Source organism: Homo sapiens, chromosome 10 (assembly GCF_000001405.40).
Source record: "Homo sapiens chromosome 10, GRCh38.p14 Primary Assembly".
NCBI lineage: Eukaryota > Metazoa > Chordata > Mammalia > Primates > Hominidae > Homo > Homo sapiens.
The window spans coordinates 124,364,234-124,434,139 of NC_000010.11; the positions used below are offsets into that span (position 1 = coordinate 124,364,234).

General features: G+C 47.9%; 1 protein-coding gene across 10 annotated transcripts, besides 9 other annotated features; it reads right to left on the reverse strand.

The window, feature by feature from the left end:
* Nucleotides 15,083-15,800: an enhancer, noted in NCBI's record as "H3K4me1 hESC enhancer chr10:126067885-126068602 (GRCh37/hg19 assembly coordinates)". NCBI's record gives its function as "activates a minimal SCP1, AML or CMV promoter by ChIP-STARR-seq in naive H9 embryonic stem cells {active_cell/tissue: H9 hESC(naive)}" and the evidence as "EXISTENCE:reporter gene assay evidence [ECO:0000049][PMID:30033119]".
* Nucleotides 24,984-25,273: a silencer, noted in NCBI's record as "silent region_2908". NCBI's record gives its function as "represses an Ori minimal core promoter by ATAC-STARR-seq in GM12878 lymphoblastoid cells {active_cell/tissue: GM12878}" and the evidence as "EXISTENCE:reporter gene assay evidence [ECO:0000049][PMID:35858748]".
* Nucleotides 33,070-54,690, reverse strand: OAT (ornithine aminotransferase). 10 transcript variants are annotated; one of them, NM_001322968.2, is made up of 12 exons: nt 54,640-54,690; nt 50,720-50,839; nt 50,113-50,199; nt 47,740-47,967; nt 44,508-44,732; nt 44,309-44,404; nt 41,203-41,330; nt 39,565-39,687; nt 38,694-38,822; nt 37,493-37,606; nt 36,607-36,751; nt 33,070-33,869 (listed from the first exon to the last, which is right to left on the reverse strand). In NM_001322968.2, exons 4-12 carry the CDS (start codon nt 47,936-47,938, stop codon nt 33,709-33,711), a joined length of 1,320 nt encoding a protein of 439 aa, NP_001309897.1. In that variant the 5' UTR covers nt 47,939-47,967; nt 50,113-50,199; nt 50,720-50,839; nt 54,640-54,690; the 3' UTR covers nt 33,070-33,708. The 10 variants fall into 10 exon arrangements, with proteins under 10 accessions (NP_001309897.1, NP_001309899.1, NP_001309898.1 ...); NM_001322970.2 differs by having other exon boundaries at nt 50,017-50,199; NM_001322969.2 differs by lacking the exon at nt 50,720-50,839.
* Nucleotides 39,227-39,770: an enhancer, noted in NCBI's record as "NANOG hESC enhancer chr10:126092029-126092572 (GRCh37/hg19 assembly coordinates)". NCBI's record gives its function as "activates a minimal SCP1, AML or CMV promoter by ChIP-STARR-seq in naive H9 embryonic stem cells {active_cell/tissue: H9 hESC(naive)}" and the evidence as "EXISTENCE:reporter gene assay evidence [ECO:0000049][PMID:30033119]".
* Nucleotides 39,307-39,601: an enhancer, noted in NCBI's record as "tiled region #15365; K562 Activating DNase unmatched - State 25:Art". NCBI's record gives its function as "activates a minimal TATA promoter and a strong SV40 promoter by Sharpr-MPRA in K562 cells {active_cell/tissue: K562}" and the evidence as "EXISTENCE:reporter gene assay evidence [ECO:0000049][PMID:27701403]".
* Nucleotides 39,307-39,601: a silencer, noted in NCBI's record as "tiled region #15365; HepG2 Repressive DNase unmatched - State 12:CtcfO". NCBI's record gives its function as "represses a minimal TATA promoter and a strong SV40 promoter by Sharpr-MPRA in HepG2 cells {active_cell/tissue: HepG2}" and the evidence as "EXISTENCE:reporter gene assay evidence [ECO:0000049][PMID:27701403]".
* Nucleotides 54,250-54,789: a silencer, noted in NCBI's record as "silent region_2909". NCBI's record gives its function as "represses an Ori minimal core promoter by ATAC-STARR-seq in GM12878 lymphoblastoid cells {active_cell/tissue: GM12878}" and the evidence as "EXISTENCE:reporter gene assay evidence [ECO:0000049][PMID:35858748]".
* Nucleotides 54,250-55,391: a biological region, named in NCBI's record as "ReSE screen-validated silencer GRCh37_chr10:126107534-126108193".
* Nucleotides 54,732-55,391: a silencer, noted in NCBI's record as "fragment chr10:126107534-126108193 (GRCh37/hg19 assembly coordinates)". NCBI's record gives its function as "represses an EF-1alpha promoter that drives an FKBP-Casp9 reporter gene in an ReSE screen in HepG2 liver carcinoma cells {active_cell/tissue: HepG2}" and the evidence as "EXISTENCE:reporter gene assay evidence [ECO:0000049][PMID:32094911]".
* Nucleotides 55,365-55,879: an enhancer, noted in NCBI's record as "H3K4me1 hESC enhancer chr10:126108167-126108681 (GRCh37/hg19 assembly coordinates)". NCBI's record gives its function as "activates a minimal SCP1, AML or CMV promoter by ChIP-STARR-seq in primed H9 embryonic stem cells {active_cell/tissue: H9 hESC(primed)}" and the evidence as "EXISTENCE:reporter gene assay evidence [ECO:0000049][PMID:30033119]".

Sequence of the window (69,906 nt, forward strand, 5' to 3'; positions counted from 1 at the left end):
CTGTCCCATACACCCACTCCACCTCTCAGCAAACCCCCCTGGGAACCCGGCATACACTGAGGGTGAGCCCCAGAGTCTCTGGGAGCACAGAGTCTGAAAAAGATGCCCCAGATGTCGACCAGGTGACAGCCACAGTCCAGGTGCTGTCTGAATAACTTCGGAGTCTTATTTCTTGCTCATTGGATTTCAGTCCTGATCATTGCAGAGTGAAGGGGAAAGAGAGACGCTCCTGATTTCAGGGATTCGCAGGCATGCTTGGATGGGGAGGGGTGGCCATCTACCTCCTGCAGCAGCAGTGGTGGGTGAGGAACCAGATGGCCTCAGGACCTTGAGAAGGGGCCCTGACAAGGGGTGGCACTCATTTACTGTCTGAGAAGCGAGGCCTCAGGATCAGCTAGTGCCCTGACAAGGGATGGCACTCATTTACTGGCTGAGCAGCAGGGCCTCAGGACCGGCTGGTGCCCCTCCAATGGCACAGGGGCTGAGGGATGCCTGTGGAATCCATAGAAGAAGCAAGGGATGGTGGGAAAGAAGGGAGCAGGGAGGGAGAAGAGGGGAGGGAGGGCCTGAGAAAGGACAGGAGCCACCACACCTAAGTGCAAACAAACCAGGCCTCCCAGGTGCCAGCTGAGCAAAGGGACATGAAGGCTCCCTGACAATACAGGCCGTTCCACACACACACCTGGCCGTGGTATAAAGAAGCCTGCTTCATAAAAGCATGGAGTGAGCTAAGCACATCTTAGAATCTTCCAGGCAAATAAAATGTACCCCTTCAAGCACCAGTTTTTCATTGTAACATTCAGAATAATAACACTCGGAGGAACGAGCTCATGCTCCCACATTTCACCTTATTCCATTATTTATTTAATTACCCACAGGATACCAAGTGTAATTTGATGTTTCCCCAAAGAAGTCATCATCTGGAGCTTGTGTCTCCCCTGTTGTCACGCCACTAGGACCTCAGAGCTCACGAGGCCTGAGCGTCCAACCAGCCTGCCCTACCAGCCCGTCGGCCTGCTCTCTGCCTACCCCACCTGCCTGCTCTTCTATTCCAAACCTCATTCTTCCCCTTCAGAGCCCTGGGACCTGACAGCTACTTCTCTCTCCACCAGGAAGAAGGGAGCCCAGTGTTCCTAGTGAGGGAGCCCAGCTCCTTGCAGGGAACTGAACTCCTCCCACCCGCAGTGGGGCCAACAGAGGACTCGGGATTCAACCTCAAGCTTGAGACACAGAATCATCAGCAAACTCTGCGCTGCGATGGGGTGAGGATGAATGAGGGTGCTGGGACCCCAACTCAGAGAAGATGGGAAGGGATGTGGCTTAGAGGACAGCTGGCATTCTCAGCTGCTGGTGTTTGTGTTCGTCTGAGACAGAAGCAAGAATAAATCAGAAAACCCATCACGAGCAAAGGCAGTGAGAGGGAGACTGGATGCCAGGTATGGTCAGCTTGGCATGGAGAGGCCAGCACAGGTGTGCCCAGGGCCCCCGGCCTCAGCACGGCCCAGCTCTCCCCTACACCAGCTCCTCCTCATCCCCTGACCACTTAAAGACCCAAGAGCCCTGGCACTCAGTCCCTGGTCCTCTCTTCTCTGTCCACACTCAACCTTGTTAATCTCACTCAGTTGCAAGGCTTAATGTCATCTATATGTTGGAAACTCCCAAATCGATTGAATTGATCTCCTGAATCTCAGGCTCACGTATCCAGTTTCCTGCTTGATGTATTTCTGCTTGGATGTCTAACAGACATCTATGGGGGTAATCCATCACTGCATAACAAACTCCCCAAAACTTAGAGTCCCAAAAGAGTGATGTATTGTTTCTCGTGATTCTGTTGGTCAGGAGCTCATCTGGATGGTTCTTCTGCTCTGTATGATGTTGGCTAGAGTGGCTCCCACAGCTGCATTCTCTGGAAACTCAGCTGGAACTAGAAGCTCTTTCTCTCCTGCGTGTTAGTTGGTGCTGATTGTCTGTTGGTCTCAGCTCTCCTCCACGTGGCTTCTCCTCCTCCCACAGTCTGCCTCAGCTTCCTTACAGCATGGCAGCTGGTTTCCAAGAAAGCAAGAGGGGACACTGCTAAGCCTCTTCGAGTTCAAGGTGAGACCAGGAATTGGCACAGCTTCATTTACTCCACATTCTCTGTTTTTTCTTTTCTTTTTCTTTATTTTATTTTATTTTATTTTATTTTTTGAGGCAGGGTCTTGCTCTGTCACCCAGGCTGGAGTGCAGTGGCACAATCATAGCTCACTACTGAAACTCCTAGACACAAGCAATCCTCCTGCCGCAGTAGCTGAGTAGCTAGGACTATAGACGTGTGCCATCACGCCTGGCTCCTCCCTCCACACTCTATCAAGCAAAGCAAGTTAGGAGACCATTCCTAATTCAAGGAGCAGGGAGAGGAAGGGTTGGGAGGGGTGGAATTGTCAACGGTGTTCTGAGGAGCTTCTTACCAGGACGTCTCATACCAGCCTTTCAAAATCAAGCTCCTGATCTTTCCCCCAGACATGCTCCTCCACAGCCTTCCCCCAGTGGATGACAACTCCATCCAGCCAGCCTTCCAGTTGGAAATCTGCATGACACCTAATTCATTACAAGTCCTGTTGGCTCCACCTTGAAAGTGTATCCCAAAACCCCCTTCCCACCACCATCCCAGCTCCCAGCAAGCCTAAGCCCCCAGCGTCTTTCTCTGAGCTCCTCAGCAGCCTCCCAACGACCTCCCTGCCTCTGCCCTTGGAGTCTCCTCTTCACGTGACAGCCAGGTGGATCCTGCAGTGCTCTGGGCCAGAGAGTAAGTCAGGGGTTTCTGCTCAGACCTTCCTGTGGTTTCCTGCTTCCCTCAGAGTAAAAGTCAAAGCCCTTACAGTGGTGCTGGGCCCTGTGCCGGCTGCAGCCCACCCCGTACACACTCGGCATGACTGCCCAGGCCTGGCCCCACTGCAACCACCCAGCCTCCCCCAGACACCCTAGCCTTCCACCCAGCAAGCCCCCCGCCATCCCTTGGCCAAGACTGGCTACGTAATTCACGGGGCCCCATGCAAAATGAAAACACAGGCCCTTCTTCCAAATGACCGAGCATTTCAGGACAGCAACTGGACAGAATGAACCCAAATGCAGGAAACTTGAGGCCGGGGCCCTGTGTGCTGCCTGCACAGGTCACACACTGTGAAGCGGCCCCTGGAGCAGCCCAGTGAAGCAAGCGACACAGAGCTTTTTGTCATTTTCCTAAGTCAAGATCAGGAAACAGGCTCAGAGAGGGCCAGGACTGGCCAGGGTCACACAGCTGGAAAGCAGAGGGCTCCTGCTGGACTCCAGACCTCAGCAACAGGGTCTGAACTCTCCTCCATGCCTCCATGCCCACCTCCTTCCCCTCCATGCCCTCCATGCCCACCTCCTTCCCCCCCTCCAATGCCTCCATGCCCACCTCCTTCCCCTCCATGCCCACCTCCTTCCCCCGCTCCAATGCCTGGATCCGCCTGAGAGGAGAAAGATCCTGAGTTCCCCTCTTCACTGCCCATGGACACTCCTACCCAGCGCACCCCTGTCCTCCAGTGTGAGGGCATCAGAAGTCCAGTCCCACCTGCCAGGCCCTCCATGGCCTGCCCTGTGTCATGGTCAAAGCCCCTCCTTACTGGGAATTAGGGCTTTATTTGAGCTGGGAATGAGGCCAAGGAAGATGGTGAAACAGGGAGAAAAGCAGCACCCAGTGGGAGAATGTCGCTTCCGAGGACAGGAATCAAGGGACACGAGGCTGACGGAGGAAATCTGCACAGGAAGGGGTGGAAGGTACTGAACAGTGTAAACCAGAAGCCCCCGCCCAGCCCTGGAAGCCCGAGACAGCACTGCTTGACTCCAGGGCCAAGCCCAGCAGGCCGGGCCAGGGGAGGTCTCCCCGAGGACCACAGCCTGGGGCAGAGACACGGGAGCCCTAATTAGGGGCTTGCAAAGGGCTTAGCCTCGGGACTACACAAAGCCCCGGAGCTGGGCCGCGGGAGCCCCAGCCTGTGTCGGGACAGACTTAACGGCCTGGGCTGGAGTCGCCAGCAACATAAAGTATTCTTGTTCCCAGCGATTTTAACAAGGCATTTATGGACCCGAGACAACCTCAGGACAGCACTTGGTTGAAGGAGCTGGCTGCCCAGACAATCAGGGCACAGAGTCAGGTCAGCACAAGGGCCCAGTGATCAAGGCCAGAAAGGCAGGAGAACTGAGGGGCCATTCACCCCATGGTGCAGGGATGGCCCCTCCCCAACCCTGTTAAAACGCAGCCAGTTGGGCTTAACCCTGGGGGGCCTTCACCTTCATAGAGGTGGGGAGGGGGCGGAGACACACTGGAACCAGATTCCCAGGCCTGGGACACCCACCACCAACACCAACATCAATTTCAAACATAGCCACAGTAGACACTAAAGCACTGGGGGCCAGGTCCCTGAGTCACTGCCCCCAGTAGCACCAAGCACCCTGGGAATATCTTGGGCTCCCCAAGACTGCCCCGCTGTTCCCATCAGCCTGTGCACTTCATCACAGAGCAATTAATCTGTTGTCCTGGTTTTTGCTCATCAAAGTGGCCATAACCAGGGTCCAGTGTAGCGAGATGAGCCCTCCTGTTGATGCAGTTCCAACCCAGTTATGTTGCCCAGGGTGGTCTCAAACTCCTGGGCTCAAGCAGTCCTCCTGCTTTGGCCTCCCAAAGTGCTGGGATTACAGGCATGAGCCTGCCCTATTGTTATTAATAACAGTGACAGCTACTACATATCCAACATTTATTAAGTGGTTTAGAGAATTATGTTTTTCCCTCACAAATAACCTATGAGAGAAGAATGTTGATATCTATAGAAAGCTGAGACACAGGGAGGTTAAGAAACTTACTGACGGTGCAACCTTAGGCAGATAGTGGCACCAGGTCTAAAACATGGGCCTCATTGGCAGCCAGTGACCACATGCCTGGTCACTGGGCAGGAGCCTGTCGACAGGGTGGGTTTGTGTGAGCTGGCAGAAACAGCTTTGGACTTGGAATAGGGACACCCTGGTTCCACTGAGCTCTGACACTCACTTTACAACCTCTGGACATCTCCATGAAATGGGGACGCAGACCCTTTCCCTCCACTTCCCAGGGCAGTGAGGGGGATTGGAGAGGCTGAGCCAGGGGAAGGGCTTTGCTGGCAGTGGTATCCAAATAATGGCCCCCAAAAATGCCCAGTCCTAATGCCTGGAACTGAGCCTATGTGACCGATATAGTTCGGCTGTGTCCTCACCCAAATCTCATCTTGAATTGTAGCTCCCATAATTCCCACATGTCCTGGGAAGGACCTGGTGGGAGGTAACTGCATCATGGAGGTGGGTCTTTCCCATGCTGTTCTCGTGATAGTGAATAAGTCTCATGAGATCTGATGGTTTTATAAAGGGGAGTTCCCCTGCACAAGCTCTCTTGTCGGCTGTCATGTAAGATGTGTCCTTTGCGCCTCATTTGCCTTCTGCCATGATCATGAGGCCTCCCCAACCACGTGGAGCTGTGAATCCATTAAGCCTCTTTCCTTTATAAATTACCCAGTTTCAGGTATGTCTTTATTAGCAGCATGAGACCAGACTAATACAGTGTCCTTATATGGTAAAAGGGACTTCACAGGTGTGATTACATTAAGGATCTTGACATGGAAGATTATCCTGGATTATTATTCAGGGGCCCAATGTGATCACAGGGGTCCTTATAAGAGAGAAGAGTTGGGGCTCAGAGGCAGAGAAGGAGATACGACCACAGGAGCAGAGGCCAGAGAGATGCTCTTTGAGGACACAGGAAGAGGCCAGGGGCCAAGGCCAGGGCAGCCTCTGGAAGCTGGAAAAGGCAGGAAACAGACTGTCTCCTCGAGCCTCTAGAAGGAACCAGCCCTCTGATACCTTGATGTTAGTCCGGTGAGACAGATTTGGACTTCTGACCTCCAGAGCTATAAGATAATTAATCTGTGTTGTGTTACATCACCAACTTTGTGGTAATTTGCCATGGAAGCCACAATGAACTCATAGAGTGGCTCAAACACCCATTCATTTGGGAGCAATTCCATCCACAACTGTGAACTCTGCGGATTTCACAGAAGTGTCTGCTTTGGTCCGGGCAAAATGATTACAAATTCTACTCTTGCAGAACAGAAAAGAGGCTTCAGATAATTCTGTTCTACTTCCTGCAGAGGGTTTAAAGAGTAGGAGCTGAAAACTATATAACTACTGTAAACGACACCAGACTCTTCCTGCTGCCCCCAAATCAAACATATTTTCTTCTCGGAGAGTGATTTTAAGGTGTTTTCTGACAAAACCAGCCCTATTCAGGTGGAGGCCGCTGCCCACCACCAAATCACCCCATGTGCCCATGGACTCTGCCACTGGCCAGGGCCAGGCTGAAATCACAGCTCAGGGAAAGGAGCCACACTGGCCAGGCAGGGCAGCCAAGGGCTCCAGGCTTTGACAGGATCGAGGGTTCGAGGCTGCGGGGCAGGGAGCATCCCAAGAGCTGTGAATATAACAAGTCATCTGTGCACACAGGATGCTGCCCTCTTATATTAATAAACCTGACGGAAATTGTATAGGCTGTGGAAGGAATCAGAGGCAAGCAGACGCTTCCTCATCAAACTGCGCACACAACAGAAAACGGAGTCCACGTGGATGTTCCCAAACCAGGGGAGACTGTCAGTGCTTGACCATAGGGTTTGTCCTTCTCCACCAGGGTCCAAGCACAGGTGGACTTGGTAAGCAGAGCCTCGACAGACCTGCCCGCATACTGACACCCCTGCCAGGGAAGCCCCTCAGTGCAGCGGGGGGCAAAGCGAAAACGGGAAGTATCAAGATGAGGATTCCAGTCCCTGCTGTGAGCCAAGGCCGTTTCTGGGCCTCAGTTTCCCCAGCCACAGCCAGAATCAGCTGGGGTACGTGACCCAACCTGAAGGTCTGGGCTTCCCTACCCAGGTCCCCAGGCTCAGGACTAGCTCCACCTCTCTCTGCTCACCTCCTCACAGATGTGGCCCCAGCCCAAGCCAGAGCTTCCCCAGCTCTCCCCACTCCCTGCTTCCTCTACCCCAGATTCTGAAAATGGAAGCTCCTTTCTGCTTGAGGCTCTCCAGCTCCTCCTTGCTCCTCCATCTCCTGGAAGTCCCCCCAAACTTGAACTTGTTTCTTCACCAATGGCCAAAGGAAACTTGATTCCTAACTCTCCTCATCCCTGGGCTTTGCTCCCTCTTCTTTGTTTTCTTTGGAATCTTTGCCCTCTGTCTTAGTTCGGGTTCCCCCGAAGACAACCAGAGCTAAGAACTTGGATGCAGGTAGTTTATTTGGGAGGCAGCCCAGGAAGCACAGGGAAGATGGAAAAGCAGAGAGGGTGATGGGGGTTGAATCATGTCCCACAGAAAGATGTGTCAAGTCCTGACCCCGGTACTTGTGAATGTGACCTATTTGGAGATAGGGTCTTTGCAGTAATTAAGGGTTAATGTCTGATATGGTTTGGCTGTGTCCCCACCCAAATCTCGACTTGAATTGTAGCTCCCATAATCCCCACGTGTCGTGGGAGGGACCCAGTGGGAGGTAATTGAATCGTGGGGGGCGGGTTTTTCCTGTGCTCTTCTCTTGATAGTGAATAAGTCTCAAGATCTGACGGTTTTGTGAAGGGCAGTTCCCCTGCACTTCTCTCTTGCCTGCCACCATGTAAGACATGCCTTTGCTCCTCCTTCACCTTCTGCCATGATTGTGAGGCCCCAGTGCTGATGGCCTCCCAGGGTTCAGGAATGTCCAACTGGACTCTGTTTTCTGTTGTGTGGGCAGTTTGATGAGGCAGGGTCTGCTTGGCTCTGATTCCTTCCATGGCCTATATATTTCTGTAAGGACATAGAGCCATGTGAAACTGTGAGTCCACTAAACCTCTTTCCTTTCCCAGTCTCAGTTTATGTCCTTATAGCAGTGTGAGAACAGACTAAACAAGGTCTTTACATGTAGATAAGTTGTAAGTTAGGATCCTGTGATTGGGATGAGCCCTAAATCCAATATGACTGGTGTCCTGATTTGAAGAGGAGAAAAGACACAGACACATACACAGAGGAGCATGCCCCATGAAGGCACAGTCACAGTGGGAAGACAGAGACAGAGATGAGAGTGGCATAGCTGCAAGACCACAAATGCTGAGCACTGCCAGCAAGTACCAGAAGCCGGGGAGAGCATGGCCCTGGGCTTGTTACTCAAAGCCACCCAGTTTGTGCAGCACCCCTAGGAAATTAATACTCCATATACATATTAACACGCACACACTCTAATGGTTCTTCTCCTCCAACTGAGACTTGAGTGACACATGTCATTCTCTTTGGCCACCCAGCATCCTGATATACCCCTTCCCCACTTCATGTATCAGAGGAAGGGAGAAACCCCAACCCATTATAAAGCCTGAAAATGCCAGAAACCTACCTTCACAGCCTCCCTTGCAGCCAGGGAAACAGACATTTGATAAGGGTTCTGCCAATTAGATGCATGTGAGAGCCAGTAACAAAAAGTCTGTCACTGTGTGGATGCCAGGTTGGGGGTGTTGGGGTAGCAGAGATACCCACTGTCAGTTCTAGAGGCTTCCAGAAATGGGTTGAAGCAGTGATGGCCAGTCCTTACACTGGTGGAGTCAGCAGCACATAAGGGTGTCAGTACCCATCAGAGGTCTCAGGGTATCTCCCCTGGTCCTGCAAAGTGATTTTGAACATTATTTCCAGGCTACATAGCCTTCAAACCTTGTTGTCCAACCTATGCAGAGATCCTGTGAGCTGCCTGATATCCCTTAGTACATTTCTGGTTTGCTTTAATGAGCAGAAATTAGCCGCAGCTGCTTGCAGCTATGCTCCTTGATTGGCATGCAATTTCGTGCACACAGCTCTTCCCACTTTTGCTTGCAGCTCCTCTAGGATTCTGGTGGGAAGCTTTGGAGTGAGCCAGGAACTGGTCTCGAGGTGACCTCCCACTTTCAAGGCTGGGCTGCTGGCTCTCTCCTCTTTCCCATCAGCAAAGTGAGAGAGTGGTTTTGAGTATAGGCTTCAGCGGCCACAGTCATGGGTTAAGATCCTGGCTCTTTGGGGGCTCTTGGGCGAATTATTTAGCCTCTCCGACTTTTTTTCCTGTTTTTTTCTCTCCCCTCCTCAACTTCTCTGAACTTTTATCTGTGAAATGAGAATAATAATACTGAGGATTTGTGATCAACCTCAGGATTTGTTTTCTCCCCAAAAATGCTTCCTTCCTTCCTAGTGATAGGGCCTGTTCTTTCTTGGGGTGAATTCACTCGTGACTCATTCAGGGATGGGGATGGGTCTCCAAGAGGCTCATCTAAGTGTCCCCAGGATGTTTCTGGTTAAACAGGACCAACTGTTTCGGGTGGAGTGGGTGTGAAGGTTGAGGTGCATCCTGGTTGCAGGCAGCTATCTCTGCCATGATGTGGAGAGTGCCTCTTGGGGTGACCCAGTCTCTAAATGCCAGCTGGGGACAGGGGGTTCTGATGACACCTTCCAGCTCCTGGGTCCAGCTGGGCTTGAAGTTGCATGAAAATCAGCCAGTCAGTTTTCTTTTCCCTTCAGCTGGTGTAAACTGGGTTCTTCATCTCCATCGAGTCTCTGAGCAGGATTCAGTGAGAAAACACAGAGTTGCTGAGCATGGATCCCAGGGTAGAATCTGCCAGGTTTTCTTTTCCAGGACACATGAGGATGCGAGTAGACTCCAGGTGGCTGCCAGGAGTGCCCCCAGCCTGCCAGGCATGCCCAGGCCTCAATCTCAGGGCTAGATAAAGCTTAGATTCAGTCTGGGGCCCTGGCTACACACAATTTTGTATTCTACTTCACACTGTGTTGTGGTCGTTTTTCCATATCATCAATATTCTTTGAAGGCCTGATTTGTCATGTCTAACAATCCAAAATGAGGATTTCTCATAACTCTTTTTAGCCATCCTCTACTGTTGGACATTAAATTTGTTTCCCATTTCCCACTTTAGAAGTCGTGCTGTTAAATCATGTTTGTGTACAAGTCTTTGACTGTATTGTAAATTACTTTCCTGGGATGGATTTCTAAACATGGAATGACTAGGTAGGTCATGGATGTCTTTAGAGCTCTTGATACCTTTGGAGATGCTCAGTTTTGAAAGAGCATCTGCACCCTTTTTTAAATGCATCATTCCACTGTCAACCAATCTTCACTGCCAGAAATTCTTCCACGGCTACCACTCATTTAGTGCTGTGGGCTAGGTACTGTTGTAAGCACCCATTTACAACAGCCAATTGCATGGATAACATTATTGTCCAGTTTTAAAGATGAAGAAGCTGAGGCTCAAAGAAGGTTTGCAACTTGCCGAAGACAGCACATCTAGAAAGAGGGAAAGCAAGGTGTGCACTAGGTTTGTCTGCCTAAATCCTATGCTGTTCTGCCTGAAACCTTCTTGGGAGAGAGGGATCACTTCCTACTGGGAGTTCTACCTGAAAATAATTCCCCCAGCTGGTGCCTGGACACTTCCTGTGTAATACCATGAGATATCCCAGTAGAAGCACATTCTAAATTATTTTGGATCCTAGATCATGCAGCTTACACCTTAATAACATCAGGGTTATTTCCATGGAGGATCTTTCTCAGCAAAGCATAGTTGCACGGACCTATGAATGGTGCGTCTCCTACTAGGGAGTCTTTGAGAAGCAAATTAACCCCTCGGACAACAGGGCAGCAGCCTGGGTACTTGTTTACTGTTCCTTCAATGGCGTTGTCACGTCCCTTCGTGGGCAAGGTCAGGGCAACAAAAGGAAGAGCAGATGTTAATCAGGCAGAGTTCACTGAGCGCTCCCTCGGGACTGAGGGAGATGGAGAAAGGCCTTCAGGGGTTTCAGCAACTATATCAGAAAGGACGGGGGTGCAGAAACCTCAGACCAGGACAGTGAGTCTGGGTGCTGTCACCTGCGGAAGGACAGGTTGTGTTCACTTCTCTCCCACCCTCTGCATCCTCTCTTCAATCCATTTTCAATGAGTTGCTCTTTCCCCGGCCCCCCACACTGAGCAGGTTGGGGGCACACTTCTCTTGGACAGTGCAGCGTCCACATGACTCCCAGGGATAGCCGCAGGTGGCTGGGCCAGCATGCTCATCACCACAGAAGGCTGGTGCTTGGGAGAGCCTGCGGTTCCCATCTGGTCTGGGGCCCACCTGGACAGCCGCACACCTGGGGCCTCCCTTATGCTGGGCCAAGCCTCACCCCTGCTGGGTTTCCCTGTTGATGGAGGAATTGCACTCTCAGGGGGGTGGGGGCAGGAAGGGGCATGCCTGTCCCTGAGGGGACATGGGCTAAGGCACGTGGGAGCATGTCCTCTGCGCCCGCTCTGCTGCTCCATGTGAAACCAGTGGCACCCCAATGTCTTGGGTTGTCTAAAGACCATGCCAGGAAGCAGAGCTCCACCAACTGGAGCTGCCCTGGGATCTGACTGTAGCTAAAGAGGCTATCCTCATGCAGGTCCATGTAGGTCCCAAGCAGCTGTGTGTGGAGTGGCCCCGCAGACCTTTGGTCCACAGTGGGGTCTGTATGAGCTCCCCCAACCCCACCCCATTGTCCCTGCCTGAGCCTCGGGGCACCTTCCAGCTGAACAGGAGAACAGGAGACCCTGCACGTCGCATGGTCTAGCCCAAAGACGGCTCTTGTGGACCTATGTATCGCTCGCCCTTCCATATCCCCTCAAAGTGCTAGGCCCAGCGGTCTGTCAGCAAATACCTGGGGACTGGGGCCAGGTGTGACCAAGCCAGTGCTACTTGGTTCCAGGGAGCTTTAAAGATGGTGTCTGGGGGCCGGGCGTGGTGGCTTATGCCTGTAATCCCAGCACTTTGGGAGGCCGAGGCGGGCAGGTCACCTGAGGTCTGGACTTTGAGACCAGCCTGGCCAAAAGTGGTAAAACCCCATCTCTACTAAAAATACAAAAATTAGCTGGGTGTAGTGGCTGGTGCCTGTAATCCCAGCTACTCAGGAGGCTGAGGCAGGAGAATCACTTGAACCCAGGAGGCAGAGGTTGCAGTAAGCCGGGATCGCGCCATTGCACTCCAGCCTGGGCTACAAGAGAAACTCCGTCTCAAAAAATAAAAATAAAAAAAATAAAGATGGTGTCTGGGACAGAGACTTCCTGGAGATGGGAAGAGGGGGTCGAGTACCATGACCCAGGTGGGTGAACCTCAGCAAATGAGGGAACAGAGTCCTTTCTCCACAGACACTCACACCGGCAGCACATCCGTCCGCTCCCTAGGTCTGACACTGCTGTAAGACCACCTTGCCTTCCGGTGCCCTTAGAGCCCCTCCACTCGGGTTCTGTGTGGCCAAGTTAGTTCCTCCCAGCACCCCGGGCTTCCCCCGCTTCTCCCAAAGGTGATGTTAATAAAGACATCACATCACATCTTTTCCTCCTTCCAGATGACAGTACACAAGCCGGACGGAAGGTAGAGGATGGGGTAAGGAGCTGGGGGAAATGCTGTCATTTCCCCACAGTCATTCCTGCAGGTTTTTGGACAGGAGAAAGGCTTGTTATTATAGAGCCATCAGAGCCATCAGCCTCCTTCTGCAGGTGGGCGGAAGTCAAGTCCGTTTGAGGCCTCCATCCCCTTGGCCCATTCACCATTCAAATCCTCCCGAGAGTGCCCGCCAGTGGCAGACAAAGCCCGATGGAGTCTCAAGAACTAGGATCCTCTCCTGCCCTGACCCCTACCCCATTATCCCAGGCGAGATTACAGATTTGTGAACTTCAGTATAAAGAAATTTTTTGAAAATTCCACTTCAAAGAGCCAGTGGGTCTTCAGCCCCCACCTCTGGGCACAACCTCCAAGGGGTGGCAGTTGGTGTCTCTCCCAGCCCCTGAGTCCCTGTAGGGGTTGTTCACAGAGGTTGTGCCTGAGTTTTCTCTCATGCACGAAAGACCCTACAGAAGCCTTGGAAGACTGTGGCTCTGCCCCTTTCTTTGAGATCTTCTGGGGTCTCCAAGGGACAAGAGTGCATGGGGTTCCCTGCCAGTAGCTCCCCTTCCTCTCGGGTGCCAGGCTTTGTCTCGGAGGTAGCCCGGCTGTTGGCACCAAGTAGGCCCCCCACACTGTGCCATCTTTTGGAGTGAAGACCGCATGGGGGTAGCACTCCAGTCCTCGAGACCACCTTCCTCGTGCCCTTTTCTCAACTCTTCTCTCCCCCTTCTTCCAGCACAGCACCCACCTTGTTCCCCCTTAAATCAGCTGAGTGTTTATGGGCACCGGCTGCAGGTCCAGCACCTGCTCTGGGGATTGATGGTTTAGAAAATGAATAAAGGGAGGTGGGGAAAGAAGATGGCAGTGGGAGCACCCAGCCCTGTCCTGCTTCTTTGCAGAAGTGGTCGGAGAGTCCCCTAGAGTCAGGAAGAATGCCGTTGGTGGACCATGAGCTCCCCCAGGGCTGGGACTGTGCCTCGTCACCTTTGTGTGGCCAGCGCTGACTTGGCTCCCAGGCTTCCATTTGCACACATGTGAAATGGGCCTCATAATGCTTCCTTCTCAAGGCTGTTGTGAGACTTAGATACAATGCTGCATGGCAAACGTCCAGCACAGAGTGCTTGTGGCAGTGCCCTCTCAGCGCGGGAGGACAATGTTGGGCAAACTTGCTGGGCCACACGTACACAGCGGTGCTAATGGCAGTGCCTGCCTTGGGATCCCGGGAGGATGAAGTGGAATGCTGATGATGGCGAGGACCATTCTGGAACCTAGCACTTCAGCACCCAGTGAATGTGATTCAGAGATGGTGTGGGGAGCCAGGTGCACACTTGTAATTCCACCTACTCAGGAGGCTGAGGCAGGAGGATCACTTGAGGCCAGGAGTTCGAGACCAGCCTGGGCAACATAGCAAGATCTCTGTCTCAAAAAGGAAGAAAGGAAAGAGAGAAAGAGAGGGAGGGAGGGAGGGAGGGAGGAAGGAAGGGAGGGAGGGAGGGAGGGGATGCAGAGGGCAGGGGAAGGGAAGAATAACTGGGCACTGGGCTTGTCCTCTTGAAGACTGCCAACTCCTGCCCGCCCAACACAGCCTAGCCCCAGAATGTTTATTGCAAACCTGGTGGCGTGGAAACGCAGATGCCATTTGGGGAAAGAATCAGCCTTCACGGGAGGGAGAATGCAGTGAGGAGGGATGGAGGAGGCCTGAGTCCAAGAAGGAAGAAGGTTATGTAGACGAGGTCAGATGGAAAAGGGTCAGGACAGATGCAAAGAAGATGCTGGGTGTGGCCAGTGGTGCTGACGCCCCTCTTGGCCCACCCAGGCTCACCAGGGGCAGGTGGACAGTACACCTGCCCACCCACGCAGCATGAGGGCCTGTCTGCTCGACATCTGCAGAGCCAAGGGTGGCCAAGAATGTTACCCTTCAAGTAACCATGGAAGGTAAGTTAACTTCAGTCCTCCCAGACTCCATGGTGCCCACAGTGCCCAATTTTGGAAGGATAGTTATGCAAGGATATGGACAGAAGGCCCGGAAAGAAAGCTGCAAGCCATCTTCAGGAGCTCTATCTGCCAGACGGGATTATGGATGATTCTACCCTCCTTCTGTGTATTTTTCTATTATTAAGAGGTTTTCAAGGAACATGTATTACTTTTATATCAATTTTCCTTCAGCCCCTAGTTCACTCCAAGCAGATCTACTTGATGGGCAAAGCCACAGCCGAGGGAGTCTGAGCTGGGCAAGGCCCGCCCATTGGCACCCGGAGGTATTCCGTAGGCAACCAACGAGGCTGCTTCTCTTGGCCTTTCTGACACCGAGGGCGTACCTGAGGCTTGAAACTTCCAAGAGGTTTAGTCATCAATCTCTAGCCTCCCGCTGGCTGTTCCCGATTGTCAGCAGAGATCTCAGCGTGGGGAGCTGGCAGGCAGGCATCCCTCATTCAGGAGGCATTTGCCAAGAACGGTGAGGGGGGAGTGTCTCGCCCCCTTTAAGTATCAAAAATCCCAGGCGCTGTGTGTACAATCCCCTCCCTGGCCTTTCCAAGGGTGGCAGGAGTCCTAGTCCAGTGAAAAGACTGTTGAAGAGGGAGGAGATTCCCTGCTGCTGAGAAGGCCTTGCAGGGAGCAACAGGCTTGCCCCAGGGGCCGCTGGTGCCAGCCAGGACGGCCCATAGTGGATCCAGCTTCTCCCCCAGTCCATTCAGTTCCACAGCACAGGCCGTGGAGGGCCTGCCCAGCCCCCTCACTGCAGGAGTGCAGATGAGTGGCAGGTGGCCATCCAGTGCCTCCTGGCCCTCGGCTTGGGGACCAAAGGGGTTTCCCATAGCTCAGTGCACGTGCCCCACTCTAAGAGCCAGATTCACAGCAGGTATCCAGGAAGGTTTATAATTGGGTACCTTCCAACTGATATTCTTCATCTATTTGTTCAAACGTATTTGTCGATTGCAGGAAGGAACCAGTGCTGCCTCCACTGTGTGGAGGGTAAAGGCTTGATGACATGGGGCTTTCCAGCCCGGCAACTGCCATTGAGGCACTTTGAGAGGCTGTTGATTTCTCTCCACTTCCCAGAGCCTTGCACGGTGATGGGGGCGGGGTCTTTTTACATTTTGCCAATTCGGCTTATTTTCTGTGGTGCTGTTGTGTCCTCAAAGGTTGAGGTCCCGGGGAATTTTGCCTGGCTGGCTCCCTTCAATCTACTCTGCCCACTCTGCAGCCAAGCAGAAGCAGCCATGTCCCACCACCAACCCCTGGGCCTGACTCCCTTTCCCTTGAGGGTCACACTCCTCCCAGGCTGCAAGGCCTGATTTAATGGCACCTCCTCCCTGCTCCTCCCGACTCCCCTGCTCCTCCCCTGACTCCCCAGCTCTTCCCCACCTCCTCTGTGCTCTTCTCCTGACTCCCCATCTTCTCCGTGAGCCTCCCCTGACTCCCCAGCTCTTCCCCATCTCCTCCATGCTCCTCCCCTGACTCCCTGTGTCCTCTGTGCTCCTCCCGACTTCCCAGATCCTCCCCATCTCCTCGGTGCTCCTCTCCTGACTCCTCAGCTCCTCCGTGCTCCTCCCCTAACTCTCCAGCTCTTCCACGTTCCTCCTCTGACTCCTCAGCCCCTTCCCATCTCCTCTGTGATCCTCCCGACTCCCTAGCTCTTCCCTATCTCCTCCATGCTCCTCTCCTGACTCCGCAGCTCCTCCGTGCTCCTCCCGACTCCCCAGCTCCTCCCCTGAATCCTCATCTCCTCCATGCTCCTCCCCTGACTCCTCATCTCCTCTGTGCTCCTCCCAACTCCCCATCTCCTCCATGCTCCTCCTGACTCCCCAACTCCTCTCTGCTCCTCCCAACTCTCTATCCCCTCCATGGTCCTCCTCTGACTCCTCAGCTCCTCCCCATCTCCTCCATGCTTCTCCCCTGACTCCCCAGCTCCTCTGTGCTCCTCTCCTGACTCCCTAGCTCCTCCCAGCTCCTCTGTGCTCCTCCCGATTCCACAGCAACTCCGTGCACTGCCCTGACACTCCAGCTCCTCCTCTGATGCCCCAGCTCCTCAGTGCTCATCCCCAGCTCTGTCCCAACCACTTCTTCATCCTGACTTGTATGAGTTTTGCTGTTTTTGTCTCTCCTCCCCCACGACTTTGAGATGCTATCTGTCTTTTCTTAGCTTTCATTCTCTGGCCCCTAGCTCAGATCCTGGCACTGTAAACACCCAATAGACCCTGGTTTGATTTCGAATTGCTCATCAATTTCTGAAAATAATGCACCTCAAGCTTTTCTTGGCAGTTGTCTGCAAATTGATTCAAGATGCCCAGCCAGGCAGGGGCAGGTGTGCTGGGGAAATCAAGGAAACCAACATCCATCCTGCTGGGAAGGCCTCCCACACTCTGACTCATCTGGTTTTCCTTCACACGTGTATTTGCGGGAAACGAACTTCTGTGCTTGAATAAATATGCGGTTCTTTGTAAACATCAACGTTGTAAGTGCAATAAATCACTGGAAACAAGAGGCACCTCTCGCGGTGGAGAACAGGAACGGCTTTCGCAAGCACTATCGGAAAGAAGCAGCGACATCAATAAAGCCGCCCGTCAGAGCTGAGGAAAGAAATCAAAGCCCTTCCTGTGGAGGACACTGTTTAATTGATGTCGCATTCAGGGGATTATGGACTATGATCAATGCAAACTGGACTGACCGAGAGAACCCTGAGCACGGAAGGTTAGCTGGGTGTCCCGGGCTCCCAGCCAACCATGTCAGAGCCAGAATGGACACCCAAGGACAGTAAAGACAAGACCCCATCTAGAGTTGGAAGCACCCAGAAGCCTCTGTCATCACCCTGCCCCAGCAATGCCACAGATGGGTGCCCCCTGGCAGAGCCACAGAATGTGTAAAGCTAAAATGAGTGTCCCGGCATCCAGGGTTCTCTCTGTAGTACCCGCCTCAGCATCCCTGGCCTCATACACAGCAGGTACTCAATAAAGGTGGCTGAATTATGGATTCTCAACTCCCAATGCTGGCAGTGGGTCAGCACTGAACACATAATCCCAACTGCATGGTCTGGTGCACTCCAGGAAAACAAACCGGTCAACAATTGTCACTAGAGGAAGTCAAGACTAGCTCAAGGTAGTGGACGGTACATCTCTTCATCGACTTGCTGATCCAATTGAATCTTCTTGCTTTGATCACTGAAACTTTGCTCCAGGGGTTTTCAACCCTGGCTATGCTGCAGAAGCACCTGGAAAGTCTGTTAAAATATGCATGTAGGCCAGGGGAAGTGCTTCACGCCTATAATCTCAACACTTTGGAAGCCCAAGAAGGGGGGATTACTTGAGGCCAGCCTAGGCAACATAGCAAGACCTCATTTCTAAAAAAAAAAAAAAAAAAAAAAATTTTGGCCAGGTGTGGTGGCTCATGCCTATAATCCCAGCACTTTGGGAAGCAGAGGCGGGTAGATCACCTGAGGTCAGGGGGGTTCGAGACCAGCCTGGCCAACATGGTGAAACGCTGTCTCTACTAAAAATACAAAAATTAGTCGAGCATGGTGGTGCATGCCTGTAGTCCCAGCTACTCCAGAGGCTGAGGCGGGAGAATCACTTGAACCAGGGAGGCAGAGGTTGCAGTGAGCCAAGATCATGCCACTGCACTCTAGCCTGGGTGACAGAGCAAGAATCTTTCTCAAAAAAAAAAGAAAAGAAATTTTTTTTTCTTTTTCTTTTTTTTGGAGACGGAGTCTTGCTCTGTCACCCAGGCTGGAGTGCAGTGGCACGATCTCGGCTCACTGCAAGCTCTGCCTCCTGGGTTCACGGCATTCTCCTGCCTCAGCCTCCAGAGTAGCTGGGACTACAAGTGCCCACCACCATGCCTGGCTAAATTTTTTGTATTTTTTAGTAGAGACGGGGTTTCACCATGTTGGCCAGAATGGTCTCGATCTCCTGACCTTGTGATTTGCCCACCTCAGCCTCCCAAAGCTCTGGGATTACAGGCGTGAGCCACCGTGCCCGGCCAGAAATTTTTTTTTAATTAGCCAGGCATGATGACACACACCTGTAGTCCCAGCTACTCGGGAAGCTGAGGCGAGAGAAGTGATTGAGCCCAGAAGTTTGAGGTTACAGTGAACTATGATCACACCACTGCACTGCAGCCTAAGTGACAGAGTGAGTGAGGCCCCGTCTCCAAAAATAATAATTATATATGTATATATACACACGTATGTGTCGGGCCCACCCCAGACAAGGCATACAGATGTTGTAAAAGTGGCCACATGTCCCTGGAGTGCTCCAAAGACTGAAGACCTCTAGCCTCACAGAGGGCCAGAGTGGTGGAACCCTGCCCCAGCTCTGCCGCCGACATCATGTGAAGTTGGTGCTAGGCAGACTCTTAGCTCCCTTGTCTGTAAAACAGACATCATAAAACCCTAAGGGACCAGGCGTGGTGGCTCACGCCTGTAATCCCAACACTTTGGGAGGCTGAGGCGGGCGGATCACCTGAGGCCAGGAGTTTAAGACCAGCCTGGCCAACATGCTGAAACCCCGTCTGTACTACACATACAAAAAAAATTAGCCAGGTGCGTGGCGGATGCCTGTAGTCCCAGTTACTCAGGAGGCTGAGGCAGGAGAATCACTTGAACCCAGGAGGCAGAGGTTGCAGTGAGCCAAGATCACACCACTGCACTCCAGCTTGGGCAACAAGAGCGAAACTCTGTCTCAAAAAAAAAAAAAAAAAAAAAAACTCTAAGCCCCCACTGACCAAATAGGTCCACCCCAAGCACAGGAATCCACTCTACAGACTTACAAAGCAGCTGCCAGTCACAAATATTATTTTTATTTGTGTAAAGAAGCATGAATTTGCTCCACGACACTCAGACTCAATAAATATCTCATTTGAAAGTTTTTCTAAATAAAATTAAATCTAGCTGAACTCCCTGACACACCCCAACCTGGCCACCTTGCCTGACTGAGGGCCCTCTCCCGACTCAAGCACAGTCTATGTACCACTGAGTCAGCTGCATGTGCAGCCCCAGGCAGGCACCTCACCCACACCGCCAGCCCCTCTGGCCAGCATGTGGAATCAACAGCTATCACTCTGAGTCTTTGCGATCCTAAAAATGACAGACATAGTTCAGGGTCTTTATTTTTTTTTTTTTTCGACCCTGGGTGACAGGGTCTCACTCTGTCACCCAGGCTGAAGTGCAGTGGTACAATCGTGGCTCACTGTAGCCCCAATCTCTTGGGCTCAGGTGATCCTCCTACCTCATGAATAACTCAAGATAGTGGAGGGTACATGTCTTCATCTGCTGGCTGATTCAGTAGGCTCATCTACTCAGCCTCCCCAGTAGCTAAGACCACAGGTGCATGCCACCACTCTGGCTAATTTTTTTTTTTTTTTTTTTTAGAGATGGGGTCCCACTATGTTGCCCAGGTTGATCTCAAATTCCTGGGCTCAAGCGATCCTCTTGCCTCAGCCTCCCATAGTGCTGGGATTACAGGTGTAAGCCGCTGTTGGGCTAGCTCTCCGGTGGCTGAGGAACTCACATTTATTTCCAGAATCTCCCTGGCCACTGATCCTTCATTTAAAACCAAAGCAGAGGCAAGGAACCAACAAAGTTGAATTCCTCTGCAATCAGGACACCTGGTGGCCCTTCTGGGCTCCATTCAGCCTCACAGGACCCCAGCCAAGACTTCTCTCACCAGAATGAAAAACCTGCCAAGCCTCGGAGGGCAGGATCCCAAGGGACAGCCTAAGAAACAGCAACCCACTTTTTCAATCCAAACTGTGAATTGCTTTAGGAGCAATCTGCTAGCTAAGCAAAGCTTTTCCATTTTTCACCTGTCTAAGAGCATTCTTCTGAGTCCTTGAGAGGGGACCGATGGGAATCCCAGCTCTCCCTTCATCCTCGTCACAGAATAATTCACACACAGGAATTCACAGGGCCAAGGCCCCAGTGAGAGGTGAGGGGCCTGCAGTAGGGATGTCCCCAAACTCCCCTGCCTGATGCCAGTCGGCAGCATGACAGGGACGGATGTGTTGCCCCGTAGCCAGTGTGCTGCCCCACAGGCAGGACAGAGAACGATGGGGACCAAACAGTGCCCCGGCAGCCTTAGCCTGCCAGCCCCAGGCCTGTGCCCTTGGTTAGCCCAGCACTGCCCAGCACCTCAGTGCTGGAGGGAGTCTCCCAGGACCCCCCTTGCTCAAGACCCCTCTGTCCTACCTGATCCCAGACCCCCTCTCTCTGCCTCTAGCAAGACCACTGAGCCCTGCTCAGCCCCAGGGCTCCCTCCAGCAGCAGTTGATCACCCCTTTGGCCCCCTCTTTTGCGATCCATTTCCCTCACTCCTAACCAGCCCAGAACAAATGCCCACTGGGGGCCAACCTCCATGCCAGGCACAGTGGGCACAAAGTCAAGTGACTTCCCGTGAACCCACCAGATGCCCACCAAGATGCATTCAGACCATTCTTAAGCAAACCAACTGCTGTCATTACAGGGATAGGAACTTCTCCAGAAGGGTCTGGAAATGACTCTCAGCTGCCATCACTGCTACATGGGACAAGAGAGTATCACGTGCATGCCTGGGCATCCTGCAGAGGGGGTCCCTCCCTGGGCCTGTCTTCATGCTATCCATCAGCACTTTTAAAGGATCCTTCTTCACTTTCCCCAGAACCATGTGCAGTGAGACCACAGGACATGGTGGCAAGAGGTTATCTGGACCAGAGATCTACACAGTCCAACCACCGGAGAGCTTTTCACAACCTCACATGCACAATCCCCACCCATACCCAGAGGCAGAATCATGGGAAAAAGCCCAGCCCTAGCGTGGTGTGACTTGCACAAGTCAGTTAACCTCTTGGAGCCTCAGTTTTCTCACCTGTGGAATGGAGCTAATAATAGACCTTCCAGGTATGAGATGAAATGAGAGACTCTGGTGCTTCACAGCCTTTCTCCTGACAGCGTACCTGGAGAATGTGAATGGATTTACACAGTGCACCGAGTACGTGAGCGAGCCTGCCTCCGGTCACCCCAGGGCTGAAGGGACCCCCATCTCAGGTGCAGGAGGCTGAGGGGCAGTGGTGGGAAGGCCTGATGGCTGCAAAGCACTAGGCAGAGGGCTGGTATATCGGAGGCCCCTCATGCAATGATGGGTTTTGTGGCTCAGCCAGGAGGCCTGGGCTGGGGCTGACGCATCGCCATTGTTTAAGGAGCTCCCCGCCTGACTCTGGAGCAGGTGGTCTGTGGGTCAGGTGTGGACCGAAAGGTTCCAGCAGCTCAGAACCAGCAGGTTCTTCCCCAAATAGGGTCACCAGCTCCCCACTACATGCCACCCCTTCCTGCAGCCCACACACCAGTAGGGTCCTCCCTGCCTAATTAGCAGGCAAATCCCTTTCTGCAAGAACTGAATGGGTCCCTTCTGCTGCGAGGGCTTCCCTCACACTGTCCCTTTGTAGCCGCCCAGCGTCTCAGCCAGGCCAAACTAGGTCCTCAGGTGTTTACTCTCCCTGCAATTTTGACTTTGCCCCTCTGGCTCCCACCTTCAAAGCTTCAAGCAGGGCTGTGGCGGGGGACTCCAATGGGGCTGAGTTTTCTGCTGGAAAAGTGGCTGGCCATGGGCAGGGCCTGGTCTGGCCACCCCAGACAGGGCTGTTTGCAGGGGGCGTGGTGACCCAGACAAACATGCTCTGGAGGTGAGACCACAAACAGCCCGGGCCCAGGGAGGCACTGAGTCCTCGCAAATGGGGTCAGGCGCAGCTGCTGCAGGCCCGACACCGCCCCTCTGCTCACCTGAAGGTAGAGAAGCCTAAAGAAGCTGGGAGGGGCTGCTCTCTCTGGAATGTACCACGGAGGCAGACATTCCTCCAAACAGAAAGGCAAGGCCCCTCCCACCCCAGGAGAGCACACCCGCTCTTCTACAGGGCAGGCTGACAGACCCTCTCCAGAGAGGGCCCTCTCCACCCACCCGGGCAGGAGGGTGGAGTCACAACTCGCTAACCCTAACCCCAGGCAACAGGAACAGGTGAGGGGGATGGGGTAGCAGGGGGCAGACGCTGCCCTCCCCTTACCCCAGGCCTCCAGACATTCTGGACCAGCCCAATCCCCTGGTCACACTTAGCAAACCAGCCAGGCCCACTCGAGGTTGGACAACATGGGGATGAAGTTTCCCTTCACTCCACAACACAGTCCGGGCTGTCCGGGACCAGGTCCAGGTGGATCCAGCCTCAGCACCCCACCTTAAGACTCTGTTAAGAGCTGTCTGAACTCCCTGCACCTGGGTCCTATGAACTCCGGCTTTTCAAGGCTGGCATGGGGATCGTAAGATCTAATGCAAGAACCGGCCCGCCATAAAGGACGGGTGATCATCACCTTCATTCACTCATCAGGCTGAGACTGGGGGAGAGACAGGCACCGGGCAAGTGAGCCCAGGATTAGAAACCAGGCCCCAGTCAAGTGAAGCCAGGATGAGGACATACCCCCTGGGGTGTCCCAGGGTGTCCTCACTTCCCTGAGCCCTCTTAAGTGGAACACCGATTCAGCATCCCCACGCAAACCACTAAAATCCTTCTTTCTCAACAGAGTCTTGTGGGATTGGTGGGCCTGGGGAGGGTACCTTCCTGCTGTCCCATGGCCCTGGCACTTCCTTGCCCTGTGCTGGGGGCTGGGAGGGTGCCTGACCAGACCCTAAGAGGGTTGTTCCCAGCGGGATTCCTGGTACCACCCAAACTCGATGAAGCCACCTGTCAGAGCAGGGCCGGGGCCCCTGTGTGTTTATCAAGCCTCAGGTGATCCCAGAGGGCTCAAGAGTTTGAGGTCGGGGGCAGAGGGAGCTACAGGCAGGACCCAGCAGCCAATATCAACCTCCCCACAGCCCGCTGCTCCCATTTCTACATGAGGACACTGAGACTCCAGAGGTTGTGTGACTGACTGGTCCTAGGTCTCAGAGCTGGTAATTTGCCTCCTGGGATGCAGACACAAGCTTCCACCTGCGGGTGTCACCCCTCCTCAGGCCCCACCTCCCCTCCCATCCACGAAGTCCAAGGTAAGTCCAGGACTGGGCCCTGGGCACCAGCCTTGCCCTTGGCACTGATGGGGTTCAGGACATGGTACCCCAAAATACAGCACCTTGGCATTTGAGGAAACAGCAGAAACAGAAAGGTCGTTTTCACCTCCCACCCTCCCTTCTCCCCTGAAGCAGGACATAAAACCCTCATTCAGGTGTTAGTCTCCCTATACCCAGAAGAAACATCCTCACCTCTGAAGACACAGGGATAGAGGAGACTGTGAACACGCAGGCCTGGCTAAGTCCCTCCATCTATTACCGTTACATCAGACGTTTTTATCCAATCAAACTTTTCTAGGACTATCCACTTTTTTTATCAAACCAAGCATAAAAAACACAGGTTTGGCTGGGTGTGGTGGCTCACGCCTGTAATCCCAGCACTTTGGGAGGCCGAGGTGGGCGGATCACCTGAGGTCAGGAGTTCGAGACCAGCCTGACCAATATGATGAAACCCCATCTCTACTAAAAATACAAAAATTGGCCGGGCCTGGTGGCATGCGCCTGTAATCCCAGCTACCTGGGAGGCTGAGACAGGAGAAACGCTTGAACCCAGGAGGTGGAGGCTGCAGTGAGCCAAGATCCTGCCATTGCACTCCAGCCTGGGCAACAAGAGTGAAACTCTGTCTCAAAAACACACACACACACACACACACACAGGTTTACACATTTCTTTGGGTCTTCATTTCCTTATGAAGGCTCCTGCATCCGGTAAAAATTATATTAAATAAATGTGTATGTTATTCTCTTGTTATATGAGTCCCAGGCAGGAACCTAGGACGGTGAGGAAAAGCTCTTTCTCCTCCTATGGCATCCACACACCCAGGGCCTGCCACTCCTGCCCAGCCCAGGACCGTCACTATCTCAGTGACCAGTGGACAGGGCTCAGCAGGGCCACACGGATCAAGGTGGGCCCCAGCCAGGCAGAGACCAGGCCCCGCATCCTCCCACCCCCTGCACAACTTCGGTCCCCCAATCACCAGGGCAGGTATGAGTAAGGCCATTGCACAGTGGCAAAAACTGAGGCCCGCAAGGGCCCAAGGACCACCACTCAGATCCCTCCGGGCACAGCCCAGCCAGGAGCTCCGGGCAGAGTCCCGGGAGGCCCTGCCCACAGGGTCAGAGCGCCCCTGCCCCCGGCCCAACGGATGCGCCTGTCCAGGATCACCACCTGTCAAGCTCGCTGCAGCGCGGGAGGTGGGGTGGACCCTTCCCTGCCCCGGAGCCCACACCTCTGCACGGTGAACCGAGGCGCTCCGACGGGTGCGCGGACAGCACCTGGCACTGAGGAGGTGAACGTGACTCCCACACACGCGGGACTGAACCAGCGCCCCAGAGTCCCCAGAACACGCATGGGCCCGCGGGGCCGCAGCCCACGCCCGGGACAGCCGCCCGCAGTCTACGCAGGGAGGGGCCGCGGGGCTCTGGTTTCTGCAAGTTCTGAATTGTCTCCAAGGAGCATATTCCAACGTCAGAATAATAAACTTTTACAGAACTGTATTGCTCTGCAGCGCGCGGGGGGACTCGGCCCAGCGAAGAGCGAGCGCCCTACAGGCCTCGGCGGAGGAGGGCACGGTCCCCAGCGCGGCTCCTGGCCCCGCCCACGGCCCCGCCCCAGCTCCCGAGCCCCGGCCTCGCGCACGCGCATCTCGCGGGCTCGCAGGACGGCCGGGAAGCAACGCTTTGCGGGCAGCGCCCCCTGCCGTCCCAACGCGCGTGGGGCCCTATGGCTGCGAGCAGTTCCGGCCAAAAGCCCCAGGACCCGGACTTGGGGTTATTGACTTGCGCGTGGGCGCTGAGTCTTGGAGGGGAGGGGACAACTCGCCACACCCCCGTCCTCTCCCTGGAGCTCGAAGCCCCTTTCTGCTGAAATGGGGCCTCCTTTTCTCGGGAAACTGACTTTGGGGGAAACTAAGTCTCAAGGGGATCTTAAAACCCAAGACGGGGGAATGGGAACCTCACAGGACGTGGGGGCGCTTTTCTGGCCATCTCTATATAAAACCTGCCGGGGGCCTCAGACCCTGGCTCCTCTGTCAGTTCCCAAGACCCGTCGCGCGCCCACCTGAGCCCGGTGCCCACTGGATGGGGGCTCAGGCTCACCTGGTCAGTCCTCACCCCCACCTCCAGAGACCAGGCAGTCATGCCCTTCTAATATGGCGGAGGTCCCAAAAGATTATACCATATTTTTACTGTGCCTTTTCTGTGTTTAGCTATGCAAATACTTAGCATTGTGTCGTAGCAGGCTGTGCCATCTAGGTTGTGTAAGTACACGCCATGATGTTCACATAACGAGAAAATCGCCAAAGGACGCATTTCTCAGAACATACACCTGTTGTGAAACCACCCGTGACTGTTCTGTCCTAATTCAACCCCCTCATTCGATAAAGGACAGAGAGGCATTGAGTTGCCAGAGGTCATCCTGGTTGTCAGAGGCAAAAGCAAAACCGAAGCTCTGAGCCTCGCAGCAACCACCCACGCCACCGCCTCCCGTCATCATCAGGAGGCCTCCCCAGGTTTCTGTCCCAGGGAGCGCAGCCGGTGGACAAGTCCCTTCCGCTCTCTGAGCCTCCAGTAACATGAAAACACTGGCAGGAGACCCTCCATGATTCCAGGATTCCTAGAACACTGGCAGGACACCCTCACCCGGTGATCACTCCCAGGTCACCCCACTGAAAGCCGGCAGCTTTCTGTATGGTCTGCATCCATGTTTTTCTATTTCTCCCAGGAGTAATTACTCCATTTGTTCACAGGTACACGGCTTGGCACTCAGGGGCCATAAATTAAAGAGATGTTGTGATAAAAAGGAAGGCAGGAGAGAGTAGGGGCTGGTGGATCCCACTTGCCCTTCACTGCCGGTCTCAGAGACTGGCCTAGGAGAAAGCCACCAAGATCAAAGGCCCCCAGACCCTGCATCCCCATGGATGTGCAAGCCTGAGCTGTCGGTGGTCCTCCCGAACCCTGCCTTGAGCCATGCTTGGCTATTCCACACAAGGCTTATTTGCAGCAATCATCTGCTGGGCTCTTAAGTATTGTGATGCAAATTATAAAAGCCATTTTAGTTCAGATATCTCATTAACAATTTGAAGGGCTAGGCTGATGTATAGAGAAAAAATCTCATTTGCAAGTTAATCAAAATAAAGGCTGGGGAGCTAATAAACCTCCTCTGAGCCATTATACATGCATGGAACACTGGAGTGAGCCCTGAAATATATTTTAAAGTTTTTTTTCCTAAATGGACTAAGCTGCTTTTAGATATATATTATTCATTTTGATGCCTCCTGCTGGTATTTTAAGAATCCATCCCCCAAGTTCAAAACAAATTGAAATGCTTTTACAGGCCACAGGGGCCTCTTGGCCAAGCTCTTGAGACAAAGGGAGGAGCTGTTCTCAAAGCCCCCAGTCCCTGAGGCACCAGGACCACCTACTGGCTCCCTCAGAAGGTTTGTCCAGCCCATCCAAGGCTCTTGGGCATCACCACTATTTCAATGACCTAAAGCAAGCTTGTGTTTCTGAGCCTTGGTCTCCTCATCTGTAAATGGAAGTAATAATACCTGGAGTGAGACTTAAGGCATTTGAAATAGTGCCTGGCACAGACTGCTGAATAAATGCTATTTATTTGAACCACTGTCTATCCTCCGGGACCAGCCAAGTGGTACTCAATAAACATTTTTGAAATAAATGTACCTATTAAAAAGCCCGCTGATGCCAGGAATCGTGTGCCTTATTCACCAGTAGACGTCAGTGCCCCAGCATGGTTGGGTGAATGACACCCTGCCTCACACTCAATACCCACTTTGCAAGGACTGCACATTAGAATCCCCAGGAGCATTTAATATCCAGGTGCAAGGCCCCATCCAGGAGATGCTGATGTAATTGATTTGAGGTGAGGTCTGGCCATCAATATTATTTTTTTTTTTGAGACAGTGTTTCACTCTTATTGCCCAGCCCAGAGCGCAATGGCACAATCTCGGCTCACTGCAACCTCCGCCTCTTGAGTTCAGGTGATTCTCCTGCCTCAGCCTCCTGAGTAGCTGGGATTACAGGCGTGCACCACCACGCCCAGCTAATTTTTGCATTTTTAGTAGAAACTGGGTTTCACCATGGTGGTCAGGCTGGTCTTGAACTCCTGACCTCAGGTAATCTACCCACCCCGGCCTCCCAAAGTGCTTGGATTACAGCCATGAGCCACCACACCTGGCCGATACTAATTTTTTAAGCAAGCCAGGTGACTCTGAAGTGCAGCTGGCATTGAGCAGCACAGATCTAAACCTATAAATGTCCCCTATATGCCTCCCCCGACCTCTGTGGTGCTTCCCCATCACATACAGATGTGCTGCAGAGAGCATGCTGGGAACTTCACAGTCCTAGTGCTTGAAACGCATTGTCACTTTCACCTCTGTTATTCTGGGTACATCAGATGTCCTATCCCAACCTCAGTTTTCTTATATGTGCAGTAATTAATTTAGATGAGGTATTCTGGAAGGTCAGAATCCAAAGAACAAGTTATCATTAGGGGGTGTGGAGAGTGAAGGTGGTGACTATTTAAAGTGCAAAAATGTACCAAGATTATCATCTTTCTTTTGCACATATCTAAATGTGCATCTGGGCACCACATACTCTGTGAGTTCTCCTCTACTTTGAACCACTCCTCCCCGAAGAAGAAAAATAACTTTTTACCTGAAGAATGTGAGCCCCTTTAAATTATCAGGCCCAGAAAAGTATCTAAAATATAATGGCAGTCAGGTCTCACTCCCCCTTGAGCTAAATAATTACCTCTCGAAGCCCCTTGCCATGCAGCTCTAGACTAACTGAAGCCAAATGGCCACAAAAACGCCATACATCCTGTACTTCAACAATGAATAGCCAATCAGTAACTAATGCCAATTCTCTAGACCAATGAAAATTCCTAATAAATAAGTTTTATAATCACCCCTTCTCCTGATTTTTTTTTCTTTATAAATATTCTCCAGAGCACTCCCCAAGGCAAACTGATGATGTATCCTGGGCTGCAGTTCTCAAGCTTGGCCCAAATGAGAAGATTTTTCTCGGCCCCTTTGCCAGGCACGCAGCAGGAGGCACCCCATCTACTGGGCCTGCCAGGCCGCATCTGGCTTGCACTCCGGCGCAGATCCCACAGCAGCTGCTGCTGCATGCTCAGGCCCTGGTGGGAGGGGGTATGTGAGTGAGCAAGTGTGGGGTCCAGCCAGCCATTCCAAATGCTGGCACAGGGGTGGGCTCCATGCGGGGTTTGCAGCTGGACCAGGTGTGTCACTCCAAGGGGAATGCAGTGGTGCCCAGGCAGGGGTGCCCATGACCCTAAAGCCCCAAAAGAGTGTTACAATGTGCTCATTAGCTCTTTTAGTCCCACCATCCATAGCCCAACAGACGGTGGCATGTTAACAGCTCAGTCAGCCCCTTGCCCCATTCCAGCCCGCAGCTCCGGGGCCAGCTCCGCCCCATCACTACTTTCCATCACATGAGGCATCTGCCCTCTGCCAGTGAAGGGCAGAGGGCCACAGTGTTACAGCCTTGTGAGTACCCATGTTCAGTGAGTCTGGAGTTCTTGTCCGTCAAAGAAGAATGAGGTCACACTGGCAACTGAGGGGTGGTGAGGGCAGAGAAGTTTATTAAGCGACAAAACAGCTCTCAGCAGAGAGGAGACGGGAAGGTGGTCTCCTCCAGTGTGGCTGAGTCTGGGGTTTTTATAGGCACAGGATGGGGGAGGGGCAGGCCATAGGTAGTATCAGAAAAGGCAACATTCAACTGGTCAAAAAGCGTTATTCAGAAAGAACCAATCGGGAAAGAGTGGGCAAATAGGAACAGAAGTTCTCACTCTGGGTCACAGGTTTCATCCAGAACCAACAGTTCAGTCTTTCAGACTTCAGGCTGTTTTTGGCTTGAAGGTGGTGTTTCACTGGGGACCGCCCCTATCAGCCTAGGCATTTTGTCTGCCTCCTGCTATCATGAATAACTTTATGATTATTAATTTTGCCTCAGCTTCTTCCTTTAACTTGACATCCCCTTTGTGATACAGCCAGGCTATCAGCTCTACGCCATCTCTTCCTTATCTAGATGTCACCCTTATCTGAAAGAATCCTTCTCCCGAAGCTTCCTCTCTCCCAAACTCCTCCAACTGTATGTGTTGGGGGTGGGGAGGGGGAGCTAGCAACTTATTTATTGATCTGTAATTCTGTGCCAGGTCCTCCACCAGGAGCTTGACCTACTCCATCTTTTTTAATCCTCCTAACTCCCCTGAAAGGTAGATAGCATCCCACTTCCTCACAGCTAAGGAAAGGGAGTATCTAACCACAGCAGTTGCCCTGATGTTCTACCCCAAATCCAAAGCCTGTGTCTGACTCTCCCTGCCTCCCGCTTCACCACCCCTCCACTTCATCCCCAGGGCACTAAGTGCCGTCAGCAGGTTCCTGCCCACCTGTTCACCACTGGACATAGGCCCTGAGGCCCTACAACCAGTGTGTACTGCATGAGTAAGCCCTAAACCATCAGCCAGAAAGGATTTTCTTTTGTTTGTTCCTTTTTGAGACAGAGTTTCGCTCTGTTGCCCAGGCTGGAGCGCAATGGTGCAATCTCTGATCACTGCAACCTCTGCCTTCTAGGTTCAAGTGATTCTCCTGCCTCAGCCTCCCGAGTAGCTGGGATTACAGGAATGCACCACCACGCCTGGCTAATTTTTTGTATTTTTAGTGGAGATGGGGTTTCTCCACGTTGGTCAGGCTGGTCTCAAACTCCCGACCTCAGGTGATTCGCCCACCTCAGCCTCCCAAAGTGCTGGGATTACAGGCATGAGCCACCGCACCCAGCCTAGGATTTTCTAATAGGATCACGCCACGCCCCTGCTTCAACCCCTTTCTTCAGTGACCCCACTGCTCACCAAATTAAGCCCAAAGGCCCTCATTGTCATTGGCCACCGTCTCCACAACTCCCTGTACTTTCCTACCTCTGGGTCCTCTCTGACTTTTAAAGCCTTCAAAGAATTTAGCAGGAAGATAGCTTTGTTAAAAATCACCTGCCCTAAGGTCATCTCTGGTGAGAATAACTGAATGCAAATTAAACTGACTCATCATAATAATAGTATGTCCTAAGGCAACCTGCAAATGTGGAATCTCCAGTACACACACACAGAGAGAGACTGAATTAGAATCTGCATCTTAAGGCTGGGCACTGTGGTTCACACCTATAATCCCAGCACTTTGGGAGTCCAAGGCAGGTGGACCACTTGAGCTAAGGAGTTCAAGACCACCCTGGGAAACATGGCAAAACCCTGTCTCTACCAAAAATACAAACCAATTAGCCAAATCTGGTGGCACACGGCCATGGTCCTAGCTAGTAGAGAGGTTGAAGTGGGAGAATCGCTTGAGCCTGGGAGGTGGAAGTTGCAGTGAACCGAGATCATACCACTTCACTCCAACCTAGGTGACAGTGAGACTATGTCTCCAAAACAAAAATCTGCATCTTAATAAGATTCCTAAGACAGGTTCTCAACCTTGAATGCCCTGGAGAGCTTACCTGGCCTGGGTGCCACCCCAGTTGTAATTGGTATGAGGAGGCCTCCCAGTAACTGCTCACTCATTTAAACGTAGTCATTCAGTGACAGAGCACTACCCTGACAGAGTACCAAAGACTCAACTCTCATACTGCTAAGAGGTAACTTTTTAGAACCTGGGGGAGGCAGGGAGCAATGTGACACAATTAACTTGAGTTTTTTTTCTTTGAAAAGCAAGTCACTTCTAGGGATTTACTCCATAGAAACACTGTGCACTTTTGCACCATTGTGAAAAGATATGAAGTGGTCACAAGTTTTATTCAAGTCAAATGGTCCCAATATGAGATGAAATTACAGTATACCCATATATGATGAAATACTAATTATTTGAGAATAAGACGGAAAAACATCCAAAATACTCTGTTCAGGTAAAAAAAAAAAAAAAGAAAGAAAGAAAAAAGAAAAAGTTGCAGAACACCACATATAAAAAGGATAACTTTAAAAAAATGATAAATATTAGTATATGCACAGAGAACGCGCTACTTTGAAAGGGAAGTATGAGACCTATCTTTTAGATGTATTCTTTTTATAACTTCTAGTTTTCTGTAGATCAGAGTTGAAATGCTGTTAGAAAACACATGGAATATGCCGGGCACAGTGGCTCATACCTGTAATCCCAGCACTTTAGGAGGCCGAGGTGGGTGGATCACCTGAGGTCAGGAGTTCGAGACCAGCCTGACCAACATGGTGAAACCCCATCTGTACTAAAAATACAAAAATTAGCTGGGCATGGTGGTGTAGGCCTATTGTCCCAGCTACTTGGGAGGCTGAGGCACAAGAATCATTTGAACCTGGGAGGCGGAGGTTGCAGTGAGCTGAGATCACGCCATTGCATTCCAGCCTAGGCAACAGAGCAAGACTCTGTCTCAAAAAAAAAAAAGGAATACAAAAAAAAGAAAACACATGGAATAAATAAATCTCAAAAAGCTTAAAAATGTAACTGATAGGCTGGGCGCAGTGGCTCACGCCTGTAATCCCAGCACTTTGGGAGGCCGAGGCAGGTGGATCACAAAGTCAGGAGATCAAGACCATCCTGGCTAACACAGTGAAACCCCATCTCTACTAAAAATACAAAAAATTAGCCGGGCGTGGTGGCGGGCATCTATAGTCCTAGCTACTGGGGAGGCTGAGGCAGGAGAATGGCGTGAACACAGGACACGGAGCTTGCAGTGAGCCGAGATTGCGCCACTGCACTCCAGCCTGGGCAACAGAGCAAGACTCCATCTCAAAAAAAAAAAAAAATGTAACTGATAACACTGCAGTAATAGCATAGTGACATGGGGAATAAAGAAATCTTGTAACTGAAGAACGTGAGCCCCTTTAAATTATCAGGCCCAGGCCAGGCACAGGGGCTGATGCCTGTAATCCCAGCACTTTAGGAGGCCAAGTTGGGGGGATCGCCTGAGGCCAGAAGTTCAAGACCAGCCTGGTCAACTTAATGAAACCCTATCTTTACTAAAAATACTAAAATTAGCTGGGTGTGGTGGTGCACACCTGTAATCCCAGCTATTCGGGAGGCCGAGACAGGAGAATCATGTGAGCCCAGGAGGTGGAGGTTGCAGTGAGCTGAGATCGTGCCACTGCACTGCAGCCTGGGCGACAGAGAGAGACTCCATCTCAAAAAATAAAAACTAAATTATCAGGCCCAGAGAGGCAATAGAATGAAATCATAGTCAGGTCACTCTCTCCCAAGCTACATAATTACCTCTTGAAGCCAAGTATCTATCAAATGCCATATACCCTGTAGTTCAACAGCATATAGCCAATCACTAACCAAGGTTAGTTCTGTAAGCCAATGAGAATTCCTGATAAACAACTTTTGTAATCACCCCTTCACCTTGTGTCAGTAGAGGGTATAAGAGCAGCTGATCTATCCTTTTTTCTTTAAGAAGTGTTCTCTGGAGCACTCTCCAGGGCAACCTGGAAGTGTGTCCCGAGCTGCAGTCCCCAACCTTGGCCCACCTAAACATTCTATATTAATTTTGCCTCAGCTTCTTCCTTTTAAGGTGAATAATCATCACAAAACAGACATTTGAAATATAAGCTTTATTTTAAATTTAAAGAAGTATTGAAAATAAACATTTTTTACAAATTATAATCAAGCACTCAAAACAATTTAGGAATGTTAAACACTAATTCTTAATTCAAAATAATGACATCCATAGAATACAACCCTGGTGTTGGCCAATATGAAGTTTACTTAATATTAGTATTTTATATACACTTAACCATTAATCCTTCCTAAAATTCAATAACAATGATTTCACTTTATAAGATGAAGCCTTTTATGCAATACCCAGAGATAACTTTTTCAAATATGAAACACTTATACCAGTGAGGAAATTATAAAAACATATATCAATTATACTGAAGGACTTGATTTAGAGGCTGTCTGTATATAGATGCATTTCACCTTAGGAAGTACACATGCACATCAAAACACTTCAACTGAATATAGATGCCATTACATTATTTAGTTACGTTACAAAGCAAACGGCAGGTTCATAAACGTTGTTCTATTATGTATCAACTGAAAAAAATATATTCAAAAAAAAAGTTTTTGAAGACTCATGGGAGTGGAATGTGCCCACATTAGGAATAAAGCTTTTACAGGACCACCTGTCTCCAGCTGGCTCCCAGGGACCACTGAAAACAGCTGGCTACCCTCAGAAAGACAAGATGGTCTTGTTAATAATTTCAATGGACTCTCGAAGCTCATCCTCCTTGATCACCAGCGGAGGCGCAAACCTGATAATGTCGCCATGGGTTGGCTTGGCCAGAAGTCCATTATCTCGAAGTCGTAGACACACCTTCCAAGCATCCCAATCTAAAGAAAAATAGTAAAACGTACATGCTCAAAGATAAACGTTTAAACATCCCTTGCCGTATGTATGGGCAAAGTGCAGCCTGGCAAAACAAAATTAACAGAACTTGCTCAACTAAGGGAAGCTTGGGCTGGGAGCGGTGGCTTATGCCTGTAATCCCAGCACTTTGGGAGGCCGAGGTGGGTGGATCACGAGGTCAAGAGATTGAAACCATCCTGGCCAACATTATGAAACCCGTCTCTACTAAAAATACAAAAATTAGCTGGGCATCATGGTGCGCACCTGTAGTCCCAGCTACTCGGGAGACTGAGGCAGGAGAATCGCTTGAACCAGGAGGCGGAGGCTGCAGTGAGCGGAGATCGCGCCACTGCACTCCAGCCTGGTGACAGAGCAAGACACCGTCTCAAAAAAAAAAGAAAGGGAAGCTTGGAGCTGCAAGCTTGCTTTGTTTTTACTCCTAAAAATGAAGTTACTCTTCACTTTTCAGCAAGCACATAACTAGGTTTGAATGATATGATTAGACATATCATAGTTTTTCATAAATGAAAAAGACCAAGCCAAAAAAAAAAAAAAAAATGTGCTAAGGCTGCTGTATTAATCACACAAGGAACTAATGCAAAAGAACTTGGGTATAGGCTGGATGCAGTGGCTCACACCTGTAATCCCAGCACTTTGGGAGGCCGAGGTGGGCAGATCATGAGGTCAAGAGATCGAGACCATCCTGGCCAACATGGTGAAACCCCATCTCTAATAAAAATACAAAAATTAGCCTGTCGTGGTGTGGCACATGCCTGTAGTCCCAGCTACTCAGGAGGCTGAGGCAGGAGAATCGCTTGAACCCAGGAAGTGGAGGTCGCAGTGAGCCAAGATCATGCCACTGTACTCCAGCCTGGCGACAGACACTCCAGCCCAACAGAGCAAGGCACTGTCTCAAAAAATAAAATAAATAAAATAAATAAAATTCTAAAAAAGAAAAAAAAGAACTTGGGTATGATACAGATGATTAACTGACATAAAATGGGCAATACTCAAAACCCAGTGAACACTACACATTCCAAAAAGGGACTCGCTTCCTGAGCTCAACATATTATAGCAGCGATTCTCAACCTGGCTGCACATCAGAATCACCTTAAAGGCTATTGCTAATGCCTGTGCCCCGTCCCAGATCCGTCAAATCAGAATCCCTGGGGTAAGGCCAGGCTTTGACTCATTTTTTTAAGAAGCTCCCCAGGTGATTCTTTTTTTTTTTTTTTTTTTTTTTTTGAGACGGAGTCTCACTCTGCCGCCCAGGCTGGAGTGCAGCGGCGCAATCTCAGCTCACTGCAAGCTCCACCTCCCAGGTTCAAGCGATTCTCCTGCCTCAGCCTCCTGAGTAGCTGGGACTACAGGCACCCACCACCTCGCCTGGCTATTTTTTTGTATTTTTAGTAGAGATGGGGTTTCACTGTGTTAGCCAGGATGGTCTCGATCTCCTAACCTCGTGATCCACCCGTCTCGGCCTCCCAAAGTGCTGGGATTACAGGCATAAGACACCGCGCCCGGCCCCTCAGGTGATTCTTTAAGTGCAGCCAAGGTTGGGAGGTTGGAATCGTTGCTTTAAAAGGAAGAGTTATCACAAGAAAATCCAGCAAGGAACACCTAAGGGTTACAAAGGATGTACTAAAACATCAAACACCCAATTAAGTGACAGCCAGCATTATTTTTATTATTGACCCCATAACTGTCATTCATATCATTATTTCTGCTGCTCCTATAACCTCTACTGACACAAAGCATCAAAGTGAGGGAGGGAAGGATAGCAAAGAGGACACTTTCAAGTCCAGACTCACCAACAAAAAAACTTGAACTCTCTAAATACTGCATGACTAATTTAAGGCAGAAAAATAAGTGTCTTAAAGGAACAAGGGTCAAATTGGTTAAATGTGCCTTCATTTAGAAAAGAGCTATATTTTTTATACTCTTAATATAATTATAAATCAGACAATAATCTGTCTAAAAGGTTTGGTCATTATGTCAGTCAGCAGTTTCAAACAGAACATCCCAACACCCAATTAAAATACCAAGTGTGGCCAGGAGCAGTGGCTCATGCCTGTCATCTCAGCACTTTCAGAGGCTGAGGCAGGCGGATCACGAGGTCAGGAGATCGAGACCACCCTGGCCAACATGGTGAAACCCCATCTCTACCAAAAATACAAAAATTAGCTGGGCGTGTTGGCACGTGCCTGTAATACCAGCTACTCGGGAGGCTGAGGCAGGAGAATCGCTTGAACCGGGGCATCGGAAGTTGCAGTCAGCCAAAATGGCGCCATTGCACTCCAGCCTGGCAACAGAGCAAGACTCCATCTTAAAAAAAAAAAAAAAAAAAAAGTGTGGCCGGGCGCGGTGGGCTCACGCCTATAATCCCAACACTTTGGGAGGCCAACGCAGGTGGATCACGAGGTCAGGAGTTTGAGATCAGCCTGGCCAACATTATGAAACCCCATCTCTATTAAAAATATAAAGATTAGCTGGGCGTGGTGACAGGCGCCTGTAATCCCAGCTACTCAGGAGGCTGAGGCAGAGAATTGCTTGAACCCAGGAGGCAGAGTGCAGTGAGCCAAGATTGCGCCACGGCACTGCAGCCTAGGAGACAGAGCAAGACTCCGTCTCGAAAAATAAATAAATTAATTAAATTAAATACCAAGTGTATTTTAGGTCTTCCTTAAAAAATTATCTTGAGTAAATGTTTTATCTCCATACCTTTGGTTTCTTTAATGACAATAGCGTTTAATAATCCTTTTCCTCTTACGGCAGTTACAACATCAGAAGGTAGCTTCATGAGTTCATTTCTCAAGATAATGCCCAATTTGTCTGCATTTTCAGCAAGGTTTTCTTCTTCTAAAACCTACGTTTAAAGAAAAATTATACAAATATTAAGACTGTCCTTTTTTTGTTTTTTGGAGGACAACGGGGACTGTAAACACAGGAAAAACATGACTAGATAAAATACCAGAGGAACTTAACTTTCATTGCTATTTTTCAAAGCCTGTATTAGTTTCTAATTAAACATACACTAGCTCAGAGTCTTGCTTTCATCACAAATCTATTGCCAATCATTCATGGCAAAATAAGGATTAAAGTTTATTTAATGCAACTCACATACTGTCATTAATTGAATACATCAATGGACGAAATGTAATTCCTAAACTGCAATAGTTTCTTCCCCCCTCACAAAGATCTGTCCTCAGAGATTACATAATAATTGTATACCTTCAGCAGGCACTTAAAAAATCAGTCTGAAAACATTATAAATCCACACTTGAAAGAAGACTTGCTTGCTAAGCAAAAAGACGGGTCTGGTAGGTGGGTCACAGTTGAGAGTTCTATGAGGGCCAGCCAGGGCCGAAGAACTCAAAGCGCCAGGTGACTGTGAACTCAGGAAGCCCACGGAGGAAATCCAGTCTACTAGGCCAAGTTTAAATTACTTTTTGAGAATATCTTGTTCCTAAAATTTTTCCTCTATACTTCATGTTTTCTAATATTTGGCATTCTTATTGAATTTTTTATTATACCAGTGGGCCCAAATTAAAAATCACTTCAACATTGCTTTAAAGAATAGACACTGTGTGGCTGTATCAGTCTTTACCTCAAGGGCTGCGATGGCCACTCGGCAGCCTAGTGGATTGCCACCGTATGTGGACCCATGCTCCCCTGGCTTAATGGTCAGCATGATGTCATCATCACACAGCACTGCAGACACCTGAAAGACAGTCAATTCACCATGTCATTTCTCAGCACTAAGCATTCTACTAAGCATCCTTTTCCCCAGAGTCTCGCTGTCACCCAGGCTTGAGTGCAGTGGCGTGATCTCAGCTCACTGCAATCTCTGCCTCCTGGACTCAAGCAATTCTCCTGCCTCAGCCTCCCAAGTAGCTAGGATTACAGGTGCCCACCACCACACCACACATGTTATTTATTTATTTATTTATTTTGTAGTTTTAGTAGAGATATAGTTTCACCATGTTGGCCAGGCTGGTCTCGAACTCATGACCTCAGGTGATCTGCCTGCCTCGGCCTCCCAAAGTGCTGGGATTGCAGGCATAAGCCACCACACCCGGCCAAGAAACTGATACTTAATGACTTCAACGAAAGAGTTTACATCTGCCAACCTAACTACCAGTAACAACCTAATGACTTAGTCATACCCTAAAACATTACAAATACTTTAGGTACACTTCAATGGCACAAAACAATATAATTTTGCAACTAAAAGAGAAAAGCTATTTCTGCAATGATATAATTTCACAATCACTTCCAACGTCGAGATGAAATGCTTTGTTTAAATGCTTAAAAAACAAAGCTGAGCATTCTTTTTAGCAAAAGTTTTGTCTATTCAGCAAAAACATCTATACTTCAGAGACCTCTGATGTAGTAACAATTACTGGCTCTGAAAGGCAAACCCAAGACATGAACTACAACAAACATTAATTTTTCTCAGTCTCTTTGTTCACCAGTCATGGTTTTAAACAATTAGTAATATGCCATGTTTCTGAACACTGGAAAAAAGGACAGGAGTCTACAGGAGTCCTTTGGGGGTAAACTGTTTCCACCCAAATCCAATGTCATAGCAAATTCCAAGGCACACTCAATTCTTCAGGCAATAAGTAAGTGGGTCACACACTGGTCCCTTAAATGTTTTTATTACAGATATTCCGGGTGGCCTGCAGCACACTTGGTAAAATCAAACAATCTGAAAGCATTGTTGTCACAATCAGTTGATGTATAAATACTTTAGGGGTATATTTTACAAGAGTAGGAAATGGAAAGAGGGGGAACATGAAACTTACAGGGTATAAGCCCCCAGAAAGGGCCTTTCCAAGGAGGACTATATCAGGTCTGACATTTTCATAATCAACAGCCAGCCATCTACCAGTTCTGGCCAATCCTGTCTGTATTTCATCAGCAATAAAGAGAACCTATTGGGGAAAAAAAATACCCCTATTAGTGATCACTTTCGTTTCCACAGGGAAAATAGCCATCCTTATTTCACTGTCCCCCCACCAACAATAAATGTGTAATTCTGATGTGCCCTCAAATTTGTAAAAATGTTTTAACTGCACACAATTTCAAGAGTATCCTATAAGAATCTTGTAGACTCACCAACTATTTCCTTTGTCAGGCCACTATCTCCCTAGAGGCCCATTCTGCCCTGCTCTACATAGTGAAAAGGTGCTGATGCAAAGGTGAGGGTTTTGTATGGCTTTTCTGGACCTAACTACCCTCTGGGAACAAATTAATTCATTTGTTTATTCCACAAGCATTTAATATGTGACAGAAACTCTCAAATGGTAAACAAAATATACTACTATTAGCCCTGGGGGAAAGGAGGAGAGAATACAACAAAGGGCTTGCGGGGGCTCAGAGTGAAAGGCTCTTAGAGCAGCGAGGAAGGAAACGCTGTTAAGACCAGGTCTGCAGTTCTGCACAGGGCCCAGGACAAGGCCAGAGACAGGAAAAAGTCTGCTTCTGTGCAGGTTTCTAAGCACTAGGAAGTACTTAAGCTCTTAGAATGCCATCGCCCTCTAGTGGAAAGTAATTTAATCTTTGCATTTATCCAATCAGCAGAATTCAGAGAGGAGTTGGGGAGGAGCCCATTCAGCCTCATCACAAACAGCTAACTCGACATTCAGCCTTATCACAAACAGCTAACGTGACAACCTGGTGCCTGGTGCAGAGCTCTCGCACTCCCATTAGGTAACCTGGATCCGGAACAACAACGCCTGCTTCACCCTGAATTGGTTCTACCATGAACGCAGCCACATTTGGATCCTGAAGAGCACGCTACAGAAGAAACAGGAATAAGTTTTAATAACTTCCTTTCTACCACACTTGGAAATCTGAAAGCATATACCACACATATTTTACATTAAGTATGCAAATCAAGTTTTCGCACTAACGTAAATTCTGACTTCAAATTCACTGCCATTCAATTATCAGAAGCTCCAAATACCTCACCTTTAAGTTACACTAGCCTACATTTCCTTTTTTGCCTCATTCTGTTGCCCAGGCTGGAGTATAGCAGCACAAACATGGCCCACTAAAGTCTCGAACTCCTGGGCTCAAGGTGATCCTCCTGCCTCAGCCTGCCAAGTAGCTGCGCACCATGCCCAGCTAATTTTTTATTTATTTTCATTTTTTTTTTTTTGGAGATGGAGTCTCACTCTGTCACCCAGGCTGGAGTGCAGTGGCACGATCTTGGCTTACTGCAGCCTCTGCCTCCTGGGTTCCAGCAATTCTCCTGCCTCAGCCTCCCAAGTAGCTGGGATTACAGGCGCACAGCACCACGCCCAGCTAATTTTTTTTTGTATTTTTAGTAGAGACAGGGTTTCACCACTGTCTCTGGTTTCACTGTTGGCCAGGCTGGTCTCGACTCCTGACCTCAAGCAATCTGCCTGCCTCGGCCTCCCAAAGTGCTGCGATTACAGGCGTGAGTCACCGCGCCTGACCTTGATTTTTAAATTTTTTTGTAGAGACAGGCTCTCCCTATGCTGCCCAGGCTGGTCTTGAACTCCTGAACACAAAGTGCTCCTCCAGCCCTGGCCTCCCAAAGCACTGGGATTACAGGCATGTACCACCATGCCCAGCCTGTTTTCTAATACACAAATGTACCTAAATTAAATCTGGCTGGGCACAGTGGCTCATGCCTGTCACCCCAGCACCTTGGGAGGCCAAGGTGGGCAGATCACTTGAGGTCAAGTGTTCGAGACCAGCCTGGCCAACGTGGCGAAACCATGTCTCTAAAGAAAATAGAAAAGTTAGTTGGGTGTGGTGGTGTGTGCCTGTGGTTCCAGCTACTTGGGAGGCTGAGGCAGGAGGATCACTTGAACCCAGGAAGCGGAGTTTGCAGTGAGACGAGATTGTGCCACTGCGCTCCAGCCTAGGTGACAGAGTGAGACTCTGTCTCAAAAAAAGAAATTAATTACTTAAATTAAATCTAAAGTAAATAGCCTTTTAAAGCCAACTTAAGGCTTTCTTAAAAAGTCTTCCACTTCATAATTTTAAAAAGCTAGCTAAAAACAGAAATTTTACCTAGTAAGTAAGCAGGTATACCGAAGTTAACTGTTATGAAGGACACACATCTAAAGTAGTTGGCTGGCTGTACAGAGTAGATCACAGAACTCAGCTTTCTCTGTGTTGGAAACTAATTGATCGCTACTGAGAACAAGTCTGAAATCGTGGCTTAACTTAAGTGAGATAAATTTGCATTACTGTCATATAATGTACTTTTAATTCATATATTCAACAGCTTTAATTTCTATTCCCAATGAGCTGAGCACTATGATGCTAGTGAAATACCTCCAGTGCGGGCAGATCATTATAGGGAATGATGTCGAATCCCGGCATAAATGGTCCAAAACCATCGTAACTGGTTGGGTCTGTGGAACTGGAGATAGCAGACAACGTCCTACCCCAGAAGTTCCCAGCTACAAAGGGGAAACAAACAGTGATTATTTCAAAGAAACCCAAAATTCAATAAGCACTATCCCCGCAAAACACCACAAGAAGTTTGACTCAAAAAATAAATCAAGGGCTTGCTTTAGTGCACCTTCGGTGGGCTTTCAATTGTTAAAACAAAGTCTGATATTAAACACCATGGCTCCTATGACACAAGGCCACTAAGTCTGGCCTTGTAATTCCTATTTTAGGCATTTCTCTCTACTGAGCCTCTTGACTGGAATATATAGCCCCTGAAGATAGATAACTTACTTTTCTTTCAATAATCCCCAACCCAAAACCAAGCCCTAACAATTGAGGTCTTGAATGCATGTTTTCTAGAGAAGGTGCATTTATGATAGTGATATGAGAAAGAATATCCTTCATAGACAATTAGCGGTTTTCCTTTCAAAACTCCAATACTGCAGGCTAACAACAGAATGCATTTCCAATTTCATTTGGAGAAAAGATCCTCAAGCAATCCAAACACGTTTCCATTTTACCTTCCTTGATATTATAATCCTTTATGATGCTAAATGACAGACGTCTCCCTTTCTGCTGGAATATTTTTTATCCATTAATAAAGGTGACTGAGGATCTACTATGTCAGGCATTGTTTTAGATGTTGGGGAATAGACCAGGCACAGTGGCTCACTTATGTAATCCCTGCACTTTGGGAGGCCAAGGTGGGCAGATCGCCTGAGGTCAGGAGTTCAAGACCAGCCTGGCCAACATGGTGAAACCCCATCTCTACTAAAAATACAAAAATTAGCCAGGCATGGTAGTGCACACCTGTAGTCCCAGCTACTCAGCAGGCTAAGACACAAGAATCGCTTGAACCCAGGAAGCAGAGGTTGCTGTGAGCTGAGATCGCACCACTGCATTCCGGCCTGGGTGACAGAGCAAGACTGTCTCAAAAAATAAAAATAATAATAATAATAATAATAAAGATGTTGGGGAAGCCGGGTGCAGTGGCTCACGCCTGCAATCCCAGCACTTTGGGAGGCCGAGGCAGGCAGAACACATGAGGTCAGGAGTTCAAGACCAGCCTGGTTAACATGGCAAAACCCTGTCTCTACTAAAAATACAAAAATTAGCTGGGCGTGGTGGTGGGCGCCTGTAATCCCAGCTACACAGGAGGCTGAGGCAGGAGAATCACTTGAACCCTGGAGGCAGAGGTTACAGTGAGCCAGACTGCAGACTAGGTGACAAGAGTGAAACTCTGTCTCAAAAAAAAAAAAAAAAAAAGTTGGGAAATAGATCATGATCACAACTGGCAAGATCCCTATCCTCAGGGAGCTTCCTTTCTAGCAGGGAGAAAACACCTGACATAAACCAGTAAAGCAAGTGAGCTAGATAATTTCAGAGAGGATGACATTCAAGAAGGAAAGACACCATGTAAAATAACAGAGAGGTTGGGAGTTTGTGACATCATGTTTTTATCTTCTCACCACTTCTGCCAGCAGCAACTCCATTAATCAGTGCTGGATTATCGTATTTTGGCTTCATCTCGTTTCTAAATACTATTCTTGCAAAGCCTCTTTCACCAGCATCCCTTACCCACAAGTAATCTCTTCTTTCACTTGTCCACAAAAAATAGCACATTGATTTTGACTAGGTTTGTTTAAGAAGAAATGCACTGATTAGACCATAAGCCTATTTGCTCTCCCCTGCCTAGCCTCAGGAACCTCATCCTCAGTCACTTACCCTGCAGGTATAAGGGACTTACAGTTAGGGACAGTCTTCCTCTGTCTCTCCACCCCACTGACTCACCAGCTTCTTTCAATACTCAGGTGAAAACATCTTTGCACCCTTTGCTATTAAGAAAGAGACTGGACACAGTCTATAAGAATGAAAATCACCAGAAACACCATTTTTGTTTGCAAGAGACAGTTATGTTGTCCTACAACGAAAGCACAAGATTTTTAAATGGCAAGTTACAGAGTTTTGCTAAGATTTCTTCTTTGGGAATACCAATCTGTCCCCTCAAATACCAATCACCTCTGGCCTTCGGTTGAACTCTGGATTCTATTATGTTATGGGGTTTATCATTTAACTGCATGTGTTCACAAGGCAGAATATTTAATGATTTCAACTATCACAAGAATGAACTTTGACCATTATAGTGACAAATGTACACATACTTGTTTTTTAAAAAAATAAAGCTTAAAAAACAAGTCAGAACCTCTCATTTGAATATCATATAAAGAACCCAACAGTCAAACTACATCTTCTCAACTAATTGCTAGTCTCCCTAACCAAAATTCAAGTTATTCCTTTCATCCAGTCCCAGAAACCTAACAAGGGCAACTCCAAGCCTCCTCTTTTCAACAGCTTCTAAGTGGAACATGGCACAACAGGACCTCCAATATCAAGATTCAAACCACAGTCTATGTAGGCCATGGCCCCACACTAACTTCACCCAACCCCAGCACCCAACACAAACCCTCCACCAGTGAGACTATCTAATTAACTGGATAACTGCTATGAAAAAAATCTGACAGGCAAATGAGAGGAATATGGAGTTCAGAAAGAAAAATCTCATATATGAAGAAATAATCCCAAGAAGAGGAAATCCCTCATAAATTTTTATGAAACATTCAGCAAATACGTATCATGTACCAGGCAAAACATATTACAAGTATTTCATCAGCAAATTAAAACAGTAAATTTACACATATATATATGTTTTTTATATATAAAATATATAAGTGTGTGTGTGTGTGTGTGTGTGTGTGTGTGTGTATATATATATATATATATATATATATTTTTTTTTTTTTTTTTTAAATAGAGACAGGGTCTCCCTATGTTGCCCAGAAGGCTGGTCTTGAACTCCAGGGCTCAAAGACTCCTCCTGCCTTGGCCTCCCAAAATGCTAGGATTACAGGCATGAGCCACCATGCCTGGCCACAGTAAATTATATTGTATGTTTCAATCATAGAAGTTAATATTTAATTTCACATACCTGCAAAAACAATCTTTGCTTTGTATTTCTGAATGCCCTTCACGGTATAGCCCCACTTACGAGCTAGTTTACAGGCAGTCTCTCCAGCCTCCACTCCTATCAGGAGAGAAAAATGTTCAGATTTTTTTAAAATGTTAAACTATCAAAAAATAAAAAGATTATTTTTGAGGGTATTTAACAAAAAAAGGAAATGTTTTACCTGTATTCATAGGAAGAACTTTGTGGTAGTTGAAAAGTTTAGTAATATACTCCTCATATTCACCAAGTACGTTATTATAGAAAGCTCTAGATGTTAAGGTCAATTTGTCCACTTGACTCTTCAGAGCATTCACAATCTTGGGGTGACAATGCCCTTGGTTGACAGCACTGTAAGAACTCAGGAAGTCAAAATATTTTCTGCCTTCTACATCCCATAAGTAAATACCTAAAATACATAAGAAAGGAAAATAATTTTAGACAATTACTATACGGCATAAAGTCCAAAAATTAAGAGTGCTAGCAAGCCCTCTGAATGCCTATATATGAACCTCTATTTAATACATATTTGTAGTTAAAGCTTGTTTTAGCTCAGGCATAATAAACTTTGGTTTGTAAGGAATTACTAAGAATTGTATTTTATCTGCCCAGCTTCAAAACACACATTTAACAAAAATAACACAAAAAGGTTATAAACTCTGGAGTAAAACCTTTACCTAATTCTAAGATTTAGGATCCAAAATTAGAATTTAAAAGCAGAAGTTAGGCAGGGAGCCGTGGCTCACGCCTGTAATCCTAGCACTTTGGGAGACCAAGGCAGGGATTGCTTGAGCCCAGGAGTTCCAGATCAGCCTGGACAACACGGCAAAATCCCTGACGCTACAGAAAAATGCTGGGCATGGTAGTGCGCGCGTATGGTCCCGTTACAGAGGCTGAGGTGGGAGGATTGCTTGAGCCTGGGAGGTAGAGGATGCAGTGAGTTGAGATTGTGCCACTGCACTCCAGCCTGGGCACCAGAGCAAAATCCTGCCTATAAAAAAAAAAAATAAAATAAATAAAATTTAAAAATAAAAAAGCAGAAGTTACACATAACAGACAAAAATCATGAGAAGTAGACTGTAATAACCCTTAGGATGGAAAAAAAATATTTGTAAATCATGTGTCTGATAAGGATCTAATATCCAGAATTCTTACAACTCAATTTCAAAAGGACAAACAACCCAATTTAAAAAATGGGGAAAGACTTGAATAGCTATTTCTTCAAAGAAGATATACAAATGGCAAGAAACACATGAAAAGATGTTCAACATCACTAATCATTAGGAAAATGCAAGTTAAAACCACAATGAGATACCATCTCATACTCCCTGGGATGGTTATAATTAAAAAAACAACTTTTGACAAGGATCTGAAGAAATTGGCACTCTCATACATTGCTAGTGGGAAAGTAAAAACAAGGTTGCCATGTCATGTAATATGAAACAGATTTTCAATAGTTCAAAAGAAGATATGTCTACAGTACTGGTACCAAATAAAATACAAGCAAATGACCAAAATGTGTGATACTCTTATATTGTCATTTTCTGGTACAAAGCTAAGTAATAAACTTTGGTTTTATTTGGTTAAGGCTGTTATTTATTCCAAATTGTAGATTAAATCACCATTTGGCAACTACCACCGTAATCATTTATTCAGGCAAGAATCATTAGTGGATGCTGAAATTGTGAGTAAAAGTTCATGAGTAACTGGATATTTACAGAGTTTTACACTCTGTCCCCACAAGATACTTAATACAAAGGGAAAGAAGACCAAGACAACCAAGGATTGAGGAACTGTTCTGGGTTAAAGAAGACTAAACATGACAACTGAATGCAACTCATCGGAGGTTTTTCTTTTGTTATAAAAGAGAACAAATGACATCTGGATTAGGTCTCTAGACTAATGGTGCTGTACCAGTGTTAAGTTCTTGATTTTTACAATTACTCTATGGTTATAAAAGAGAAAGTCAGCTGGGCACAGTAGCTCACACCTGCAATCCCAGCACTGTGGGAGGCTGAGTGGTAGGATCACTTGAGACCAGGAGTTCAAGATCACCCTGGGCAACATAGCAAAATCTAATCTCTACAAAAAATAAGCCAGGCATGGTAAGGCACACCTGTAGTCCCAGCTACTTGGGAAGCTGAGGTGGGAAAATCACCTGAAGCCGGGAGTTCCAGGCTGCAGTGAGCCATGATCACACCACTGAACTCCAGCCTGGGCAACAGAATGAGACCCTATCTCAAAAAGTCATTGCGTTTTTGGAAAGACACACTAAGTATTTATGGGTAAAGAGATGTCATGTGGCGGGGCGCGGTGGCTCACGCCTGTAATCCAGCACTTTGGGAGGCTGAGGTGGGTGGATCACCTGAGGTCAGGAGTTCGAGACCAGCCCGGCCAACATGATGAAACCCTGTCTCTACTAAAAATACAAAAATTAGCTGGACGTGGTGGCGTGGGCCTGTAGTCCCAGCTCCTCGGGAGGCTGAGGCAAGAGAATCACTTGAAACCGAGAGGTAGAGGTTGCAGTGAGCCGAGATCCCACCATTGCACTCCAGCCTGGGTGACAAAGCGACATTCCGTCTCAAAAAAAAAAAAAAAAAAAAAAAAAGAAGAAGAGATGTCATGTCTGCAACTTCCTCTCAAAACAGTTCAGAAAACAATGTAGAATATGCAGGCGGCGGGGGGAGAAGAGAAGGGAGTGAACACACTAAGACCAAAGCAGCAAAAAGTTAGCACTTGGAAAATCTGGGAGAAGTATAAAAGGAAAATGTCAGTACTATTTGTTACAACTTTTCTTAAGTCTAAAACTATGCCAAAATAAAAGTTAAAAGAAAAAAATGACAGCAATATGATAGTACTTTCCTTATTTCTCTTGCATTCCCTCTTGGTAAGGTCTACATGACAAAGACAATGGTTCCTCTTTGAAGCCTCCATAGCACCTAACACAGCAGCACTAGACACTCAATAAATGAATTAACTGGCCAGGCGTGGTGGCTCACACCTGTAATCCCAGCACTTTGGGAGGCCAAGGTGGGAGGATCACAAAGTCAGGAGTCTGAGACCAGCCTGGCCAACATGGTGAAACCCCATCTCTACTAAAAATACAAAAATTAGCTGGGTGTGGTGGCGCACGCCTGTAGTCCCAGCTACTCAGGAGGCTGAGGCAGAAGAATCGCTTGAACCTGGGAGGCAGAGGTTGCAGTGAGCTGGGATTGTGCCACTGTACTCCAGCCTGGGTGACAGAGTGAGACTCCGTCTCAAAAAAAAAAAAAAAAAAAGAAGAAGAAGAATTAACCATGTCTGCAATATACACATTAAACACATCTAGAAAAATGTATATTGTGAAAATATGGAAGCAATTTTTTTTTATAAAAGGTTTCAAGAAAAGGGAAAAGACGGATTAATTTGAAACGTACCTTTTCCTCTCTCCAGGGCTACAGGTAAAGGATGGTAGTTGTGTGCACCATACTTATATTCCCTTTCAAAAATGTCATCAGAGGTTGGAGGGCCTTGGACTGTTTTTTTAGTTGCAACAGATGTAGCAGAAGCCACTGAAGAATGAACTCCGCGACTAAGTACAGCAAACCTCTGCAAATGTGCTAGTTTGGAAAACATTGTGTCCTTCAAGTAGAAAAACCACAGATCTGTCCAAAGAAAAGAGAATGCATTAAGAGTGAGAATCCTTGGCTTATGCCTATAATCTCAGCACTTTGGGAGGCTGAGGTCAAAGGATCACGTGAGCCCAGGAGTTTGAGACCAGCCTGGGCAACAGAGCAAGACTCCATCACTAAAAAAAATTGAAAAATTAGCTGGGTGTAGTGGTATGCATCTGCAGTCCCAGCTACTCAGGAGACTGAGGTGGGAGGATTGCTTGAGCCCGGAAGTTGAGGCTGCAGTGAGCTGAGATTGTGCCACTGTACTCCAACCTGGGAGACAAAGAAAGGCCCAGTCTCAAGAAAAAAAAAATGGCCAGGCGTGATAGCTCACATCTGTAATTCCAGCACCTTGGGAGGCCAAGATGGGAGGATCGCTTGAGCCGAGGAGTTAAAGACCAGCCTAGGCAACATAGTCTCTATAAAAGAAAAAAAAAGAGTGAGAATCTTGAGTCAGGTGTGGTGGTTTGTGCCTGTAGCCCCCAGCTGCTCAGGAGGCTGAGGCGGGAGGATCACTTGAGCCCAAGAGTTTGAGGCCAGCCTGGGCAACAGAGTGATACCCTGTCAATCAGGCAATCAATCAACCAACCAATCAATAAGAGTAAGACTCTTTCCAGAGCTAATGCACTGTGTGTTGACTGAGTACCTGCTAAACACTAAGTATTTGTTAAGCACCTACCACAGTCCGATACCATCAGGCACAATGCTATGAGACAGCTACAACTGTAGGGCAGAGACCAGAGGCAGGGAGACCAAATCAGAGAAGACTGCCAGAGACTAGGCATGGGGCAGGAGACAGAGGAACTGTCCATCCCTCTGGGCTCAAGCAGTCCGCCCACCACGGCCTCCCAAAGTTTTCGAATTAAAGGTGTGAGCCACTGTGCCCAGCCTAAAATCTTTTATTTAGCCACAAATATCTAAAACTTCTGTAGGTCAAATTTATCATAAACAAAGGTGAAAGGCAAAAAGACTAGGAAAAAAATGTTAACTTATAATAGCTTTAAAGTGTTCACAGCAAGTTGAATTAGACCAACATATACATACATACATAAATACATACACACACACACACACACACACACACACACACACACACACACATATATGAGATTCCCAAACAAAACAATCTATTCTGCTAGGATGGTTGTTTCTACAAAACTTATCCTGAAAAATTGTAGCATAAAAGATATTGTTGACCAGGTGCGGTGACTCATGCCTATAATCCCAGCACTTTGGGTGGCAGAGGCAGGCGATCACCTGAATCGGGAGTTCGAGACCAGCCTGACCAACATGGAGAAACCCCGTCTCTACTGAAAATACAAAATTAGCCAGGCGTGGTGGTGCATGCCTGTAATCCCAGCGACTCAGGAGGCTAAGGCAGGAGAATCGCTTGAACTTGGGAGGACGAGGCTGCAGTGAGCCAAGACTGCGCATTGCACTCCAGCCTGAGCAACAAGAGTGAAACTCCGTCTCAAAAAACAAACAAACAAACGAAAAAGCTATTGTTAGCAAAAGGTAACTGAGAAACTAGAGAGAGTCAAACTACAAACTACAATCCGTTACTTGTATGAGTGTTAAAGTCTAAACATCACTGAGCAGGCTGGTGTTTACCCTGCCGCCCCATCACATAAGTCAGAGCCATAGCTACTCTCCCCAGTCACCCCCAGCCCTAAAACTAGCCCCTCCACAAGGCTTCACACACCTCTTTGTACCCAATTTACCATTAAGCATCCTGATAAGCCATGAAGTAAAAACTAAGCTATGAAAGAAACTAATAATTAAAAGGAAATTAGAGCATGTGCATAGGAATCACCTCTGGAAGGAAAAAAAAAAAAAAAGCTTAAAGATAAATTCATGATTAGGAGAAAGTTGCCAAAAACTAGGCATACTTATTCCATCTATACTTACTTTCTAAAAGACTAGTTAATTCATGTTTCAACAGAAGTCTACCAATGACAAGTCAAACCATGTATAATCTCACAGCCACTCTTGATTCGAGCTGCCAAATTAGCAAAACATAATACTTGGAGTTTGGCTTACTTCCCTTTAAACTTGGCACTACCCAGTAAATCCAGTATGTTCAGGAATTTGCAATTGCTAAACAAAATCCAGTACTCCGGTTTGCCAAAGACTCACTGACTATTTTTTCTTCCCACGGTTCAGTCTAGAATACAGATTTTTAACCCAAGATCCAGGGACAGTCTGCAGAGAGTCCAAAATCTCCTGAAATAAAATGCAGAATTACATGCAGACGTATATTTTTCCAAGAAGAAGGTCCATAACTTTCATCAGACTTTATCTCAAAGGGGTGGGTACCAACAATCAAAACAAAAGTGATGTAAGAATCATCCAACTGGAGGTAGCTGCTAGCAAAAATGTCTAACTGTACTATATGTAACTTCCCCAAAATACTACTGCTAAGTCTAAAACACTCATGTATGATTTCTTTCTTGGACTCTTTATGCTTTACTCAGTATGAATAAATTGTTTGATCAACTAAAAAATTAGAACATTAATTTTTGCCTATCAAATTAGCAGTAAAACACTCAGGCAATACTTAGTGGTGCTCTAAACCGTAACAACTTTCTAGGGCCAGGCAAGGTGGCTCACGCCTATAATCCCAGCGCTTTGGGAGGCCAAGGCAGATCACTTGAGCCCAGGAGTTAAAGATCAACCTGGGCAACATAGGGAGACCCCATCTCTATAAAAAATATGAATATTAGCCAGGTGTGGCGATGCGTACCTGTAGTATCTGGTACTTAGGAGACTAAGACTAAGGTGGAAAGATCTCTTGAGCCCTGAGTTCTGGGCTGCAGTGAGCCACGATCTGTGCCACCAGCACTCCAGCCTGGGCTACAAAGCGCTAAAAAAAAAAAAAAAAAAAAAAAAAAAAAAAAAAAAAGGAATATCAGAGATTATCTAAATTCAACATTCTTATTTTATATAAAAGTTATCTGCACAGCTAATTTCCAACAGAAATGGGATGAAAAATTCATTTACCTGTTAAGTTTAGGCAGTTTTATTAAAGAATAACTGGGGACAAAATAATATCATTCAAAACATTACTAATACTCATTCTTAAGGTTTTTGTTTCTTTTCACTTACAGATGGAGTCTCAGCTATGTTGCCCAGGTTGGCCTCGAACACCTGGGCTCAAGGGATCCTTCTGCCTCAGCCTCAGGAAGAGGTGGGACTACAGGCACACACCCCTGAGTCAGCTATTCTTAAGGTTTTTAAGATGAATTCTGGATATTTAATTCAACTGGGAAAGGTCAGAAACTGGATGAGCCATGATGTATCAAAATCCTGTAAACGCATTTCTATTAAAGAACCTTCTGTGTTCAAGTTACTGTGCTTGGCACTGTATGAGAAATCTTAGAGCAGAATTAAGATGGACTTAAAAATAGCCAACATCAATAACAGCCTCTTCCAAAAAGGTTTCAAAACCGGGAGAATCAAGCGGAAAATCCCGAGTTTGGAGACCGGGATTTTAAATTCTGTCTGTGGTTCTGAAGAGTAACTCTGGGTGATTCTGTCAATCTTTCTGAGCTTCAGTCTCCCCATTTGTAAAAGGAGGTTGAAGTGTCACTGAGGATGAAATGGGTTAATGTTACTGTGCCAAATCCAGCACAAAATGGCCACTCAGTTCCCTTTTGCCCTTAAAACTAGCCAGTTTCTGAAATATCAGAATCAACAGTGCCATGATTTATTTTTAAAACTGTTTAAAAAGACACACACACACCATTTTTCAGTTGATAAAAAATTAGAAAACACAGACAAGAAAATTACCAGCAATTTTACACTTGCATGATAACCATTAACATTTGGTTATTTTTTCTATGCATAATTAGCATCCATATTAGCTTTTTTTCACCCTCCCCTATAGAATTTACTATTTAAGTCCCTCCTAGAGACTCCCAGGGACTGTGCAGACTTGTAACGGGTCCTAACACTGCAGGCCACTTGTTTTTATGCCTATAAGTCTATACTCTAAGCTCCTTTAAAAAACAGTAAAATTCACTTTGCATTCCTAGAACCTAGCCCAGGTTGGGCATCCTGTGGGCCTTTATCAGATAAAGAGGTCAGTCTTACTTAGGACTCCTGAGGGAGTCAAGGTAGCAAGTGATCAAGACCATGGGATCACCTATCCCTGACCAGGTTGAGTCTAACTCTAAGAGGGGGTGTTCACTCTCTGACCTCATCTAGAATAACTCATCTCTTCATCAAGAGTTTACTTCATTAGATCTAATGGCCTTCAAAGGTCAAAATAATGTGTTCCAGGCAGCTATCATGCATCTACCTGACGCCCATACTCAGGTCCTGGAAATGAGAACAAATTGCTCTTGGCAAGCTAGAATTCTAACACTGAAGGTTTTATCCACGTAATTAACAGGGTCCTTCAGGCTACCATTACTCCCTCCATCTAGCCCATCCATCTACATTAGAACATACCTACAGTAGAATTTCCACAAAAGGCTGCATTTTGAAGTTAATTTAGCCTATACTCTTAAAAACTATTTTCTTACTCTAAAAGAATAGTCGGCGTAAAGTTGTCCAAAAGCCACTTAAAATATTCAACTTGAGGAGTAAATTTGTTCTTGCTATTTTGACAAATATTTACTTTTCCTGAGGTAACCATTCACAAATACAGGCCTTTAAAAAAAAAAAAAAAAAAAAGTTCTACCAACAGAAGTCTCTTTGACGTAATCAGTATTCTGGCTAAAATTCAAGCCAAGTGCATCATTGGCAAACAACTAGTTTTACTACTGAGAAAGGACCGGGGTCAACTACAGCACATCCTCCACACACATCCAAATTCGTGCATTCATCACTATTTGTAAATGTTTGAGATTTGAAAGGTCCTCAAGAACTCACTAAAGGGCATAAAATATGCACACAAATAACTGTAATAAAGGCACGCTATGGGGATAATACATATTAAGACAGCTGCTTTGAGGGAAAAATGTCTTTTAAAAATGTTTACTATTTAAAGTTATACTGGATTTTTCTTTGGGGGGGGGATGCAAAACTAATCTTAAACACCATGAAAAACTGTAAACCCAAAACTATAAGCTTTTTTTTTTTTTTTTTTTTTTTTCGAGACGGAGTCTGTCGCCCAGGCTGGAGTGCAGTGGCACGATCTCAACTCACTGCAAGCTCTGCCTCCCGGGTTCAAGCAATTCTCCTGCCTCAGCCTCCCGAGTAGCTGGGATTACAGGCGCGCACCACGATGTCTGGCTAATTTTTGTATTTTTAGTAGAGAAAGGGTTTCACCATGTTGGCCAGGCTAGTCTCAAACTCCTGGCCTCAGGTGATCCGCCTGCCTGGGCCTCCCATAATACTGGGATTACACAGGTGTGAGCCACCGTGCCGGGCTAAAAATAAGCTTTTTAATTTAACGCTCGTTTTTATGAAAAGATTCATCTAAAGACAGAACCAGGATATTCTAATGAAAGGAGTCTATTGTTATTTCACATGGCTAAGAGCGATTGATTACAATCTAAAGAACAGTTCCGGGGTTAACTGAAAGAACTAGCTTATCCACAGAAACCCTTTCAATCCCAGAAGGAGAAATTTAGAATTTGGAAACTGAACATTAGTCATTTCTTAAGGTAAAGCCACTTCATTCCAAAGTCACTGTCTGTTCGCCCTTAATTTATCACCGTAATTTATCTAAGAGGTAAAACTGAACACCGAAAAGGTAAGATGTAGAGTGACAAAAGGAGACGGTGGGTCACAGGGCGAGTGCCCAGGTGACTTCGGGCCTCAGTCCTCTCGCCAGCAAAGGGCGGACAATGACCCCTCCCGTCCCGCCCGGGAAGGCGATCGAGGAAACGCACTGGCCAGGCCCATTTACTGATGCTCAGCAGGGTTTGCAAAAAGCCCCCAACGGGAGGTTTTCATGCTGAAAGTCCTGTTGCCCCCCCATCCCCCACCATCTAATTAACCTGCACGTTACTGTAAGGAAGGTTCTGCTTCCGTAATTTTCTTTATTTCGACAGAGGCTGGAGAAAAAAAATCATAGGCTGGAAGAGGGGAGCGATGGGCAGGCCGATCTGCAGGGCGCAGGAGCAGGCCGGGAGGACCCAGCCCTCCAAGGCTGCATCAGCGCCCCCGCCGCGTGACCAGGGCCACCGGTTTACTGCACAGCTCCCCCGTCCCCAGAACGCAGCCTCCCCGCCAACCCCAGGAACCAAGGGTGCCCAAAGGCCTCCTACCCGGAACCCCGGGGCGCCTCGGGGTCTCTGGGCCGGGTGGGCCGAGTCCTGGCCTCCACAGGCCGCGAGCGCAGGGGGCGGCGGCTCCGCCCGGTCTGGCAGGCGGGGCTGCCACATCCTCAGCCTCTCCCTGCCGCCCGCCCGTCGGCCGCTCTGGGCTGGAACCAGGACTCCGGCCTGCAAGCCGTGGGTCGCCACGCCCCTGCCCCCTGAAGCTGCGCGCCGGCCGGAGACTCCAGGGCGCCCGGGTCCGAGCCGCCCGCAGAGTAAACGGGCCGCTGAAGCGGGGCTCGTTCCCCGGCCGAGGCCCAGCGCGCCCCCTCAGCCAGCATCCCCCGAACCCGGGCCGCGGCCACCCCGCGCCCGCCCGCCTCCCCCGCCGCTGTCAGGGAACCCCGGCCAGGGCCCGAACCAGAGCCCCAGGACAGCGGCGCCCAGACGGTACCTGACAGCGCCTGAGGACAACCGGGTACACGCGGCGTCTATGAAGCGCAACAGTGACGCCGGAGAGTCACTGCAACTTAAAGGCTGATTCTGCCCCGCCCCCAAGACACCCTCGCCGCTCATTGGCTGGGGCGGAGGGCAGGATACCAATCGCGTGGGTCCCGTCCTCCGCCCCGCCCTCCGGCCGCGCATCAAGGATCTTTGCTCCTCCCGCGGATTCGATCCGCGCTCGCGCCTCCTGAGCCCGCCGGCCTGTACCTGAGCTCAGGCCCCTCGGTCGCCTCCTCTGGCGGGACGAGAAGAGTCCTTGTCCGCCCTTGCTGACGAGAAGACTGAGGCCCGAAAAGGAAAAGTCTGTTGGGCCCCCCACTGCGCGGGCCGGGTGTGGCTGGAGGCCGAGAGACGTGAGGCTGGACCGCCCGCCCTGTGCTCCTGGAGGGAGGGACCAGCCCCAGCTCTGCCCCAGCCACAGCTGCGGGAGCCCCATGCCCTTGAACCCTGATGCGCCGCGCGGCTTAGTTGTGCCTCTGAATCCACCTCCAAAAGTCGTCGCTGCCTATGGAAAACACACTGCCCACCTGTTCGCAGCTGCTGTCAGATAATTGAGTGGCAGCAACCCACTCACAGTACAGATTTGCCTGTGGTGCCCTCCACAGCCGGTTATTAAATTCAGAACACAAAATAGATATTCCGGGACAACCTCATGTTAGAATCGGAAGGGACTTGGACTTCACTTAGCCCACAACAAGATGTTAAATATTGGAAAACAGAGACCCAGAGAAGGAAAGCGACTTACCCAGTCATCCAACAGTAGGGGCAGTCTGGTCCTGTGTGCCCCTCGCCACCCCTCTCAGAGGGCAGGCGCTGGCAGCTGCCGGCACCACACTCCATTAGACCACAATGACCAGTCGGGGGCCCAGCTGGAAACAGAGGGCACACTCCAATGTGAACATTTCCTAAAACGTGGTGGTGGGGGCCCGTGGTTCATGCCTGTAATCCCAGCACTTTGGCAGACCGAGGCAGGAGGATTGCTTGATCCCAGGAGTTCCAGACCAGCCTGGGCGACACAGTGAGACCCCGTCTCCACAAAAAAAAATAAAAATTAATCTGGTGTGGTGGCACACCTATGTTCCCAGCTACTCCAAAGGCTGAGGTGGGAGGATCACTTGAGCCCAGGAGGTTGAGGCTGCAGTGACCTATGACTGCACCACTGCACTCCAGCCTGGGCAACAAAGCAAGACCATCTATCTTAATCAACCAATCAATCAATCAATGTAGGCAAGTAAACCACAAGGGATGGAGAAATAACCTGGGTCTCATGCACCAGCGAGGGCCATTATCCATCCTAGGCCCAACGGCCTCCAAGTGGGGTTTCCAGAATTCCAGAACCCAAAGAGAGGAGTGTGGGAAAGGCTATCTGGTCACCAAAGTCATCAGCAACTGCATGGGAAGGAGCTGGACAATGAGCATCTCCTGTCAGGCTTCCACATGGGCTGAAGCCATTAGGAGGCCAGAGGCCAGGGGAGCCCTTTAAGACAGCTCAGCCTCCTGGGACAAACAGCAGGGTGGAAAAGGGTGGAGACGGGGTAGGGGAGCAATTGGAAGACATCCAACATACATAACTGGCTAAGATAAGTCTTAGCTAAGCAGAAAGTAAAGTCCATGCTAAATGGTAGGGATAAGAAAGTGATATGGGTGCAGAGCTGTGAACAGCAGAGCCAGTATCTGCAGATGTGCAGAGCAAGACACCAAAAGGGATTCAGTCCCCCTGGGCTCCATCTGCCCTATACCAAGGTCACTCTCTCAGACTGTTGTGGCCATGGGCTCTCCAGAACTCACTGAGAGCAGAACATTGCCTTTTATTTCTTTCATGTTCCTCCACAGCACCCAATACAATGTGATTAACTTCCTGGAAGTTAGGTTATTCTGCCCAAGGGGTCAGAAAGGAATGGTTTCTCCATGGTCCTGCTCTATAAACCTGGGCAGGTATGTGGGGCCATGCCCAGCTCTTGGAACTCTTATAGAGCCCAAGACTCCCGAGTTATGCCTTGTCAAGGAGGAGCAGGTGAGTTCAGGAGAGGCACATGACACCCAGGATCCAGGGGTAACATAAAGTATGTTACAATGTCTTTGGGCTCACAGATAAGGTGCTCTTTAAGGAGTTTCATATGCAAGAAGTTGCTGGAAATGTCTGGGTTTTATCTCTTTCCTCTTATCAGAAAAATGCAATAGGTCCAGAAAGCATGATAACATTTTATGGTCTCTGTACTAGAGTTGTTTTTCAGCATAATGTGGCCTTGACAGAGAGACCTGAACTTGAAAGCTGCTTCTTTTCAACCAAGAAACAGAGCTGCTTTATTTGTATGTATTTTATTTGTTCAATCTAGAAACATAAAGGTAAAGTGCACATTACAAAGATTTTTGAGTCTCTAAAAACTATTAATAATTCAAGTAATTAACTATATGGGGACCATAAAACCTGAGGATATAAAGAGTGGCCCTCAGGCCAGGCACAGTGGCGCATGCCTGTAATCCCAGCTACTTCGGAGGCTGAGGCAGGATAATCGCCTGAACCCGGGAGGAGGAGGTTGTGGTGAGCCAAGATTGTGCCATTGCACTCCAGCCTGGGCAACAAGAGCAAAACTCCATGGCCCTCATAACAGACATCCAAGACCTAAATTCATTTCATCAGTTCATTCGACAAATGTCCTTTGAGTGCCTCAGGTGCCTGACCTTGCGAGGGGTTTCACATCATCAGGCAACACCATGTGAGTCCTTTTTGTTTGTTTGTTTGTTTGTTTGTTTGTTTTTTGAGACAGAGTCTCGCTCTGGCGCCAAGGCTGGAGTGCAGTGGCATGGTCATGGCTCACTGCAACCTCTACCTCCTGGATCCACCCATCTCAGCCTCCTGAGTAACTGGGACTTCAAGCGCATGCCACTACGCCCAGCTAATTTTTATATCTTTTTGGTAAAGATGGAGTTTCACCATGTTGTCCAGGCTGGTCTTGAACTCCTGGACTCAAGCAATCTGCCCACCTCTGCCTCTCAAAGTGCTGGGATTACAGGCATGAGCCACCATGCCCGACCCATATGAGTCTCTTCAGTAAGGAGGGAGAAGTTCCAGAAATGCTCCTTTAACAGATGTGAACAAAAATCTTGCGACATTGGTCATCTAAAAAAGCTGCAACTGTATTTTAAAAAAGGAAAGAATCATTGATTTTCTTATACAGACAACTCTCTAGTATTTAGTGGCCAGAAAAACAACGGGTGGGCTATGCAGATCTCTTGCTTTGCGTTGCTTCCTTTATTGTCCCACTCGTCCTGACTTCTTATTAGTATAGTCTGCATATACCTGGGCTTCAAATGATTAAAAAGGAAAATCCAAGCTGACAGCCAAGGAGGAAAACTGATAACGACACAGAGAAAATAAGTGTTTGGTGATTTTTAACCTGCAGGAGAAATTTTGTTTCCCAGATTACATTCACCCTAAAAAGATGTCTTCGCAGCAGAAGTCTGGGCAACATGTGTAACGCATCCTTCCTGCTCCCAGTGCACCAAGTCAGGACAGGTATTTAGGTCTGGTGGAGAGCAAACCTCCTTTAAGTCCAGAAAGGCAGGGATCTGGAAGGAGCAAGTTAAGCAAGGCATCGAGGACAGTGGGAGAGTGATCGATGGTAAACGTTCTGAACTGGGAATGATAGACAGAGACTCAGAAATGTTGCCGTTCGTCTATGGGTCCTCATATGAGGCTGTGCCTGACGGGAGTATTAATTTTTCTCTCCCGGAGCCAAGCTCCACCTACGAACTCAGGCTGCAACCCCTTCCCGTCCCCCAGGTGAGACCCTCCCTGACGACTGAGACTGAAGGGGCCTCGTCCTCTTCCTGAGCACTTCCTGTCCACGTCAGGCTGGCCTGCAGTCTTTTTTCTTTTTTTAATTTAAAAATACACATAGAGACAGGGTCTCGACATCTCGCTCAGGCTGGTCTCAAACTCCTGGGCTCAAGCAATCCTCCGGCCTCGGCCCCCCAAAGTGCTAGAATTACAGGTGTGAGCCACCATGCCTGGCCTGCGGTCGTTTTTTAACCTACAATATCTCTCTGGCTCTCTAGCTCTATCAATTTGAGAAAAGAAAACTCACTCATCTGGGCGCAGTGGCTCACACCTATAATCCCAATACTTTGGGAGGCCGAGGTGGGAGGATTACCTGAGGTCGGGAGTTTGAGACCAGACTGACCAACATGGGGAAACCCCGTTTCTACTAAAAATACAAAATTAGCCAGGCATGGTGGCGCATGCCTGTAGTCCCAGCTACTCGAGAGGCTGAGGCAGGAGAATCGCTTGAACCCGGGAGGCAGAGGTTGCAGTGAGCCAAGATCACGCCATTGCATTCCAGCCTTGGCAACAGGAGTGAAACTCTGTCTCAAAAAAAAAAAAAATGAAATGAAAACTCACTCGTAGCAGGTATTCAAGGTTTGCAAAATCAGGCCAGAGAAACACCAACACCAGACATCAGTTACAACCCCCAAAACTCATGCCCGGGGGTAGATGTTTAAAGGCATTTTTGTTCCTGACTACCTAACACACTCATCTCATGTTCCTGGAATTTAAGTTACAAAAAACAATGTATAGACAATCAGTAGCTTATTTTAATGTAAATTCTTGGTAAACAATTTAGGAATTGCCTTTTCTTTTTTCCTTAAAAACCCACTTGGGGCTGGGCACGGTGGCTCGCGCCTGTAATCTCAGCACTTTGGGAGGCCAAGGCGGCCGATCACTTGAGGTCATGTGTTCGAGACCAGCCTGGCCAACATGGTGAAATCCCGTCTCTACTGAAAATACAAAAATTAGCCAGGAGTGGTGGCATGCACCTGTAATCCCAGCTACACTGGAGGCTAAGGCAGGAGAATCTCTTGAACTCAGGAGGTGGAGGTTGCAGTGAGTAGAGATCACGCTGCTGCACTCCAGCCTGGGCAACAGAGCAAGATTCTGTCTCAAAAAACAAAAACAAAAACAAAAACAAAACAAAAAAAACCCACTTGTAACTGACGTCAATCAGAGTGTATGATAAGGGCAACTTGAATGGATTGTTCCCAGGTGGCCATCCTCAAGCTTTGGGCTTGAATAAACTCTATACTTCACTGTATTTTCTGAGTCTCATTATTTGAGGTTGGCAGTGTCTTATCTTCCCAACCACATTTAAGTTCTTAAAGGCAGAGCTTGTCTTGCAGGATTTTCACAGCCTCCCAGCGCCCATCTCTACATGGCTCTAGTAGAAATTACTATTCTACACTCGTTCGTCACTATTCATCTTTATTCCTCTGGACAGGAATCAGAGGCAGAGCAGGTAATCATTTTGGGAGTGGTTCTGAGATTCCAAGAGCCTCTCCTCAACCCTAGAATAGCGACAGCTATTCAAATTAAAGCCCTAGAAGCTTGAGTTGAAGGCAGGAGGATACTTCAAAGCATTATTGCCCATTTACATTTGGCTAACTGTCCCGCTGAAGGAATGTCACCTGGGCCTGGCACATTTACAGTTGTCTGGAGAGGAGATTGACAATTCTCTGGATGTGGCATGAGATCTGGAGGGGAGCCTCTGCGAGGATCTTGAGAGCTGGGGGGCTGAGGCCAGAGGACACTGGGTGCCTGAAAAACTGGGTACAGGGGAGTGGGGGGAACAGAAAATACCAGAAGAGGGATGGAGGAGGACCAGGCCCATTCAGCTTACCAAGCCAGGGGGTCAGGACTATTCAAATTAGCCCAGAAGCAAAGACGTAAAAAGCCATTAGGCTCACGGAGCTGTGAAAGTCAGCTAAGGCTCAATATTGAAAAATAATATGTTGGCTGGGCGCAGCGGCCCACGCCTGTAATCCCAGCACTTTGGGAGGCTGAGGCGGGCAGATCCCCTGAGGTCAGGAGTTCGAGACCAGCCTGGTCAACATGATGAAACCCCATCTCTACTAAAAACACAAAAATTAGCTGGGCATGGTGGCAGGCACCTGTAACCCCAGCTACTTGGGGGGCTGAGGCAGGAGAATCGCTTGAACCTGAGAGGCGGAGGTTGCAGTGAGCCGAGATCGTGCCATTGCACTCCAGTCTGGGGGACAAAAGCAAGACTTCATTTCAAAAAAAAAAAAAAAAAGAAAAATAATATGTTTTCTTTCTTATGAACATAGGCATTAGAGATGCAAATACAGAATAGATTTTAGAGATAAAGAGACACTTTAAAACCTAATCTAGGCCAGGCTCGGTGGCTAATGCCTGTAATCCCAGCACTTTGGGAGGCCAAGGCAGGCGAATCACCTGAGGTCAGGAGTTCAAGACCAGCCTGGCCAACATGGTGAAACCCCATCTCTAAAAAAATGTAGCTGGGCATGATGGCAAATGCCTGTAATCCCAGCTATTTGGGAGGCTGAGGCAGGAGAATCGCTTGAATCCAGGAGGCAGAGATTGCCAAGAGCCAAGATCGCACCATTGCACTTCAACCTGGGTGACAGAGTGAGACTCTGTAAAAAAAAAAAAAAAAAAAAAAACTAATCTAACTCTTTTAAAGGCAGAGAAATCCAATCCAAGATTCCAAGGTAAAGGGCCCCCACCTGTCTTACGAAATGGGTCACAGGGACAGCCAAGAAACTGTGTGTTCTACCAATCATGTTCCACATTTGAGACATTTAATCAGAAGTAAGAATTTTGACTAAGAACAAAAAAGGCTGAAATAAAAGTTTTTAATAAAAATTTAAGGAATGAGCAGCAGTATTTATTTAAAGAATATTACATTGCTCGTTAATTTTAAAAAATAAGATAAACCTCAATTACTAGTTAAACATTTACTTTATATCCTTATCTATTTAGGTACTAAGAAGATCAGTGTGTTTTGCAATGATTTTTTTTATTGATTCCATGATGGCAAACTTAGATAACTTTGATTACTTTTCTTTTGAGGACTTTAATTCTGACTCTTTGAAGTTGGACTATAATAAAAACAAACCAGAAAAGAAGAAATTTCCACAGTTTATTCCTGAAATTGTTGACCTAAGTAAATGTATGGAATAAATATATGAAATGCTATGAAATAAATATATTAATACAATGGGTATTGTAAATCATTTCATCTTTGCTGAAAACATTTAATATTTTTTGCACAGAACTTTGCAGAGAGTTTCACCGTTTGGGACAATCGAGTTCACCAAAAGCAATGCCAGTCCTGGTATTTGGGTCATCAATACGCTCTGTCTTTGTGGCTGTCACATCCTTAATCGTGGTATAGGAAGCTGGGCACAGTGGCTTACATCTGTAATCCCAGCACTTTGGGAGGCCAAGGTGGGTGGATAATTTGAAGTCGGGAGTTCAAGACCAGCCTTGCCAACATGGTGAAACCCCGTCTCTACTAAAAATACAAAATTAGCTGGGTGGTAGTGGTGTGCGCCTGTAATCCCAGGAGGCTGAGGCAGGAGAATCATTTGAGCCTGGGAGGCAGAGGTTGCGGTGAGCCGAGATGGTGCCACTGCGCTCCAGTCTGGGCGACAGAGTGAGACCCTATTAAAAAAAAAAAAAGTCATATAGAATCCTTCCTTTCTCTCTTTTTTCTTTTGTTCTCTTTTTTTATTTTTGGAGTTGGGGGACAGAGTCTCGCTCTGTCACCAGGCTGGAGTGCAGTGGCACGATCTCGGCTCACTGCAACCTCCACCTCCTGGGTTCCAACAATTCTCCTGCCTCAGCCTCCCAAGTAGCTGGGACTACTGGGACTAGAGGCGGGCGCCACCATGCCTGGCTAATTTTTGTATTTTTTAGTAGACACGGGGTTTCACCATATTGGCCAGGCTGGTCTCAAATTCCTGACCTAATGATCTGCCCTCCTTGGCCTCCCAAAGTGCTGGGATTATAGGCGTGAGCCACCGCACCCGGCCAGGATCCTTTCCTTTAACCTGTATTCTCCCCCAAAAGATTTTAGTTACAGGCTGGACGCGGTGGCTCACCCACCTGGCACTTTAGAAGATCGGGGCGGGCAGATCACTAGAGGTCAGGAGTTCGAGACCAGCCTGGCCAACATGGTGAAACCCCTAAAAATACAAAAAATCAGTTGGGCGCAGTGGTATGTGCCTGCAATTGCAGCTACTCGGGAGGCTGAGGCACGAGAATCGCTTGAACCCAGGAGGTGGAGGTGGAGGTTGAAGTGAGCCGAGATCGTATCACAAAAAAAAAAATTAAAAAAAAATTCTTGGAGATCCTTAAGTTATATTCTTCTCCACCACCTTAAGTTTGACTTAGTCCTTTGATCATACAAATTACCTCTTTTGTTTTTGTTTTGTTTTGTTTTTGAGACAGGGTCTCGCTATGTCACCTGGGCTGGAGTGCAGTGGCACAATCACAGCTCTCCACAGCCTCAAACTCCTGGGCTCAAGCAATCCTCCTGCCTCAGCCTCCTAGGCAGCTGGGACCACAGGTGTGTGCCACCATGCCAAGCTATTTTTTTTTTTTTTTGTAGACATAACGGGGGCGGTCTCACTATGTTGCCCAGGCTGGTTTCGAACTCCTCTTGAGCTCAAGTGATCCTCCCACTCAGCCTCTTAAAGTGCTGAGATTACAGGTGTGAGCCACCATGCCTGGCCTCTCTCCACTTTTAATTCAATTTTGAACTGTTTCGGCAGGGCTCCTAATTTGCAAAGGGCAGTGCACAGCCTTTTGATTCCAAAGAAAATTAAGGCAATTAAATACATTTCAGCTCTGGCCCTCTGAGGCACATGCCGGTGTCAGTCTTGACTGTGGCCAATGCTCTAAGGAACATGTTAGCCAGACCCCAGAGCACCCAGCGTTCATACTACAGAGTGCTTGAGAGAGCAGGCTTTGGATTGAGGCAATCCAGAAGTCAAATCCTGACTCTATCGATAATCAGTTAGGTAACCTGAGACCCCAAGCCTCACTTATCCCATCCTGTAAAAGGGGTTGTTCTAAGGATCACTGACACATGTGACGCTTCTCCAGCTACTTCTAAGCCACCTGGCGGCTCAGTACAAGGTAGTGTAATTATCTTTATTTACAATGATAAGTGAAGGCCCTTCTCCAAGTCCTCTAGCTTTGAATCTTCCCTCTTCTACAGAGATTCTTATTGAAATCTAAAGAAATCAAGTACACATACTTAGAAGGCTTTTTAAAAGTGTCTATTTAAAAGGCAATGATGTCGGATGCGATGGCTCACACTTGTAATCCCAACACTCTGGGAGGCTGATGTGGGTGGATCTCTTGAGTCCAGGAATTCGACACAAGCCTGGGCAAAATGGCTAAACCCTGTCTCTATAAAAAATACAAAAATTAGCCGAGCATGGTGGTGCATGCCTGTTGTCCCAGCTATTCTGGAGGCTGAGGTAGGAGGATCACCTGAGCCCAGGAAGTTGAGGCTGCAGTGAGCCGCACTCTAGCCCAGCCCAGGTAACAGAGAGAGACCTTGAAGAAAAGAAAAGAGAAGAGAAGAGAAGAGAAGAGAAGAGAAGAGAAGAGAAGAGAAGAGAAGAGAAGAGAGCAATGATCACCAGGATCTGGGATCTGCTTGAGTAATTGTACTCAGAAAAATCCACTTTTTTTTATTCTGTTGAATAAGGTGTCCTGCAGACAGCTCAGAAAACTGTTCCCACACTGGCGCAAACCCTGGCCACCCTGGAGTTATCTCTGCCACTCCCTGGAGTTTGGGAAGCACAGTGAGGCTGTATTACAGGTTTTGAATTTCACTCTGAGTTGGTCTTCCTCTGCACAATAAACAAACCATATTAACACTTCCTACTTGGTAATTTTCTAGAGGAAGCTTGAGATAAATCCGGGGAGGTAGCCCAGTGCCCCACTGGCAGATTGTCAAAAGACAGTTTAAATTTTCTTCTAAACTTCCAAAGTTTGATGCTAGAAGGAACTTTGGAAACCTTCAAGGTATGTAAGTTACAGCATCTAGCTCTTTCCTTTTCTTTCCTTTTTTTTTCATCACTCTATAGAACTACTTTCCTCTTTGACATTTTCTCCCCCAGGCAACTCCTTCTTTCTGTTTGTTTTTTGTTTGTTTGTTTTTGTTTTTGAGACGGAGTTTCACTCTTGTTTCCCAAGCTGGAGTGCAACCGCAAGGATCTCAGCTCACCGCACCCTTGGCCTCCCAGGTCCAAGCGATTCTCCTGCCTCAGCCTCCTGAGTAGCTGGGATTACTGGCATGCACCACCATGCCCAGCTAATTTTCTATTTTTAGTAGAGACGGGGTTTCTGCATGTTGATCAGGCTGGTCTCAAACTCCCGATCTCAGGTGATCCTCTCGCCTCGGCCTCCCAAAGTGCTGGGATTACAGGCGTAAGCCACCGCGCCTGGCCTTTCTCTTTTATAAACAGTTAATTCATTTCCTTTCTTCACAAATCAAGGCAAATTAAAAAGTACACTGAGAATTCTCTTTCCTGCTTCAACCCCACTCAGCCCATAGTGGGCAATGCTTTACACTGCTTCCTCGTTTATCCTTTCAATGGTTCTTCATGCAAATAGAAGCAAATACAAATACGTGTCATTGTTTTTTCACTGTAACACATATGTGCTTTTTGTACTTTACCTTTTTAAAAAAAAAAATGAGACTGTGTTCCTTTTTTCTTTTATTCTATTGCCCAGGCTGCAGTGCAGTGTCGCGATCTGGGCTCACTGCAACCTCCGTCTCCTGAGCTCAAGCAGTCTCCTGCCTCAGCCCCCCAAGTAGCTGGGGCTACAGGCACGAGCCACCATGCCTGGCTAATTTTTGTATTTGTAGTAGAGATGAGGTTTTGCCATGTTACCCAGGCTGGTCTCGAACTCCTTGGCCTCCCAAAATGCTGGACTTACAGTCATGAGCCACCACACCTGGCCTGGGACTTTACCCTTTAATACGCATGGACTTCTGTCTGTGTCAGTATGGAGAGCTCTCCTTCGTTCTTTTTTACAGCTACATAACAGCCCTATGTTGCCGAACACTTGGATTAGTTCCAGTCTTTTGCTATGATAAACAGTGCCACAAAGGACACTGTCTCTGACATTTCATGCAGGTATGTTTGTATGATAAAGCCCTGCAAGGGGGATTGCTGGGTCAAAGGACTTGCCTACATGTCCAACAATAAGGTTAAGACTCTAAACCCAGGGCTTGGATGAGAGGAAGCGTGCTGCCCAATGTGTGGTCTATGGGCTGGTGCCAGTCTCTCAAGGAGATACTGCGGAAATTGACAGTAGTCAGAGAATGTAGAGCAACTTTACCTTGTTGCAATACCAAAGTGCATTATCATTTTTCTAAGTAGTTCATTTTTATTGATTTTAGCAATCTGTGACCACAGGAAAGAAAGAAAAAAATTACTTCTTTTTTTTGAAATGGGGTCTTGATCTGTTGCCCAGGATGAGTACAGTGACATAATCATCGCTCATTGCAGCCTCAATCTCCCAGGCTCAAGTGATCCTCCCACTTTAGCCTTCTACTTTAGAGTAGCTGGGACTTCAGGTATGTGCCGTCACGCCCAGCTAATTTTTTTTTTTTTTTTTTTTTTGTAGAGATGGCCTCTCTCTATGTTGCCCAGGCTGATCTACAACTCCTGGACCAAGCAATACTCCCACTTCGGCCTCCCCAAAGTGCTGAGATTATAGGCATGAGCCACCAAGCCCAGCCAAAAAATACTTCTCATGGCTATGCAAAACATGTTTAAAATTACAAGTAAAAATCACACCGGGTGCAGTATCTCAAGCTTGTAATCCCAGCACTTTTGGAGGCTGAGGCAGGCAGATCACTCGAGGTCAAGAGTTCGAGAGCAGCCTGGCCAAGACGGTGAAACTCCATCTCTACTAAAAGTACAAAAATTAGCCGGGCGTGGTGGCGGGCGCCTATAATCCCAGCTACTTGGGAAGCTGAGGTACATGAACCATATGAACCTGGGAGGCAGAAGCTGCAGTGAGCCGAGATCGCACCACTGCACTCCAGCCTGGAGACTCCCTCTCAAAAAATAAATAAAATAAAATAAAATAACAAATAAAAATGAATGTTTCCAAAGCTACAAACAACTTCTTTATTATTATTGTTATTTTAAAATTTTACGTTGCCCAGGCTGGACTCGAACTCCTAGGCTCAAGCAATCTTCCCACCTCGGTCTCCCAAGTAGCTGGGACTACAGGCGTGCGCCATCACATTCAGCAAAGCTTTTTTATTAATGTGAGATTTTCCTTTCAAATCATTTCACATCCAGAAAGGCTTGTTATTCACACCTCCAAAAAAGTTATGGAAAAATAGAACTATGCCTAAACATCCAAAAATAAAATATAATTAAGCTAACGAAAAAGGAAAAACCTATTTCAGTCATTTAACAGCAACGTTTTCAACATCAACATGTTGGGGTGTGAGAGATACAAGATTCGCCAAACGTCGATGAGTTGTTAGAGAGAGAGGGAGTGAGAAAGGGAGAGAGCGCCTCTCCCAGATGAAATAAATGGCAATGGCACAGTACAAAATGTCATAGGTGCTAAAGGACATGGTGACATCTCACCTGCAAAAGGCCCGGAATCCCCCAGCAGAAAAGCAAAGCATCAGGAATCAGTCTGTCTGCTGGGATCCAATCTCCAAAACATGGGGAGCGGGGATAAGATAAAATATGAATGAGCAGAAAGAAAAGTTTAGAAAATCTATTTATGTTTTATAATCTTGTCCCTTTTTAAATTTTAATTATTAGTTTTTTGAGATAGATTCTCGCTGTGTCACCCAGGCTGGAGTGCAGTGGTGTGATCTCTGCTCACTGCAACCTCCACCTCCTGGGTTCAAGAGATTCTCCTGCCTCAGCCTCCCAAGTAGCTGGGATTACAGGCGTGCACTGCCACACCTGGCTAATTTTTGCAGTTTCAGTAGAGAAGGGGTTTGACCATGTTGGCCAGGCTGGTTTCAAACACCTGACCTCAAGTGATCCACCCGTCTTGGCCTCCCAAAGTGCAGGGATTACAGGCATGAGCCACCACACCCAGCAAATCTTATCATTTTAAATGTACATTTTACTTTGCGATGTAGATCATCTGTTAGCATTGTAGCATATGTAAACATATACACATAGTTTAGATAAATACATATATTGGGGATGATGCAGGGTCACTACTTTCTTATTCTGAATGGTATGAGATCAAAAAAGCTGATATGGGCCAGGTGCGGTGGCTCACACCTGTAATCCCAGCACTTTGGGATGCCGAGGTGGGTGGATCACCTGAGGTCAGGAGTTCCAAGACCAGCCTGGCCAACGCGGTGAAACCCTGTCTCTACTAAAAATACAAAAATCAGCCAGGTATGGTGGTGCACACCTGCAGTTCCAGCTACTCGGCTGACTGAGGCAGAAGAATCACTGGAACCCAGGAGGTGGAGGTTGCAGTGAGCCGAGACTGTGCCACTCTAGCCTGGGTGACAGAGTGAGACGTCATTTCAAAAAAAAAAAAAGGCCAGGCGCGGTGGCTCACCCCTGTAATCCCAGCAGTTTGGGAGGCCGCGGCGGATGGATCACAAGGTCAAGAGATCAAGACCATCCTGGACAACATGGTGAAACCCCGTCTCTACTGAAAATACAAAAATTAGCTGGGCGTGGTGGCACACACCTGTAGTCCCAGCTACTCGGGAGGCTGAGGCAAGAGAATTGCTTGAATCCGGGAGGTAGAGGTTGCAGTGAGCCGAGATTGTGCCACTGCACTCCAGCCTGCCAATAGAGAGAGACTCTGTCTCAAAAAAAGAAAAGAATTAAAAAAAAAAAAAGCTGATATGGACTCAACCTAAGTACCCCTCAATGGATGAACAGATGAGGAAAATGTGGTACATGTATACATGATAGGATTCTCTTCAGCCATAAAAAGAAATGAAATTCTGTCCTTTGTAGCAACATGGTTTTGGAATTGGAGGTCATTATGTTAAATGAAATAAGCCAGACACAGAAAGACAAATATCACCTATTTTCACTCGTAGGAGTTTAAAAAGCTGATCTCACGGAGGTAGACAGTCAAATGGTAGTGACGAGATGCTGGGAAGGGTGGGGAGGGGTGAAGAGAGGTTTGGTGAATGGGTACAAAAATTCAGTTAGTGGCTGAGCACAGCGGCTCACTCCTGTAATTCCAGCAATTTGGGAGGCCAAGGTGAGAGGATGGCTTCAGCCCAGGGGTTCAAGACCAGCCTGGGCAACATGGTGAAACCCCGTCTCTAAAAAAAAAAATACAAAAAATTAGCTGGGCATAGTGGTGTGTGCCTGTAGTCCCAGCTACTCAGGAGGCTGAGGCGGGAGGATCGCTTGAGCCTGGGAGGTCGAGGCTGCAGCGAGCTGTGATTGTGATGATGCCACTGCATTCCAGCCTGGGTAACAGAGGGAGACCCTGTCTTAAAGAAAAACAAAAACAAAAAACACACAAAAAGACCCCACATAAATATAGTTAGACAGAAGGAATAAGTTCTAGTATTTGATAGCACAGTAGGGTGACTATAGTTGACAACGATCTATTGTACAGTGCAAAATAGCTAGAAGAAAAGATGTGAAATGTTTCCAGTACAAAGAAATAATAAATGTTTGAGGTGCTGGATATCCTAAATACCCTGATTTGATCATTACATGTCGTATGCATGTATCAAAACATCACATGTACCATGTAAATATGTACAATTATTATGCATCAATTTAGAACAATTATTTTAAGCTGAAAGGCCACTGGACTAGATACATGGCAGGAATGGAGGGCAGGGACCATGCTTTCTTGCTTACCATTGCACCCCCAGGGCCTAGCACAGTGCCAAGAGGGGTTATGTGTCTATTTACAGCCTTGAAAATAAGTACCCGCATCAAGAGCCAGCTTGCTTGTGCAGGTGTGGTTGCTAAATATTTCAGCTTCTAAAGACAAGGATAAGGCAAAACATCCCATATCTGTCCTGCCAGGGAGTTATCCAAACATAGTATTTTCTTTTTTTTTTTTTTTTTGAGATGGAGTCTCGCTCATGTTGCCCAGGCTAGAGTGCAGTGGCACAGTCTTGGCTCACTGCAACCCCTCCGCCTCCCGGGTTCAAGTGATTCTCCTGCCTCAGGCTCCTAAGTAGCTGGGATTACAGGCGCCCACCACTGCGCCCAGCTAATTTTTGCATTTTTAGTGGAGATGGGGGTTTCACCATCTTGGCCAGGCTGGTCTCGAACTCCTGACCTCGTGATCCACTCGCCTTGCCCTCCCAAAGTGCTGGGATTACAAGCATGAGCCACCACGCCCAGCCAAGTATTTTCATCTTTCAGAGTTGAAAGAGAAATT

What these genes read in the sequence shown, in the direction of transcription:
- OAT (NM_001322965.2), bottom strand. Translation starts at nt 47,938, where the DNA reads ATGTTTTCCAAACTAGCACATTTGCAGAGGTTTGCTGTACTTAGTCGC. An exon ending in AGCAAAGATTGTTTTTGCAG is followed by an intron (nt 41,331 to 44,308) that starts GTATGTGAAATT and finishes TCCCCTTTGTAG; the next exon opens with CTGGGAACTTCTGGGGTAGG. An exon ending in TGGCCATCGCAGCCCTTGAG is followed by an intron (nt 36,752 to 37,492) that starts GTAAAGACTGAT and finishes CTTTAAACGTAG; the next exon opens with GTTTTAGAAGAAGAAAACCT.